Below are 70447 nucleotides of genomic sequence, written 5' to 3'. Positions count from 1 at the left end.
TATAAATTTTATTTCTTCCTATGAGCTAGCAGAAAGCCAGCAGAAAATGAGATCAGACATATGAATAACCTCCAGTTGCAATATAGGAACCAAACTCAACTCAGCCAAGTATAACATATGACAAATTTTTCTAAGCCAGATACGAACATCTCATGACTGAGCACTGCTATTTCTAGATATATCAAGAGGTGTATTTCCCAGAAGACAAATCCTAGTTGTATCAACTAAGTCTGACACCAATAAACTGTCAAAAGCTTTCACAGCATTTCACCGAAAGCCAAGTCCATCGCACATTCCACCCTCTCAGGCAGGAAGGATGCTGCTCCCCAAAGGAAGATAAGGACCCTTCTCCTGTTCACAGTTTCAAAGTATCCCTCAAAGCCAAGGCAACCAGGGGTGGTAGAAGAAACCAGAAATTATTGGACTTTAGAGGATCATGTAATCAGCCAAGGAGACATCCCCACTTCTCAAACATGAATTTACTGCAGGCTAACAGCACTGTGCTTCTGCTCATAGCCATCCTAGCACAGACTCAGTGGGTTTCCATTAACTCATAACAATCACACCTTTGGTTAATACACATCACTTTCCTAGTATCCCTATGTGCTTCAGCTCCTGGTTTAACCCAACACAGCTGCACCAAAGTAAACTCTGTTGTACACAGCATACCAACACAAAGAGACTTCCATTTCAACCTTAACACATAGTTCTCAGTACTCAAATTCTTGGGGTACAACGCAAGGAATAGAGAGGACTGTAACTCTGTCTTACTGGGAGAATTAGTTAAATGGCATTGGGCCTGGTTTTTACCTCTCAAAATGTTTTTGCAAGGTTACTTTTTAACTCAGTCCAGCAAAACTTCTAAGTGTTTAGGAGCAAGTAGTGAGAACTGATCGTCGTCTGTTAGCATTTCCCCATTCCATATACCATTTTAGGTCCTCCTGTTGCAAGAGAGAACATTCAAACCTGTTTTACCTGCTGGTCAGAGAAGTGCAGCCAGGCACAGGATGTTCTATAAGCAGGATATCCATGCTTCAACATTTGCTCTTCTGGAGTAGACGACGACTGTCTCAAGCCAGGTGGTGTTTTAGTCAACAGAGGATTATTTTGTTAAATGGCCGATCAAAGACTGCTCTTTTGGGAAACTGAAGGAGTGGAGGTGTTTTGACCTCTTTTTTTTTTTTTTTTCCTCCTTAAAAGTCATAATTTTGATTCAATAGATCAATTTTTGAATTACCCCCTCTATCTTCTCTCTAGCTATTTCATTGCAAGAGAACTGCAAATCAGAAAAATCCTTGGAAGGAGCAGAGAACAGCACGATCTCCTTGCTAACCCAACACAAACAGCTGTATGCAGCACAAACCAAATGTCTGTGACTTTCTGCTCCTGGGACACTAGAGAAGATGCTGGCAAACAACATTCTTCATCTCACACAGTCACCTTCCCATTCTCTATGAGATGCAGAGCAATGGTTTTCATCAGGTGCAGATCTGCTTTGGCTCATCCCTTTCCTTTTTCCCAAGCAGGCTATTTTGGAGTGTTTCTGCTGGGGAGCAAGAATATATTTCAAATTACACCAAAGGATTTCTCCTTGCCCCCTGGATTTCATCATTATGGTTGCCCCTCCAGCCTAAGTTGCGCAGACTGGTGGGGTATTCCTGTGCTACTCCCCCCAAAACTGATGAAACAACTCAAGGATTAGGAAGAAGGAGGGTGCCAAGGTCTACCTTTGAAGGAAAGATGACTTGCTATGACCTTTGTTAGCACATCAACAACATATCTGAAATCTATGCAGCACAGCAATTGTTTGGCATCCTGATTTAAGGATGGCATACAAAATAAAAAGCATAGCATAATAAGACAGTATGATGAAAACAGGTGAAGTAATGTTAGCCACTTGAGGCATGGCTATCAATCTTTTCCCTGTTCCCCTTAAGCCAGCAGGGAGCTCAGATGCTGCAGCTATTTAAACTCAGCCTGTGCTGCACCGCCAGACATGTAACTGTGGCTGTGAGGAGTTGATATAAGCTTCCTTTAAAACTCTGTACAAGCAGGAGTGAAAAACTAAATGGGAACGTCAAGTCAAACATCTCAGCTGTCATATTTACTCAGAGAAGCACCCCCTGTTGTCACACCTCCTGCTCTCAGGGAAAAGCAGGCTCTTTTAGAACAGGAAAGTTAATCTTGGAAGTGAAGAGAATTCCCCCAAAATGACTGATCCTTTCAGCAAACAGATCAACACACGAGGCCCAAGTATTTGATAGCAGACAGTGGTAGCATATGAAGTTCAGTTACTTGGTTTTCAGTTTTCAGTAGGGAGCTATTGTTGAAAAAAAGACCCCAGCCATTAAAAAAATGAAATCAAACACCCAGTTATCCAAGCTTAAAGAAAAGTAGCTCCTCTGCGAAGTCATAAACAAAGACCTACAGATTAAAGCATAATCTCCAGGTACACAGTTTCCTGCTAGCACTCGGCGTCAGTTCTCATTATCTGTGACTCTAGAGCTGCACAAGGCAAATTGCAGCCACCTCCCTGGAGGATCTCACATCAGGAGGGACATGGGCAGGGCTTGCTGGAAGGGAAGGGGTCTCTGAGCAGAAAGTAACACCCACTGCTGGGGAAGTGGCTTCTCTCCAAAATGAACTGTGAGAGCATTTCATTTGGGACACAGTGCCCAGTTGCCTTTAGACTGGAAATACAAGAGGATTTCCTTACCATGACACCTAGTAATTTCCACAGAAGCCAGAAGACAAAACAGACTGAGTAACTGGAACCACATGGATGCCATAAAGGAGGTAACATACAGATGCTTTTTTCTTCATTGAGGAAATGTCACAAAGTGCAAACATGTTTACAATTGGCACACAAAATTAATTACTGACAGCAAAGCGATGTGATTCTCAACCCCAGGCAAGAGCATTTGATGCTTTCCCCTTAAAATCATTAAGGCTTGAGCATCCATCTTGGTTTCATTATGGTAGCAATACTGGTGGTTACTAAAAAAGAAACAAAAGAAGTGAGCCTCATCAGCGACCTGAAGTGCTGACCTTCCCCATGCTCCCCACCCTTGCTGGAAGGCATTACCATACAAATGACCCTTTTTACATTTAAGATGCCTCTTTGTGAATTTTTGATGAACCTTTTTTTAAGGACTGTGTTATACTCCTGGACTTTGGTGAGCTGAAGGCTGCTGACCAATTTCCCGAGGAACGATATCCAAAGGCTTCGTCTGACAGAGCTGAAGCAAGGACAAGAGTGGATGCTGGCAGCCCTGAGCCCATGGGATTGCCCGCCTGCAAGCTGCGTGCTCAGGGTAGAGCCGCATGGTACAGGAGCCAATTTCTGCCCAAGTAAGCTATTTTTAATATTCAATAACATGCTAAGTATATGAGATTTGGCTCCTGGATCAGGAACATAGTCAATAAGGAAGTGACTAAAAGATTGAAATCTCAGATAAAAATCTCCAAGTGAGAATGACAAAATCAAGAGAGGGGCATACAAACATCTGAGAAGCAGAGCTAGGCAAAAATCTTTTCTTTCAGCCAAAGCTCCAACAAAATCACTCTGAAATGTTCTGATCGATTCCACTTCTAAGCAATGCACAGTTGTTGCAGCCTTCCACACTGCAAAAACTTAGTCCTGTGCTGAGACTCCAAGAATTGTGATGCCTGTACTTTATCTGATATTTTAAAGCCAAACATGTAGAAATTACTACAAAATCAAGACCAGATGTGCAAAAGAGGACAACAAGGAGTGGGGAATCTCTCTGGATTAATGAGAAGCCTTACATTCAGGCCCCATGAACATTATCTTTCCCTCTTGCTAGGCCTATAGATCCCACAGAGCATTCAGGACAGCAGTGGTGGCCAAGTGCACAGCACCTTTCTCTGGTCTGATTTGTTGAACACACAGGTGTGCACGCACCAGTGGCATCCACAGTGCTTTGATACTCGCCAGTGCCTCTGTTTCTGTTAAATGACATTTGTTTCCCCAAAGATTAAAACACATCAGTGCTGATAACACAAAAATTACAAAAGAAATAGATGCTGAAACATGCAGTCTGTATCAACCGCCCATCCGGAGTGCTCTCAGTGGTCATTTTCACACTTCCTGCTCTTAGCACCTTATATGTTCAGAGTTTCCAAGAATAAAAACTATTTTGTGAGAATGCACAGCCTACACATTTGTTACCCTCCCTTTCACAACACCACCCCCAGCACATCTCACCAGCAGAGCTGCCCGTTGCTGGTGAGCTCTCTGTGGAAGCCAACATAGCTGTTGGCAATTTCTTCCATGTCTCTTTTGAGGACTGGTAGCACAAGCAACTGCAAAGCCCAGTAGGTTTTCCTGACTCACTACAGCAAAATACCTGTAGCAGAATGACTGTGGGTCCTTTCTGCAGGTGATGCTGAGAGAAGTAACCTTTTCCCAATAGCCTGTGAGCGTGATGTGTCAGTATCAAACCACTCACTTGGCACCCAGGTCTGGGTGGCCACTCTCTGTCTAGTTGTATGGCCATGTTTCATCTCACACTTGTCTGTTTCTGGATGCTGACCCCTTCCTCAAAGCATATCATAATTACAAAAGGCTTTCAAGAGGAAGAGTTGCTCTTGTATCCCTTCTGCTCCACAGGGGAACAAAACCGCCACCGGTGTAAGCTCCAAACCGACAGTCCAGGATGCTGTGGAGGAGACAGAGGCTGTCGGATCCCATCTCCTTTGGAGAAAGCAGCACTTCTGTAACTGGGAGTGGAGCGCATCTCCCAGAGCTGTTTTGGTACTTGCAGTCACGTCCAAGCACCCGTCTCCTAACAAGGCACCCAGCTGCTGGGAATGATGCCGTGGAGGTTGCAGTCCAGCCATTTTGAGTCCCCAGGATTCAGAGCTGAGGCAGAATTATGTTTGTTTCCAGTCCTACATACCACTTCTCACTCAACAGATATTCCCAGCAAGGGGCTTTTGTTAGAGTAAAATGCATGCAAATCATGCCTAGCAAGCTGCAGAGGGTCAGAGGGAGGACAGGCACAGTATGAGACTGCATACAAACCATTGCTTTCTGCAGCAGCAAGGAATAAAGAGAGTCTTAAGGAATACAAGACCATGAGTCCAGTTCTGTAAGATCTCTCTTGTTGAGAGTATTTGTTTGAGATCCAAGAAACTAGTTTTGTAGGAGCCTCTTTGTGTGATTCTGGGCAAGACACTTGCCTGTGCCTCAGTTCCTCCACTGTTCCCACCTGAACTGTGCGGAGTACATCCCATCCCACTTGCCTTGGATGCAATGAATCATGTCCTAGGGTGACTAAGGTCATGCAGGTGTGCAGGCAGGCTGTACCAAGCCCATTTCACTCGTGAAGATGGAAGGGTGTTCAGCATCCTGCATTCCTGGGGCTGGAGCAGCAGGTAACAGGCAAGGAGGCATGCAGGCTCAAATCTTAGGCTGATTAAAAATAACAATGAATCCTTAAAGAAGCTTAAAATAGCTGAGTGGGTAGTTGCCAGATTGCTAGTTGAATTAATATATATATATGTGTGTGTGTGTGTGAGTGTGTGTGTTGAAGTTATATATAAGAAACAACTGCAAAGGTAGGCTGAGAGAGGAAAAGCCATGATATCATGAGGCCACAGATCTGTGGGTGTTCAGCTGATTGCTTGGAGGTTTTTGATGCATGCAGCAGTGCCAGTGAAACACCGGACTTGAGTTGCAAAGGAATTGCTTGTACTGCAGCCTAGGGCACCCACTGGCTGAAAAGGACAACAGAAAGGCCTTATAAAATACTGCTGCAAACCAGTATTGTATGAAACACACAAACAAAGAAAATCCCATGCAACTCAGCTCTGCCTCTTCATGACAGCATAGCCTTTTGCATGCACAGGAGAGAGGAGATCCTTAGCTACCCTTCCCAGGAGGCGAGAAGCACAGACTTCTGTTTTGAAAGTGCAGCTGGTGGGCAGGACAGGGAATGAGTGACCACACAGAAGAAGAGTTCTGTATAAACAAGGACAATGCTTACACAAATAAAAACACTATGTAGAAACCCCATTCAACTCATTCTGATCACAATTTTAAAAGAAGTTCCCCCATGTATTTTTTGCTTGGATTTCTGTCCTCGCTGTCAGGGCTGCAGCATGCCCCGAGGTCCCTTACAGACCCCTGCCCTGAGGCAAAGGGTGCCAGGCCCAGGGTGGCCACAGCACGGATGTGGCAGCAGCAGCATGAGCAGCACCCACCCCACGTGGGCTGCGCCTGAGCTGGGCCCAGGCCGAGCGTGACAGGTGCTGGCAGGGTTTAATCCAGGTTTTTCCATTTTTCGGAGTAGGTCAAGTGTCTGCTGTGGGGCATAATGGGAAATTACCACAGGCTTTTCTTAGGAATTCACATCTTTGAGACCAGGAGTCTTGTTTGATAGGAGGTACTAAAACCCACCCATCTGCAAGGTTGCTCCCAAACCCTGTATTTTGTCTGCTGCTTGGTCATAGTCTTCAACTTGATCCTGGATTAGACAAGATACCCTGCCTTGATTTCCCATTTGGAGATAGTGAAACCGATTTCATTTTTGAAGTGTTGGAGAGTGAGAAATGCTATGCTGGTTATATAAATGCTGTAAAGACTGTGGGGTAAGATGGCAGATGCCTTGGAAACCCCAAAGAGAGATGCTGCCTATCAGTAGGTTTCCACTACTGCCTGGCAGAACAGTGTCAATTTTGGGATGAAGAACAGATGAGGGCTGTGCCAGCTTGTTGCTGATCCAAGAGCACCTGCACAAAGCAGGCTGGTCTGTCCAAGTGGATTTTTATCTCATTAACCTCCTGAATGCCATCAGCCATCCCTGAGCTGCAGAGACTGTCATTCCTTCTTACTTACCTCAATGGGCAAAAGTTGAACTCATTGGGCAAATATATTGCTAGGTATACGCAGACTTGCTCACAAAATATTGCTTAGCGTTTTGAAAAGGCTGGAGCCATTCTAATGACAGTGGCACCAGGGACTATATTTAGCCTAACAGTAGTCTAATTATTATGATCTTAAACCCCGTGAAGCTGAACTTTGGTTTTGTATGAAAAAAATCTTTCTTTGCAAATGGCTGTCCTGTGATAAAGGTGGCAAGAAGATGAAATGCACAGATTTTGATGGGATGACCTTACCAAATAGCACTGAATTAAAATGTAAATACTGAAGGCATTTCTACTGTACTTGCAGTCCTTTAGCACGAAGAATATACATTTATGCTAGTCATAAGCCAGTTTGAAAGAGACAGTCATTCCTCAGAGCTTCCAAACACTAAAACAGAGAAGTACCATCAGCCACAAACCCCCTGGAAGACTGCCCTAAATGTGAATGAGCGTGGGGGTACCGAACAAGCAGTGAATGCAGCACGTGGCACCCGTTGAGGCCCAGGAAAAAAAGGGAGTTGTTAGCACAGACGGGATGGTTTTTCAGGGATCCATCTGCCAGTATGCACTTATCAGTAGCCTCAGGGAGAGACTCAGTGACCTAGCAGCAGGGCACAAAGGAGAGGGGTGAAGTCTCCCACTGAGAGTAGCTTTCTGATAAAAAAAGGAATGCTTTCACAGCAGTTAGCTCCAGCGCTGGTGCATGACTGATTCATCATGAATGCTTGTACTCAGGTTTCCCTTTTAAATTTGCAGTCTGTTCTTCAGGCCCTGCTGAGTTTAACTAGGTAACTGTCTCCTCTCCTTTAGGGAGAACAAATCAAAAGCAGCACAAGGGCCAATGCATGTTTCTACTCAAAATAAATGAAATGCTTGGGGGAGATGGACCGTGTTCTATAAAAGCACACAGTGCTTTGAATAACTTGATGCCCCCAATAATAGTGGGTTTTACACTTTAACAATAAATATAACTTCAAATTTAAAGAAAATGTTTAAAATAACTAGTGTGTTATGCCTAATAAGCAAATGTTTGCATGCAGAACTGGCAGGAGAAATGAGCTCAGTGGGTCCCATAAAGACTATGGGTCCTGTGGTGAATGCCTGAACTCTAGTAGGTTCTGAAGCACTCTACACCTACACAGAGAGGAAGGAAACCTAACTTGAAATCCTACATCAATATACCGCCACAAGGAAAGAAATGCTAAACTAAGCCAGAGTATCTGAAATGCCATCACTCTGAGGGTGAGTTCCAGAGGCTGGCAACCCCGTCAAGCCGGGATCCAGACTGCTATCTCTCTGTATCATTTTTGCCTAAGAACTGATCAAGGTTCTTTCTTCCAAATGACAGGACGATGTTGCTCTCTTTTTATATTGGGACCACGTAGTATCAAGGCACTCTGCTAGGAACCAGGCAGTGTGAGCTGGCCAGACACACAAGCACCACAGAAACAGCACTCAGCATCAGCCTTTTTCCATTTCAGCTGTGCACAGGACAGCAGAAGCTCCTCAGTTCCCCTGCATGCCCGTTTCTACCTCCTCCTCAAAATACAACGCAGAGGAGAGCAGATGATATGGGCAGTGTCATGCCCCTCAACCTGCTTCCCTCTGCCCCGTGGAGAAGTGTTGAACTTCTTACCTCAGCTGCTCACCTCCATCCTTCACTCCCGCTCTCTCCCTTTCCCACCCCTTTGCTGCAGAAGCAGGGAAGCTGTTGATGCTTCTCCAGCTCATCTTCTCCCCCTAAGTGTCAGTAGGGAATGCTGCAGAAACTAGGAACCTTGTCCTAGAGAAAACGCTTAAGCCTATGTCTGTGGATGAAGTCCTGCACTGGGTTCCACTCCCTACCTTTAACACAACCCTCACACTGAACAGCCACCTACTTAAGATCCAGCAGCAATCCAGGACTCGAGATCAGAGCCCAAGTTTTCCACTCTAGGCCATTACATAAAAAATAAATGCAACCACGCCATTCCCATCTACTGCCTCTTCCCATCTGGCTTAAAAAGGCGTTTGCTGGAGATGTGCATCAAGAGGATTCCCTGTCCTGCACTGACTGCAAGCCTCCAGCAATGCCTGGAAGGTCGACGGCAGCAGTGTTCCTGCTCTATGATCAGGCTGACACAGGAGCAAGATGCGAAGGCACCTGCACTTCTAGGCATTCACATAAATAAGAGTCCAGGTACCCACCACACAAGACATGAGCTAGATAGGGAATGAATGAATATCAATTCTGGACTTCAGCAGCTGTCCACCCAGACCTGCCTTTGGTGCCCAAACCAGTTACACAAATTTAACCCTGAAGTCTTGACTAGTACGTGACGATTTGAACCTGCTGTTTGCAACATGCTGCTTAGCTTAAGAGCATGCTGTGGTTTAAAACCAAGATGACTGTGTAGCTCCACAGCAGTCCTGTGTACTGAGGGAAAGTTGGTACAAGTACAAACAACTACAGCCTCTTCACAGAAAACATAAAAGCTGAGGATTTTATTGGATTAAACAGATCAAAATAAATAACAAGAGTGAGGGCTCATTAAGTTTAGTTAGGTTTATATTCATTTTCCATGTTTGAGGTTTCTCAATGTGGTGTTGATAATGTTTCAGAATAAACACTATTCTAGATGACTAAGGGTGAGATAGTATTCTGGCTTGTCTCCATTTATTTATTTATTTATTTATTATTATTCATTCATTTTTTAAAGACCTTTCTAAGGCTACTTTTCAGCCCAGTGAAATGACATTTCAGTGGTTGCAAGGGTAAGAACACATAAGGTTCTTTTCATCGTGCTTTATACTAAAATTGGGATGTATTTTATCTAAACAGTAGGATCATACACTTTTTTATGTTTGGAAGTTTACTTGAAAGTAGAAAAATATTCTTAAAACACTACAGCATGAAAGAATGAGTGACAGAAACAATCTGCAGGCCTACCACGAAGACTGGACACGATGACACTCTGATGGGACAATGGGGAGCACACAGATTACCAGAAATTACATGATTGTTGTCATTAAAAATAGCAAAACATTAATTACAGTACAGAACATATTTAAAATACAGTAAACCTTGCAGCTCATAGGATCGGTAAGAACACTTTTAGCGCCGTGTTATGAGTTGTTATTGAAACTCAAACCGTATGTTGGCAGCAATAGCTGCTTCATCTAGTGGCACTGCACATGAATTTCAGGATTTGTGATTTGAGCACACTGGTCTTTGTGACAGCTAACAGTCTATGAAGTTGAGATAAAACACCAGCTATCACAAGAACAAATTTACAAAGTTCCCTGAAAAAAACTGCGCAAAAGTCAGCAGTGACTGCCAACAGCAAATAAAGGCAGAGAGGGGACGTGCGCCTGGCTGGCAGCGTGGCAGCGGTTGCCAGCCCAGAGCCTACTTCGGGATTGCTCATCAAAACCCCAAGCCTGTCTGTCTGTCCATCGCGGGGCATTTATTTTAAGTTTAGAGAATAGTTCTAGCCAATTCCTCCCAAGGACTTCTGAACTGCTCTAGAAAAAGTCTCCCTCTTCACAACAGTTTCTAACACACCATGAACTCAGCGTTTTTTAAGGAAGTACATTAAAACAGTTTACAGAGGATAAAAATACACCCCAAAGTCATCAAGACAGCTATAGATTCAAAGTTCAGTTTTCCTTTTATTCCCCTCCTTTTTCCCTCAATATGAAGGCTTTTGTTCTCTCCCTGCCACATTCCTCCCCCCACCCCCCCACCCCCCCAAATAAGCAGATGCAATCAAGGAGAAATTTATTTTGAACCAATTCTGCAAAACAGTTCAACAATGCCATACTTTATAAAAATACTTAGTTACATAATTAAACGTATTACTATTTATATAAAAAGTGTGAATGTGAATTTTAAACTCTGTTAGGGTAAGAACCACATCAAGATCCTCAGGTGAAACAAATAAATTTTCATAAACATACAAACTCTTTTGGAGAAGTCTTATAATACACAACCATTTACAATGAACACGTTCATTAAGTTAGTGTTTTATTCCTTTGCTATACAAGTGTTATTACAATGAACTGTTCCATTCTGTAATTAAAATCCAAACAATGCCAGTGTCATTTTTGGCATTTTTTGTTATAGCTGTATTAATACATAAACTCATATGATTGTGTTATTTATTTTAAAATATTTAGAAAAATTAAAATTCCATTGTATTTTTCGATTTTGTTGTGTTTTTGTTTTGTTTTGTTTTTCTTACATAAAGCCCTTGTAAAATTTGATAACCACAGATGCACAGGTGATGAGTGATGATGAAGGAAAATGGAAAATGATGGTACTGTACTTACAAAGATCTGTTTGGTAGCTGGATTCAGTGTAGTGTAAACCCATGAAAAATGGTAGGTTTAGTACCGGAACTATATTACCAACTTTTCTGAAATTCATTTGTTGGATAGCTTTACAATGCTAATATAAAGTCAAACCTGATAGATACGTAAGAGTTTAGTGTTTCAAAATTATATAAGCTTGATCAGAAATTCAAAAACGTCATGCAAATTGTTGAGTAAAAGACATGATGTTATTGCTTGATATGTCAGTAGCCAAAGAAAATAAATCTAGATGTCGTATGAGCTGAGCTGAAAGCCAGCAAATTTCAATGTCACTATATTTGGACAATATTAAATATATTTTCTCCCTTTAGTTTTTAAACTTTCACATTTTCTTTTCTTTATTTTCAGTTAAATAATTCTGTAGGAAGGGCATAAGTGGGAAGAGCAACTGTGTAAGGGTGTCTTAATAGTCAAGAAAAGCAAAAGTGCAATCAAATCCCTGAACTAGTGACAATTAACATTTGTGGCACCCACCCTTGCTAACATATATAAGCCACATACAACAGTACCAAATCTGTCTCTGCAAAAGGACTAAAAAGTGGCCATTTACCAGCTTCAATCTTGCTTTCATGGTGAGCTTTGTTCAGGTAGTCTTCCCATACAAAAGCTCTCTGTAGGATCGGAGCTTAAAAGATTAAAGGATTTCCCCTCATGATTGTATCACATAGTTTCAAGTTCAAATATCATCATACTTTAGCAACATGATTTTATAAAATATTACCTCATTTTCTAGTTACCTTCATTATTCTTAATTAGCTACGCAGAAAGAAAAAAGAAAAATCTCTCATGCTACTTTCCAGTTATATTAATACAAGTATTAACACAGTGCATTATGCTCTCTAATTTCACTATTGAGGTCTACCACTTAGATCAAGTTTGTCATTCACTGTTCCAATTTCTCTTTTAACCTGCCTACCCTAATTAAGTCCATGCAAGAGGAAGCTTAAAGATCAAGACTATGTATCAAATATGGTTGTATCATCTTAAGGGGGGGGGGAATGGGGGACAGGACATGTAATTTTGAACACAGGAAGTTTTACAGAACTGGAATAGCATTGCTTGGTCCCACGACGTTCTTCTGCTTTAAAAATGTCCTACCCCAAGATCACTTTAATTCCAGACAATTCCCTCCTTAGTAGATGATTAAATGTTGGAAAAATACAGGATTTGAAACACAGTTTTTTTCTGCTATCATTCACACCAACACTCATTTTACTAGCCCATATTTTCAGTAAGCTTCCTTTGGACCCTGAAGTAAGTTGGGAAATAGGAAAAAAAAACCCATGTCATTGGTAAATTAGATTATAACACTTTAAAAGTGGTTTTGTGCAACTGTATTATGAAATTCCAGTTTGCCATTAAGAGCATGCAAAGTAGCGAAGATTTTCTTTCCTTTGATTCCTTACAGACGTCAGGAATTCTTTGCAAGTCTTTTACATTTGGCAGATTTGTGCATGTTACATAGACTGTTGGCTTATAAATTGTCTCCAGGCTGGTACTGTGGTTCTGTAGCAGTAAAGTAGTCCTCCAAGAAAGACTGTATATATTCAAATGTTGGTCTCTCATCAGGGTCCTTCTTCCAACACAGTTTCATTAACTCATGGAGAGACTCTGGGCAGCCCTGTGGGCAAGGCATCCTATATCCACGTTCCACTTGTTCCAGAACTTCCCGATTCACCATCCCTAATAAAAAGAAAGCATTTTACCTTTGAATGACATACAAAGAACAGTTAGCCAAGGCTTTTGAAGCTTTTCCAGCCACTATGTTGTTTACAATGTGCATGTGAATCTACCCATTTCAGAATATCTCATGAATGCATTTTATGTTGAGTGAATTTTTAAATTCTTGGATTAAATACATTTTCTGAAAACTATTTCATTGTTCTGATAATCCCTCAATACCTGGTCCTTCCTCCATTTGTATAGTTACTTGTATGTTTTGCTACAGAACATTTACCACTGTTTTGAGCCTGTTATTTCTAAAAGGAGACTCAAGCACAGATACCTTCTGCTTGCCTGAAGTTCTATTAAAGGACCACTTAACTTGATATCATTATGCCTTTTTATTATGCATATGCCTAGCAGAACTACCTTACAACTCTAGTCACAGAAAAATATCTGACAGAATATGTTACATATGCTTAGTTTCAAAAACAGGTCTGGCAGGTTCACTCCAGGGATGCTTACTGTAGACTGGGAAAATGTCAACAAAAGTAGAAATTTCAGAAACAGACAGACAGGAAAACCTAAGAACACCCACTAATCTGAAAAGAACTATCAGTCACATTTGCAAATTCTATAAGCTTAAAACACTTTAAGGAGCATGTAATAGTTAATCTGTAAATAAAACAAGTAGCTTTGTGAACAAAGGAACCAGTGAAGCGTTACTAAGCTTTTGTCTCTGCTTTTCAGCTGTGAGCTCTGGATGAAGGTAAAAAGTCAAAAAGGTAACTTCAGAAACACAGAACACTGCTAAGTAAAGAAAAATCTATCACATTTTCTTCTTACCTGGATATGGCACTCTCCCCTTTGTTACCAGCTCGGTCAGTAAAATGCCAAACGACCACACATCTGACTTAATTGTAAACCGACCGTACAGCGCTGCTTCTGGAGCGGTCCATTTAATTGGGAATTTAGCTCCTGCAGACATTGGAAAGACAGATACTCAATTTACCCTTGGTCATGCATCGTTTACTTACACTTCAAAATATTTTAAAAAGAATACAGCACTCAAAATTTTTTATTTTGCTTTGTTGACCAAATTCAAGGTGGTTTAATATTTTAGTATTTTAAGCTGGAAAGCAGTTTCAAACAAAAGCAGCAACTACTGGCTATAATTACTGGAAGCAGTTAAGACATCTGGGATTCTTAGTTAAAGATGTTTCTAAAAGTGGGGTGATCTTCAGAAAGTGAGGAATACCCCCTCTGGAATCTCAGCTCTCTTTAAACTGTAGCAAGTTTTTACCTGAAAAAATCATTTCAAATGTCTTTCGAAAACATAAGCAAGTTGCTAAATAATTTTGAACTCAGAAAGTTTACAAAAAGTGCACTTAAGCAAGAGGGACACCCAAACATAGCTGTGAAAGCACATACATGCATTATCTTTATTCATGCAGACAGCATACATAGATATTCCGCTAAATGTAATAGTTCTAAATAATTTTAAGATAACTGGACTTATTTATACAGCAAATAAATCAACCTTACCTTGTCTTGCAGTGTACTCATTGTCCTCTATTAACCTTGCTAAACCAAAGTCTGCTATTTTACACACAAGATTGTCTCCTACAAGAATGTTAGCTGCCCGGAGATCCCTGTGGATGTAGTTCATTCTTTCAATGTAAGCCATGCCATCAGCAATCTTAAAAATAAAGTTTTATGAAAAATTACTTTCCATCTATCCCAAGCATTAAGTTATATCCTTTTATTTTAGCTCTATTCTCATTGTGTAAGTATAGGAAGTAAAGCACAGCTTGTGACAACATTGATTTGAGCATGCCTGGCTCTATAGTATCTATTAATTTGTAACAGACCATTTCTTTCTGACAAATCACAAAAACCTACAACAGAAAATGTAAGAAAGAACAGCATACAATTGCTAGTGTTTAATATTTATATTTACTTGATATTTGATATAGTTTTAAATTTCTAAGCAAAAAATACAGTTTTCTTGGTTTATAAAGTGTACCTGAGCAGCCATGTCGACGAGCTGCGGAAGTTTTAAGTACTTCCCTTCTCCTTCTTTTAGGAAGTCTAGTAAGCTGCCTGTAAAATATGACACAATTCAGTGAAAAACAACAGAAAAACACGCTAACTTGTCCTGAAAACATGAACAAGATTTTTTTTTTCCTAGACATTACGATTGATGCATTCAGCTCCCAAAATCTGAGTTTGAAAATCCTCATTTACCAGAGCAATATTCAATGAGTATTCCTGTATAGTTGACTCTACGCTGCAAATTTTATCCAAGCATTTTTGAATCAATTTTAATAATTCAGGTAACGAAACGCTGATAAAGCAGACTGACATTTGATGATTATATGCCTCATGATTATTTTGCCTGACCTTCCTGGTATCGATGCCTTTCCTAGCTGGACTTCTTGCCACAATTAATAATTAGACGAACAACAACGACAAAAAAAACCCAACCCTGTTAGTTAAATCTTCTGCCAGCTCCAATTCTATACCAGAGAAGTGATTCTGAAATTGCTGCTTTTAATCCCTTACATGGGAAAACAAAAGTATCTTCCATACTTTACGATACATTATGTTCTCATATTTATATAAGACAATTGTGTCCAGAATATTTCAACATTAGTAGTATTTGGAATTAATTCCAAGGACCTGTGCTTTTTTAAAGACAATAATTTTTACATGTATGTTAAAATCCTGTTTCTGACACAACAGCTTTCCATAAGGGTAGAGGAACAGACTGAATAAAGACTAATCCCTAATCTGTCTTATTGCAGTCAAAGTAAGACAGACAAAATGAAAAGTGCGGTGATGGTGGGGGAAAAATCACTAAATGGCAGGTCTTGTAGTGGACTCATGGCAGTAGTAATGAATTAGATCTCTCTGATGCGTTTTTAGTCAGTCGCTGTATTTTTTCATTGAAGATAAGAGTGTGAAAGGCTCAAGGCTGCTTTTTCAAGGTAACATCCCTAGAAAGCAATTGTTTATCTTGACTGCCTTTTCTAAAACCCAATTTCTGAACAATGCAAACTGATTTTGCATGACTAATTTAAGATCTGACAGAGAGACTGTCTACTGTTATCTACAAAAAACAACAGAACAGAAGGAAATTCTTAGATTTTCTATTCCTATGTTTTCAAACTTGTAAAACACTTTAAAATCTCTTTAAACGGGGAAAAAAAAAACACACCCAAAACATATTTGTGGAACAGTACTGAACACAAGCAGCTACTCTCTTGGCTTTGGCATTATTTCTATTTCTTACCAGGATAGCAAAATTTCTCTGAGGTGAACAGAAGTTTGCATTTTTCAAAATTTGGAAAAATTGACATGAGAATCCGTTTCTTCTAAATACTAAAATGCTTTTAAAGTTTATTTCCACATTCAGACTAAATCTCTATTTCACTAGCAGGGGGATATATCAAGGGGAAGAAGGGTGAAGGACTGAAAACAAGGAGAGATAAAGGCCAGAGTCTTCTAAAAATAGCCAACCATTTTAAAATTCATCACTCTTCTAGACAAGAAACAAAACAAAAACAAAACAACTGATTCTGTAGTTGTGAGCATGGACAGAAGGAAGGCATACTCTTGTAATGGTATTTGTAGCTATACCACCCAATTTAAATATACCAGGCAGTATGCACCAAAAAAATGAGGAAAAATGAAATGAAATGAAATGAAATGAAATGAAGTCATGTACTTGGAAGATTAGCAAGGGTGACACAGATGCATCAAAAAATTCATGCCTCCACCCATGATCTAAATCAGAACTGCTTCAAGTAGGTCAAGCATTGCTCATTTTAATTTGATCAGAATTATGATTTATACTCCAGCTAGTTTAAACCTAACATTAATTAAACATTTAATTTGTTCCTGGGATTTTAAATAATCTTTTAGATACAGTATCTTCAGACTATTCTGTCACACACCTTTTGTCATGAATTCAGTGACTATGTAGATTGGTTCCTCAGAAACAACGGCATACAGTGGAACAAGCTTGTCATGTCGTAATTTCTTCATGATTTGAGCCTCCTGCAGGAAAGCTTCCGGCATCATCGTTCCAGGTTTTAGTGTCTTGATTGCTACTTTTGTGGTTCCATTCCATGTTCCTAGAGAAGCACATTAAATGTTATTCTCTGCTACAAAAACAAAGAGGTTTTCTGCTAAGACTTTTTTCTTTTTGCTTCATTTTTGTTAGATAACAGAGAAATCTTAAATTATTAACTACACTATTATTTTTAATTTTATATTTTATATCTATAACTTGATATTTTTTCCTTCAACTGTTTATAAGATTACCTTTTCAGATTCTGAAACTGACTTACTTAAAATACTATTAAATACTATTAAATACTTAAAATACTACTAAAACAGACAACTGAAAGATGTCAGATTAAGCTCTTACCCATCCATACTTCACCAAAACATCCTTGGCCCAACTTAACTTCCAGCCTCAAGGATTCTCTAGGGATTTCCCATGCATCTTTTGCTAGTCCCTGTGTTTGTGGTTTCACAGTGGGACACACAGTTGTTAGCTTATGACACAGCCCATCGGCATGTTCTGGCAAATGGAAAAAATAAGCTTAATAGTTAAAACAGGGTAGCGCTATAGCAGAAGTAATGTCCTAATGTTGATAAAAGAACTATTTCATTTACTGTTTGTCAAAATCAAAAAGAAACTTTGTAATTGTGAATTTTAAAAATAAGCTACATATGAAGTTTTTCTTCCTCAAGATAAACACAAATTAGGATTGGAACACTAAAATTTAGGCTTACCTCTGTAGTGCTTCACCAACTTCTGTAGAGATTCAAATTGTGCTCTGGTTGTGATATAGTATCCACCATTGTCAAGTTTTCTGATTTTGTAGTGTTTCACATTATCACCTCTGACCTCATCCCAGTCACGTATGGAAAGGGAGTAAGCACCTAGGAAATAAGTCATACTTCCTGTTTCACCAAAAATTTACAAATATTTTCAATGCATCTCCCCTACTGTCATTATACACATATGTGTGTGCACATGCATACGTATAATGTAATCGACATTAAAACAGTCATCATGCTCACCCTGGGGAGAAGAGGAAGAACAGATATACAGAGATACACATACCTTTAGTGGTTTCACTCTCTCTTACTAAGAAAATGCCGCGCTGGTTCCCAGGATTTAAAAGTAGCCTTTCTGCATCCTTCCTGCCCATTTTACCAAAATACCACCTAGAAAAAGTTAAAGGAAATACGTGTAAATAAAAGTCTCCTATGCTTTTCTAGTCATATAAATAGAAGATTTATAAATCTCAAGCATTGACTGGACTACTTATATTACAAAGCAGTTAAAAATCAATAAAAGTAAAAACATCCATATAATTGGAAGATTAAGATGACCTATTTCTACATGACTCTAATTTCTATTGTTCACAAAATAAGTATAAAAAGGCCTCTGTCTGCAAATATTATGTTTTTCTTATGGTTCAACAATAGATGTCAACAGTATTCATCACTGAAAGCAACACCCTCCTTGTAGTAAAGTTCATAGGTCAAGCTGAATCAGGTGACAACGAAACACTGTTGGTGGCATACTCAAAACACTGCAGCAGCCAAAACTACCTTCTCTAGGAAGTTTCACCTATATATTAAAAAACAGCATTTAATGCAAAGTGGGTGTGCAGCAAGATCATGGGATCACATGTTTATTCAGGTTGGAAGAGCCCCTGGGGGGGTCTCTGGTCCAGCCTCCTGCTGCAAGCAGGATCAGGATCATCTGTGAGATCTGACCTGGCTGCTTAGGGGGTCTCCAGTTCAGTCCTGAAAACCCTAAAGGATGAACGCTGCATAGCTTCCATACGCAACCTGTGACCCTACCTGGCTGCCTGTCCTCAGGATAAAAGGCTTTTTGTTACTTCCCGCTGGAACCTCCTCTGTTCAACTTCTGTTCTCTCTCACCCTTTTGCTGCACACCTCAGTAGGGGGAGCACTTTTTTCTACTGTTCATGTAGAAATACCCTTGTGGTAGGTATCATGTAGTTCCCTCTGAGCAACACTCCATCTTTGAATTCTAATATTGAAAAGCATGTAGATGTTTTAACACATCTGCTTCTTTTCTTGACTGAAGTTATTTCAGAAAAGGAAATTCTTCTTCTATTAGAAGAAAATGATAATTTTCATAAAATTCATAAAAGTCACTAAATGATGCAAAGTGTAAATTTCCAACAATTTAATTTGGGACTGTTGTAGCATCAAGCTTATCTGGCTTTATGGTTGATGGAAGTTGGCAAAAAATGTAGGTAAGGAGGGATCATTTTGTTGGCTTGTGATTACAATGGCCTGTGCAATCAGTTAGGAATTTTAAACTTATTTTTACTTATTCTTGTGTTCACAATTTGACTGTTTAAGTAGACATGCAAAATTAGAATTGGTCATGAGCGTACATACACTTGAAACAACTTTGAAGTAACTCTTAGTCTTAATGAAGCAAAGTTGAACCCCAGGACTATGACAATTTACAAACGATATTGTAAAGTGTTACTTTATTTTAGTACCTATAAAATAATAGCAGGTTTAACTTTTTTTTTTTTTATGAGTGTTCAACATCTATGTTATAGCAGCATTCAAAAGCCACAAGGATAATATGGACAAGCAGTTTGTGATATAAATGCCTTCAGGCTTAGAAAAGACCATTTAAAGGAAATCCTAGCAATTTGGGGATGTATATTGCCTTTGCACTCGTAACTCCAGCCGCAATCACAACACAAAATCTATAAACACAATCAAGACTAAGGGCTAACAAATGAGCTCTAAAGCAAATGAGCTCCATTCCAAATGCTGTAGTAATATTTAATAAAATTAACACTAGTTCTTTAAAATACTGTCAGTTTAAAACAGCTTCCTCACTCATTACCCCTCACTCTCACCTCCAGTCATCACAAAAACCTATAACAAATCCCAACCACCCCATGTCTTTAGGAGCAATACTTTCTTTGCAGAAGCACTGCATTCTTTGTTTGCAAAGGGCTACTGTTTCCATTTTACCACTACTGCAGCGGTAATGACTTCATGCTTTTATTGCGGAGTTTAAAAAAGGGTAATAATAGTAATAATCTCAACTTTTTTAAAAAAAACTCAATTTTAAAAGCAGCTGAAATGCAAAGGCATAAAATAACAAGCCTGTGGCACAATCACTTTTCAATTGCAAAAAGCCAGGTGAGAGCAGCAGCATGCTTAAGTCTCAGATGAGATTCAGGAAATGTCTTGGAAATTGTGCAGTTTTCCCAAAAGTGCAGTAGGAAACACAGAAGTGCCCAGATCATGTATGGGGGACCTGCTTATTTGCAGAACCATGCCTGTATATCACAGCAAGAGCTGTGGAGCTTTACATTGGTAGTACAATAAATACAATTAATCCCTTGAAACAATTATCACCTGGAAGTATACCCCAACTCAGAACTACCAGAATAACTTTACACAATTCTGTAAGCACTCTGGGATCTTTGTAAATAAATGTAGGAAGTACTGATACCCAAAGTCATGAAAACTTCCCAACTCATAGTTGTCCCTAGTGTGCCTAACAATTTCATCACCAAGAAGTTGCTATAGATTAATAGATTAGCAATAGCTGTCCATACCACTGTTTTTTAATAATGTGAGAACGGGTACTACTAAGGATATAGCTGATATTAAACTTAGGGTCTAGCAAGCAAAAATATGGATAAAAACCTACAGTTGAGGATGTGTGAACTCTTAACTAACAGCATGTATTTTTGCTCTACATGAAATACAGTGCATGTCCCACAGTTCTCACCTCCGTTACTACACTCTCTCAAACTTTCTCCTTTAGCCCTGCACATGGCAAGCAGGCATAAAACATTTGCAGAAGTATCCACTTTACCACTAGTAATAATTATATCTTTGACACTACCAACATAGCATTCCTATCCTTTAATTAGTAGTGTTATCCTACTATCCCTTAAGTGTTACATGCAGGGACTTAAGGGAATAGCATCACCATAGGGTACAAATGCAGAATGGATAAGAACAGATTGACAGGATACAGTGTCTTACTCTTCTGCTTGAATGGAGTCTGCAGGAGCTACATAATTGCTTGGGATGTAGCCTGTTTTTCCCGTAGCAATGGATCTTGCTTCCCACCAGTCTCCTTCCCTGCAATGAAAGATCAGTTATCTCTTCCACACATAAACAATACATCATTCCCTAACAGCTATAGCATCCTCACGTATGAAAGACATGTTAAATTTAGGTAGCATTTTATTTTAATTGAGAAGGAATCTGAAAGAATTTGTGCTACACCGGAATGTATTTTTATTTTCACTGTGAACAGTGTGAGTGCTTCTTAGTGGAATTTTGTACTTTAAAGGATTCTTTGTTTAAAGTAAAAGGAGTTTATCTATATATGCAAAATGCAAACCTGCAACAAAACATTTTATGATGGTGGTGTGTAGACAAAATTCCCTGTTCTCTCGTCTTATTCTGCCTCACCCACATCATTCTGCCTGTACGCTGACAGTAAGCAACAAAAGAAGCAGAAAGCGAGCTAATAAAGAGAACTGGATGAATGAAAAGTGCCCCATCTACATATTAGAACTATTACCACAGCCAAAATCTGCATGCAAAGAAATCTCCAAAGTGAAAAAAAAAATCTTCTTTACTGGGCTTCTAGAAATCAGGCCATAACACTCCAAAACATCAAACTACTACTAAGCTACCCTAGTGTGGGTTTACTATGGAGGCCAGCGAGATGTGCGTCCACGGTCAGAAGTCCTCTCCTACTGGCAGGGTGCTCACTCCAGCATTCGTGGTGCAGTGCTGCCAGTTCCCCCACCTCCCTGTCAGATGTGGAGACTGGCAACACGCAGAGCCTGTGACACCTCTGCTGCCCTGAAGGGGATACGTGTGCCTTGCTGCAGAGGGGAATGCAAGCATGCAGCCCTATCAGCAGGGGAGGAGGTGGCTTTGGGCTTCCCTGGTCACTACAGCTCTACATCTGCACCCAAACATGACCTCAGCCTGAAAGTTATCGCCTTCCCAGTATCATTATTTAAATCCCATGCGTGTTGACTCTGTCATTCAAGAAAAAAAAATAATCCATCTACTCTTCACTGAAATATGACACACATTTGAAGACGGGCTAAGGAATTCATTCATTCTGTACAATGCCCAAGTGAAGTTTGTGAATGAGAACACTTACGTGTTGTTTATTATCTGGAACCGTTCACCTTTCTTAAATGAAAGGTCATCTGTAGTTCTAGCTTCATAATCATATAAGGCCACAAATACAGTAACACCACCTTAGAAAAAGGAAAAAAAAAAAGATATAGCAGTAATGCTGCAACTCTTGATTTAAGGACTTGCCTGTGAAAACAACTCATCAATTTTAATTTGGAAGCAACTGAACATTTCGGGTTCCGTCTCATTTTGGCAGCTAGATCAATAACTGGTTCATTTCTTAAAGATAAAGGAAAGCCTGTAAACAAATAACCCTAAAAGGTATATTAATTCCACAGCAAAAAAAACAGTTAGATACATCACTGGAAGTACCTTAACAAATAGAGTACTTACAGAGAGACATCTGCAAAACACATCAATAGTTAAAAAAAAAAAAAAAAGAAAAAAAAGTTAGCTTCTTTATTAAGTTGGCTTCTTAAGAAATGCTATAATAAAATATTCTACAACACAAAAGCAGTCAACTGGCAGACAATTATATTTTTTTCCAGAAGTAGTTTCCTGTTGAACTCAGTTGTAAATAACTGTCGTATTTACAACTTTCTGGGATTACAGAACAACAATCTACACAAGGCATTCAACTAGAAATACAAGTATTCTGTTGACGACAAAGACATTTCTCTGCTTTAATACTAACGATTTTTAAAAATTCCATCAAGTATCCCAACCACTGAAGCATACCCTTGCTGAGGATGATCCATCAGTGCATTCTTCTACAGAACAATGCCTGAGATATTTCACAGGACAAGCAGCTGCGCTCCCTCAGCCCTAGGGAATTTGCTTCCCTTGTCCCACTTCTGGTACAGGGCGCGTTGCTGAACGTGACCCACAAACATGACACAAGTGTGAGAGAATGATGCCAGGGAGGCTCCTACACTTACAGTGGGAACACGTTTTCTATGCTTGAAAGAACTACTTAATAAAACTGGGCTAAAAGAAGAGAAAGAGGGGAAGGAGAACAGGCTGTGTGAGATGTACAAGCCATGAGCAAAAATAAGTACCATAGTTAGAGGAAATTTAAAATCGAAAACTGCAGATGGGCAATTCAGAAATACTTCCTGAGCTCTCAAAATGCTATTTCACAGTCTAGTGGGCATTTAGGAAGCCTAATGATAATCCCAGGAATAAAATAATTTTTGAAAGTACAATATTACATCTCTAACATGCATATATATGTACCAGGATATACACAGAAGACCACCTACAGAAACAAGCTGTGTCTAATCTTAGATGCGGCAATTAACATGATGGTGAAGAATACGTAATGCAATGGGTATTGTCTACATCTAGTGTTATTGTACTACGGATATTTTCTGACATTAAAGTTCCAAATCAGTAAAATATTTTAGTTTGATTTAGAGTCTTTCTGTGCTGATACTATCTCAGCAGGCCATAAATGGGAATGAATTTATAGTTCCTCTAGGAAAAATAGAAAAAACTCCCTAAGATTATAAAGTAAGTGAGAGTTTACGAGATGGGTTTATGAAAGGTAGGTCCTGCTTGACGAACCTGATCTCCTTCTATGACCAAGTGACGCGCCTGGTAGATGAGGGGAAGGCTGTGGATGTGATCTACCTTGACTTCAGTAAGGCTTTTGACACTGTTTCCCACAACATTCTCCTCAAGAAACTGGCTGCTCGTGGCTTGGACTGGCGTACGCTTCATTGGGTTAAAAACTGGTTGGATGGCCGGGCCCAAGGAGTTGTGGTGAATGGAGTCAAATCCAGTTGGAGGCCGGTCACTAGTGGAGTCCCCCAGGGCTCAGTGCTGGGGCCAGTCCTCTTTAATATCTTTATCGATGACCTGGATGAGGGGATTGAGTGCACCCTCAGTAAGTTTGCGGATGACACCAAGTCAGGTGCGTGTGTCGATCTGCTCGAGGGAAGGAAGGCTCTGCAGGAGGATCTGGATAGGCTGGACAGATGGGCTGAGGTCAACTGTATGAAGTTCAACAAGGCCAAGTGCCGGGTCCTGCACCTGGGGTGCAACAACCCCGAGCAGCGCTACAGGCTGGGAGATGAGTGGTTGGAAAGCTGCCTGGCCGAGAAGGACCTGGGAGTACTGGTTGATAGGCAGCTGAATATGAGCCAGCAGTGTGCTCAGATGGCCAAGAAGGCCAACAGCATCCTGGCTTGTATAAGAAGCAGCGTGGCCAGCAGGTCTAGGGAGGTGATTGTCCCCCTGTACTCGGCTCTGGTGAGGCTGCACCTCGAGCACTGTGTTCAGTTTTGGGCCCCTCGCTACAAGAAGGACATGGAGGTGCTCGAGAGAGTCCAGAGAAGGGCGACAAAGCTGGTGTGGGGTCTGGAGAACAAGTCTTACGAGGAGCGGCTGAGGGAGCTGGGGTTGTTTAGCCTGGAGAAGAGGAGGCTCAGGGGAGACCTCATCGCTCTCTATAGGTACCTTAGAGGAGGCTGTAGAGAGGTGGGGGTTGGTCTATTCTCCCACGTGCCTGGTGACAGGACGAGGGGGAATGGGCTCAAGTTGCGCCAGGGGAGGTTTAGGTTGGATATTAGGAAGAACTTCTTTACTGAAAGGGTTGTTAGGCATTGGAATGGGCTGCCCAGGGAAGTGGTTGAGTCGCCATCCCTGGAGGTCTTTAAAAGACGTTTAGATGTACAGCTTAGTGATATGGTTTAGTGGAGGTTTTGTTAGTGTTAGGACAGAGGTTGGACTAGATGATCTTGGAGGTCTCTTCCAACCTAGGCGATTCTGTGATTCTGTGATTTATTTTGAAGTATGAATTACAAACAGAAAATTAGACTATCCCCCAGAAGTTAACAGTACCTAACATACCTAACATTAGGGGCTGGAGTCAGTTGATCTTTAAGGTCCCTTCCAACTCGAGTCATTCTGTGGTAAGTTAAAAATCAACACAGTTCTACCAATTTTTGCCTGCATTATTGTGCTAATGCGTTATTTTGATGACACGAACTGCTACATGGAGTAAGAAAATTGTGGCAACAGATATCATATTCACACAATCAGAAACCGAATGTTAAGGAAATAAACTATCCCCAGAGAATTCTTCAGCAGATTATGAAAATCAATACTCCCAAGTCACAATATTACAAACACTTGTAACTGTTATAAAGCAACTTGGAGACTCCAAGAACTTCAAAATAAACTGTACAATCTCTAGAAAGATGCCAGGTCTCAGGCTGCAGGGTATGTCCAAGTTTTTTGTCCGTGTCAGATGGCAGCAGTGAGTACGCTTGTGGGACGTACACCTAGGTAGAAGAACTGCTCAGCCTGGTGGTAGAGCTTCAGGAGGAGGTGGGCAGGCTGAGGAACATCAGGGAGTCAGAGAGGATCAACTGGTAGAATCATACTCTACCACCACTGAGACAGATGTATCAGCCAGCCGCAGCACAAGAAATGAAGGATCCCCTACCCTCTCACCACCAAGCAGTAGAAGGGGAAATAAGAGACGGGGGAATGGAAGCAAGCTTCTCTGGTTGGCAGGCGAATCCCCTCCCTGCACACCTCACATTCCCAGTGCCTTTACACAACAGGCATGAGGCTCTGGAACTTGATGGACAGGCAAATGATGATGCAGGTGAAGGTCCAGCCAGGTTGGAGGGGTCACCTTGGACAAGTCAGCCCACTCCCTGTACCACCTTCGGCACTAAAAAAACCCTGTTGTTCTCATAGGTGACTCCCATCTGAGGGGAACAGAGGGCCTGATATGCCGATTGGATCCAACCCACATGGAAGTCTGCTGCTTCCCTGGGGCCCCAGTAAGAGATGTTACTAGAAAACTCCCTAGCCTGGTACAGCCCTCTGATTATTATCCTTTATTGGTTTTTCATGTTGGCAGCAATGAAGTAGCAAAGAGAAGTCCAAGGGCAATCAAATGGGACTTCAGGGCTTTGGGACAATTGATTAAAGGACAAGGGGCACAGGTAGTGTTTTCCTTTATCTTTCCAGTAGCAGGGAGCAATATTGTAAGGAACAGGCAGACCCAGCTAATCGTTGGCATTGCAATGAGGCACTGGCACAGGCTGCCCAGAGGAGCTGTGGATGCCCCATCCTGGAGGTGTTCAAGGCCAGGCTGGGGCTTTGGACAACCTGGTCTGGTGGGAGGTGTCCCTGCCCATGGCGGGGGGCTGGAATTAGATGATCTTTGAGTTCCCTTCCAATGCAAACCATTTTGTGATTCTATGAATACATGGCTCGGAGGCTGGTCTCACCAGAAGTTTGGGTTTCTTGAACATGGGATTCTCGAACACCAGGCCTGCTGCTGCGTGATTGGATGCACTTTTTTCTCAGAGGAAATTTGAGGGACTGCGTGCTAGTGAGATCCTTCAGTCCGCTTCATGAGGTGCTGGCTACAATGAAGCACATTTGAAATGTTTCTACACCAATGCACACAGCATGAGGAACAAACAAGAGGAGCTAGAAGCCTTGGCTCCATCCCAGAGCTATGACATCATTGGCTTAAACAAAACCTGTGGGAAGGAAGAGTCCTGTGACTGGTGTGCTACAATGGACGGTTATAGGCTCTTACAAGGGACTGGCAGGGCAGGTGAGGTGGGGGGTGGTTGGACCATACAGAGCTCGCCTTTGGCGATGACACGGCTGAGAGCCTCTGTAAGGATTGAGGGACAACCAAATAAAGCTGATGTTGTTGTGGGAATCGACTACAGGCCACCCAGCTGGGATGACGACATCACAGAATTATTCTTTAAGGAACTAAGAGATACCTCCAGGTGAGACACCCTTGTCCTTATGGGTGACTTCAACTTGCCAGACATTAACTGGAAAAAAACACACAGCTGATACAAACAGGTCCAGGAGATCCTAAAACACCTTGATGTCAAACATACTCCTTCTTGGCTTCTGTCTTCAACACCGATGATGGCCTCCAAGAACCCTGACTGTGACACTGTGGGAATGATAAACTCCCAGCCGACCCCAAACTTGTGTGGGATTTGCTGCTCCAGCTGGATGCATGTAAATTTATGGGGCCCAATGGGATTAATCCCAGGGTACTCAAAAAGCTGGCTGATGTCATCATGAGACCTCTCTCAATTATTTTTCAAAGTTTGCAGATGACACTAAATTGGAAGGAGCTGTTGGCTTCCTTGCGGGTAGAGAGGCCTTGCAGAGAGATCTTGACAAACTAGAGAGCTGAGTATTCAGCTGCATGAATTTTAACAAGAGCAAGTGCTAGATTCTGCACCTGAGATGGGGCAACCCTGTGTATACGTACAGACTGGTGGAGGGGAGGCATGGAGCTAGGACAGGGGAGGGTTAGGCTGGGTGTTAGGGAAAGATTCTGCACCCAAAGGGTGGTCGGGTGCTGGGACAGGCTGCCCAGGGCAGCGATCACTGCCCTGAGCCTGCCGGAGTTCAAGAAGCATTTGGACAACCCATCCAGTCGGGTTTTGAGTATCTCTAGAGTAGGAGACTCTACAGCCTCTCTGAGCAACTTGTGCCAGTGCTCTGTCACCCTCACAGTAAAGAAGTGTTTTCTCATATTCAGATGGAACTACTTAGGTTTTAGTTTGTGCCCGTTCCCTCTAGTACTGTCGCTGGGCACCACTGAAAAAGAGTCTGGCCCCATCCTCTTAACACCCTCCCCTCCAGATATTTATACACATTGATAAAATCCCCTCTCAGTCTTCTTTTCTCCAGGCAAAACCAGCCCAGCTGTCTCAGCCTCTCCTTGTATGGAAGGTGCTTCAGTCCCTTAATCATCTTCATAGCCCTCCTCTGGACTTGCTCCAGTAGCTCCATGTCCCTCTTGTACTGGGGAGCCCAGAACTGGACCCAGCACTCCAGGTGTGGCCTCACCAGGGCTGAGTAGAGGGGGAGGATCACCTCCCTCGACCTGCTTGGCCACAAGGGCACAGTGCTGGCTCATGGCTAACCTGCTATCCACCAGGACCCTCAGGTCTCTCTCTGCAGAGCTGCTTTCCAGCAGGTCAGCACCCAGACTGTAGTGGTGCTTGGGGTTATTCCTCCCTAGGTGCAGGGCCCTGCACTTGCCTTTATTGAATTTCATGAGGTTCCTCACTGCCCAACTCTCCAGCCTGTCCAGGTCTCTCTGAATGGCCACACAGCACTACGGTGGATCAGCCACTCCTCCCAGTTTTGTATCAGCAGCAAACTTGCTGAAGGTGCACACTCTATTCCATCATCCAGGTCCATGGATGAATAAACTGAACAAGACTGTGCACAGTACTGACCCCTGGGGGACACTGCTAGCGAAAGGCCTCCAACTAGATCGCTGAGCACAACCCTCTGAGCTCTGCCATCCAGCCAGTTTGCAATCCACCTCACTGTCCACTCATCTAACCCACTCTTCCTGAGCTTGCCTATGAAGATGTTATGGGAGACAGCATCCAAAACCCTGTATCAGAGTAATGAAACAATGTATTCAAGTGTAAACAATGCAATAAGAAAATTATCATTATTTGTGAGCTCAATTATTTGTAAGAAAGAACTGAAAAAGCTAATGTACAATCCTTGTAAAGTTTTGCTTTCAGCACTTCAGCTATCATAAAACCTCTTTATTTTCACTCACGAGGGTAATTTACTCTATAGTAAATAATAATAAAATGCTTCAGGCAAACAGCATCAGCACAGAATATTTTAAACGAACAGATACAGCTCAAATGATTTTTTAAGTCTCTTGCAGATGTTTTCTTTGTAAATTACGAGTTGTTCAAGATATGTGGGATCAAAACTTTTCCCTGAAAGAGAATCCTCTCATTAGTGCTGATTTTTCATCCTCTAATCTAGGACTGGTTTTGGAGAAGACTTTATTTTCTTGTTCAGCGTAAGAACTAGAGAGCACTAGTGCATACATAGCTGCATAGAAGGCAAGAATGACAGTAAATTATTCTGTTGTGATTTTCAGTAATATTCTGTGTATTCATACTGTCCGATGAGAGACTGTGTAGTACTGGAGCAGTGCAACTAACTCACGTTTCTTCTCCTCTTCTGCTCTAGAAGAATGGCTCAACTCTTTTTCAGCCTCACTACCAGCTATGATGACAACCATATCATCCTTTTATCAGACATCACTGATGGACTGGATAAGTACTACTGACACTTATGCCCTGTTTGACAAGCCCATCTATTCTCCCCTCTTGCAAAACAAAGGGCTCCAGAACGTGATCTAGTGCTTTATTTGTGACAAAGACTGGAAGCTTACAGCCAGATGAAGTTTGTCATTTAATCCATTCACAAAAATACCCAGTTTTGATTGATCTGAAAAATCATAAGTGGATCTATCAAACAACTCCTGATGCACTTTTTATTTAAAAAGAAAAAAAGAAAAAAGGAGAGAGTGCGTGTTTGAGGATGGACTGGTTTAGCAAAACAAGATGGAATAATTAAGTACGAAGTATCATTTTACCTGATCATAAAATGATTGCGGCATTCACCCAAATCAACTTGCCTGCAAATAACTGAATGCACTCTAATGAGATTCAAGCCTATCTTTCCATGAGAAATCCCCTCTGTTGACTCTGATCCAAGATACAACATGCTTAAGTACTAACAGGAACAGAGACATGCAGGAGACCAGCCCTGCTGGTCTAGGCAGAAAAAGATTTATGGTATCCGGGGGGGCTACATTCCTGATGTCTGGTAATGCCCAGGAGTGCCTGCATGCACTGCAGGAGATTCCCACGTGAAAGAACCAGATCTAGCAAGAAGTAATACACAGGGGTTTCTTGGAGGATATGAAGATTACTGTAAGCATGCTAAATAAAAAGAAAGGCTGCCATTATTTCATTTTTGCACATGTTCATCCAAAAAGGATTCAGAGCAGGCTCAAAAACTTTGAGACAGGATAGATGTTCATTTTTTTTAAAGAATTCCCAAATAGGGAATATGACGTAATCGTTACTTGACGATTCATATTTTATTTTCCTGAATTTCTTAATGTCAAGGCCACAGTGGATTTTCATGGATCTCAAATTTTTTGTGCTTAGAAGTCTTTAGATGCTACTGCAGCAAACACTTTAGATGTTACTGCAACAAACATTTTACCACTATAACTGTGCTAACAACAGAATTTTGTAGGAAAACTAGAAGTAGACTAATAAGGAATTATTTACCATATTTTGTGGAGTGTCTGCGTAAGGTTTCTTCCCTCTCTCTCTCTCAAATAAAGAATAAATGACAGTTTCCTCTCAAAAATATACATCAAAACTAAGTGAACTATTGAGATTACCCATGCGCATAAAACTACTGTTTTTTAATAAAGTATTAAGATTTTGATATCAAGTGTATATTGCTTTTAAATGCTGTACCTTCAGAGACTTTGTGTCAGCCAAGGCCTCCGCACCTTGTAAATTCTACCTTCTATATTTTCAAATTTTCTTTTAATATGACCATCAATTAGAATTCTACTCTTTTGTTTTATATTGCTCATATATATAACTTTATAAAAAAATAGATTTCTTGCCGCCTTAATCTAAATAACTTACAGCTAATCAAAAGATCTGAAAAACAGTTTAAATCAAAGTATCAGCTTCCTAAATTTCAGATGCTTTACATTTTGCCTCTCTCTCCAAAAGTTTAAAGCCATTACTGCATATGCATCATCCCTTCCAGAGCTTAGAACTTCTAAAACATTTTTATCATCTACTCTTATTACTGCCTTTAATGTGTCAAATATCTCTGTGCTGTGGTTCTAAAAAAACATCCACCAAGCCCCAGTTACTAGTTGGTATGGGCTGAATTATTATCTGAGCAGTAAAGATACTGAAAATTAAAAATCTCTAAAAGGAAATTTATTTGAAATTTGAAGTTTATTTCTGTGTGGCAAGGGGTAGTAGTATTTTTTTTGACTATGACTGTGAAGCTTACATATAAATAGCAATACAAAAAGAATTTTTTGTAACACTCACCTGTTAAAGTACTAGGATATGGACTTGGCACAGCTGAAAATGAAGACGATGCTCCTCCAAAGGGTGTCATTCCTGAGGGTCCTCCAAAAGGAGTCATGGAATGACTGTTAAAATTAACTGCTGATCCCTTTATTGCCGGCGACTGCGTTGCTTGGCTGGAGTCTGACCCGTAATGGCTGACATGGGAACTAACAGGTTCTGGAGTGTTATCAGTCCTGTATTTCATGGCCGGACCTTTATCTTCCTTGCTTTTAATGCACCCCATGATTGCTTCTGTGAGAACAAGAGGAAAAAATTAGTTCTTCTAGATTTTGCATCTTTTGCTAGTTAATACAGAAAATGTTGATTTATTGATGTTTACAAAAAACAAACAAGCAAACAAAACCCTCCTGCAACTTCTACTATGTGCAGGTTATAAATGCCAATATTAATGTGCTCTGGAATAAGATCTAAGCCATTCCTGGACGAGAGGGGACATAATTATTTCCCTCTACCACAACACATAGAAACATTACATTTGAATTATTCTTCACCCCAGATCCTTGCTGGACTGTACAAGGCAAACAAACAAAAACCCAACAAAAACAGGCAGCCGAACAGAGGAGGAAAAGACATCAGTCTGCTACAGCAGGAAACCTGGGGAAGACCAGGAATTCTGACCAGAGGTGACAAGTATGGAGCGATGTAAGCCATGACACAAGGACGAGTGGGGCACCCCTGTTCTCTTTTTTAAGCACTTGTGCAATAAGGTCCAGAGCTGCTGATGGCATAACAACTAAGGATATCTTTAAAGACGTAAAGAAGTTTCCATCCATTTCCAAGCCCCAAATGCAACTCGCAAGTAAACCCATAATATTCATTGCCACAGGATAGGATTAAGCTCCAGTGCTGAAGCCGAATTAGAAGAAAATTTACAAGAGTAATTACAATATCCGCAGTAGCTTAGAAACTGACATCATGGCAGGTGACAATTTATGGCCCTGGCAGCCCAGGATGGCCACAAATTTCCATTAGAGGCAGACCGTGCCAGACGTGCTTACTGCAGGGACACCTCTTACCTGATGACAGTCATCAGAGAGGAGACATGTCAGAAACAATTAAAATTACCATGTCTTAACAAGTCACCACCTGTCATTTATCAGGTGGTGACAACTGATAGCGGGCATTTTATAGCTTCCCCAGCTGGGAAACAAATCAGAGAGATTTGGAGAGGAGCCTGTTTTAGATGAAATACTAGTTTGACATGAAAATTTCTATGTTCTTAGGAGAAAAAAAAACAAAAAAACACAAAAAACACCAAAAGCACCAACCCCCTCCTACTTTAACCTCAAACATAGAAAACCCTAAAAAATAGGAAATTAATTCTCTAACAAATCAATTAAAAAAAATAATAGCAGCAATCTGAAAGCACTAAAAATGTTTCTTTCAATAATTGCAAAAGCAGTTTCACGGATTCTTTAACTAGGAGTTAGGAAAACTGTTTCCCATTGTATATCTAATTATTTTTCCCTTTCAGTTCTCTCTTACCTTATTGATTATTAGATACTGAAATCTAGAGCTAAGTAAATCTAACTAAGCAAATACTGCCTTAATAGAGTCACAACGAGAAAACTTAGTTTTCCAATCTAAAAGTTTTCTCATTTCCTCTGTATAACTACTACAATATTAAAAATGCTGAAATTTCCTCAAGAACCTTCAATCAGTGTTCTTGGAAAGAAGAACATCCATAGCTATTGAAACACCATATAAAATTTAAAACTACGAATATTCATCTGACATTTCAGTCTCTAACACTAATGTGTTACAGAGAACTACTGGTGCATAAACAAGAAGCAACAAAGTCAAATAACTGCATTTTTACAAATCTCATCTAAGGGTTTTATGTGGAATAATGAATCATCACAAAAAGACACCTTATTGTTTTTTTTTTTTTTTTTCCTACTTCTGCTATTATTATTGCCAGCTTATTCTATTAACATTTGGACACAATTAATGACTCACATACATACATGAAGAATGTAACACGTCTAAATACCTTCCAAAGGAAGCCTCACAATCTATAGTAGAAAAGCTAGTTATTAATTCATGATATAAGTGTATCAAATACACAAAACACATCCTTTTCGTTTCTCTACCTCTGTAAAATAGACACTGTAATTTGAAGCACAGTTTTTTGGCTGTTTGTCTGCTGTTTGTGAATTCTTGTCTTACTTTCTTTGATTCTCCTTAAACAACTGCAATCAAAGTTTTCTGTAAACAAGGAATACAAGTCCAAACACCTTTGTGAAAATGTGTTTGGAAATAGCACTGATTCCCTACCTTTGGTAAAAATTTAAGCATCATGCACGATTAAAAAGTACTTATGTTAATAAGTAGATTAAAAGGTAAGGTTAGGAACATTCGTACATGTTCATCACAAATATTTTTCCTCCAATATTTCAGGCATTTGGTTAACTTGTAACAGGCTGACAAGACTTCGAGATTAAAAAAGAAAAAAAAAGATAGAAGCAAGTTCACCAGTCCTCACAAAACTGGTGGATTCTGCCCACACTAAGTGACAGTAGTATCACATGCTGCAATTATAACTAATATCACCCGTATGTGCTCACGTCCTTTGGTGGTGGTTTCACAGTAAAAAGTTAGCATTGGTGTACTTCAAAGCAATGAAAAGCCCTTACTGAAGACCTGAATTCATTCTAGAGAAATGCACTGTCTCTTTTCCTTGTTTCTTCCCTCCCCACCCATTTCACTGCTAAGGTAATCTTCATTCACGGGTAAAAGGGATTAACAACAGATTCAATCAGCACTTCAAAGAGACAGACATTCACAATAGGCAAACAAAAATGTAATCATTCTTCTACTTTTATAATTGCATACCCACAAAATAAAATCACAAAAGCAAAATAATTTGCTTTTGAAAGTCAAAAACATAGGCGGAAAAATTTCTGTAAAATACTGTGTACGAATTTATGAGGAGAAAAGACAGGGAATATGGCATAAAGGGTGAGTAGTAGGGAAGAGACTGCCCACGCAATGGAAGGGGGAAAAAAAAAAGCCTTATTACTGTTTAGCCTTGCAATATATTACTGGATAATGAAAAAAAACCTAAGCAGCTGGTAGTGTTTTTGTTTCTTCTAGTATTGCACTTGTTATTAAAAATTTATGTAACTGGAATAACTTACAACAATTTTCATTACTCTTTGACCAGAAACAAAACACTAAGAAATGTTTCTGCCACAACATCCATGGCTCTTTCTGAAGCACCACATTCTTTTTAGAAACGGAGAGAAATATAAGAAGTTCCTGTTGGCTCTGCTGAAGTCAGTCCATCTATTCAAAGAAATGCTAACCCAAGGTAAGTAATCCATAAACCACGGATCCATTCCCATTAGTTAAACCTTTACTGTAGATCAGACAGAATAACTTCAGTAGCTTTTTTCTTTCTTTGAACAAATACTTTCCAGTGTGCCAACATGTTTCGTGGGTGGGTTAGGAGTCAGCTTGGTGGAGGACTAGCAGGAAAGCACAGTCTGAAAGGCCTGGAGTGAAACCACAGATGTCTTGTCGTGCTATCTACAGGAAACAATCCTGTATTAGAATGCTTTCAAGAAGCAGAAGCTAAAACGATTACTGGAAGGATGGATGAAGGCTAGCAGGATGCCCACAAAAATCAATAGAACGAGTGTATGCCAGAAAGTAGTCGTCATCAAACACGATTTTAGTGACATCTAATTTGACTTGGGATTTTAGAAGAAGTCATACAAAGGGCAGAAGTTCATTGTAATTCAATACTCTACAAACACCTCAATAACAAAGGCACCTTAACAAGCCCTCTGTCAAACAGAGGGCTCCAAGAAAGTCAATGCTGTCCCCTTATCTTCCTATTTTACAGCAGAGTGCCAGATCATAAGGAAAACACTGTTCAATAAATGAAAAGGTATGGCTAGTAATGCCTTTGAGTTTTGTTTTTTCCTGCTTTCATTTCAGAAGGATGACCTACTAGCCCAAGAAAAACGGATTTTTTTTTCCTCAAGAGCTGTCATATCCTCAGGTACTGACAAACCATTCCCTTAGGGAATCTGCAGCCTTGATGTCCATCCAGCCCAGATAGGTGGGTGCCACAAGGGAACCCACTCTTTCATTAAATGCATCTTTGTCCCCTCCAGTTGATAGTTACAGAAGTTATTTATTCATTGGTTTGTTGGAATATAAGGTTTCCTGGGAGTGCTTCAAGAAAAGTCTCCTACTGGCATGAAAGCACATCAGGCGGATAAACCAACAATGCAACAGCTAGCATTCTCAGAGCAAAGCAGTCTGCAAATGACCTCAAAACTGTGTATTATTTCCACTTCCTTCAAACTCTACCCATCAGCATCAAGATTTTGAGGGCCACAGGTTAGGCTCTGAAATCCTGAAGACCAAAAGCTGGGAGAGCCTCATGTTTGTTCTGCTTGCTGTCACTGATTTAATAACAAAACCTGTTCACTATGAAAAAAAAATATTTTTAAAATCAAGAAAAGTAAGGAGTTTCCTCCAGGGGCCAAACTGAAGGTATTCTGCTCTCGCACTTCTGTTACGAACCATCACTTCCAGTCCTCTGGAGACTTCATCACTACATAAGGCAGCAAACAGCAGCCACACAAAGAGGCTCTAACACACTGCAAAGGGAAAGATGCTCTAGGGAGTTGTTCTCTATTCAACCTCTTCACTAAATCAGGTACTAGAACCATACAGGGAATAAATGCAAGAGGTAGGGAAAAAAGAAAAATCAGTAAGGGGGATGGTGGAATGTAGCACTTCTTTTCTCCACTCCTTTCAATTACTGAAAACGCCCACACTGCTGAAAAGAGCACCTAAGTCCTTTTTCACTATGAAGAGGAGTCATTACAAGAACACTGGGGAAGTCAAATCTCTTTCAACAAGAATAAAGTAAAACTGCAAGTATCTTTATTCCTAAAAAATAAAAGCAGAAACCCTATGTGACATAATATAAAAATGAACTTTGTTTGAGATTCACAAATTGCTAATGAAAAGACCAAAAAAGTAAAGATTTCCACTGCTACTCTATTTTCGTTTCTCAGTATTAACAACAATAGTCTCTATCAATAGAAGTAGCATCTTCAGTTCTCAAATGTAAAAAATGTCCTCCACAAAAAAGTTCTCTCAAGTTTTAAATAGAGCCATGATTTGAAGTTATTAAAGTTTCATGCTGTAACAAAGACAGGATATTCTACAGAAAGTACACTAATGGATCCATTAGCTAACAGCTGACTATTTGCTTAAACAAGTGCAGAGCTGACTCCCTATGTCACTGGAGACATGCAACCTCTACTGGCTTTTTGTACACCAGGCAAACAATGCGGAGCATTCACCAAACAGGTGGTTTCAGATGGCAGCATGTAAAACTCATTTATTAGAAGTGACACAGACCGAACCAAATGAAAATAATCAGAAAAGAGGCTAGTAACCCTTTTGACCAATGCTATTGCATTCAACTAACTCAATTTTAAAATTCGCTTTGATAAGAAAATATTATTATTTTTATAACTTTTTTTTAAATACAAAGCAATACACCATGTAGGTAAAGAAAAATACAGTAAAGAATGACCCAAACTAGCTTGTGTTCTTTGCACAGTATACACAATTTTCATTCTCAAATTATGTACTTTTTACCATGCGATAGTTTATCTTCTATAAGCTGTCATAACTTGCAACGTTTCCTTACTTTACTACGAACAACCCATGACATTTCAAAGAATGATGTTCCACTGGATTCAGTTTTATAATTAGCAGTAACATTAGCATAATGAGACCTCAGACAGTCTGTATGATTATGCATTTAAAGTGCCACTGACATGACCTTGTAGTTAATGATCTAATAAGGAGCGAAAAGTGAAGATACAGGAAGAAGCATAAAACAAGACATAGAAGCAAGGACTCAGGCTATTACAATTTCAATGTTTATCACTCATCTGAGCATAAGTCTATCCAGAAAAATAACTATAAACCAGCACTATTAGATCTTAGGTTGCTCATACATTAAAATATGTATTTAAATAAAGTCCTTTATCACTAACTAGAAACTTTTCATCCTAATGTTTCTACAGACCAAACCCTGCTTTCAATATGACTGCAAAAACACATTCAAGGAAAAATTACGAGGCTCCTGTGGCAATGCATTTGATTTCATAGAAGCAGAACAAACTCCAGCTAGGCTGCTAATAAAGCTATGACTAACAGAACTAGTATAGCAAACAGAGGACACTGCGCAAAGAGAAAAAATGAGTACAGAACTTCTTTTATAACTGGAAATTTTGGGTATTTCAGAGAGTTAAAAGCTGTTGCAAGTATTACACATTTCTGTTCTAGCTCCTACTTCTTACAGAAATCAGATTAAAAGATTTACGTTAATGACTTTGAGTGTGTCTGGAGGAACTAGCTGGCAAGATCATTACAACTATTCTCTGAAGGAACAACAGATCCCAAAATACTACCTGAAAATTCAATATAAGCAGGAATCGCATGAGAAAGAATGAAGTCCTTCAATCTTTCCTGTTCTCTAATGATTTCTTAACATTTTGGTACGGAAGACGAGTCTGATGATATCTGCTTCTGAGGCTTGACTGGGTTACACGTGGGACACTTGCCTACATGTATCAGACTTTGGACATAACTGTCTATGAAGGAGAACAAGAATTTCCAGTCCTCCAGTTTGAATCGTCTCAGACAAAGGCTTCCCTCCAGAAGAAACACCTACTGTTGTTGGAACTAATATGCAGGAGGAGATGGAGCTGCTCCAGAGGGCAGGACTACCCTCATCCCAATCCACACCAGGTCCTATCATCCATCTGCAAGGCTCCATCAGATGTCAGATTACAGATGTAAAGGAAAAAATAACCAGTGCAACAACAACAAAAAAATCTAACGATCAAAATGGAAATAAGGATTATTAGTGTGGTAATGTCAAGGAAAACGTGAGCATTCTCAGTTTTCCCTCTCAGTCACATTCTTGTTCTTCCTGGACAAAATATGTAGGATCTCCTCCCACTCCTTATGTACTTGGACAGCTCAAGCTGTAGAGGTGGTCTTTCATTTTAAAGACATGCAAAAGTTTTGGGGGCATATAGGAGAAAATGATCATGTCATGGATGACACACGGCCTCCTCTGCAAAATATATGCTCATAAAACTGTTTATAATCATGGCTTTGCCTACACTATCTGAGATAACGTAGGTTTGCTTTGACTACATATTTTATGACAACATAGCTTTTCAATACTCTTTGCAGCTTTTCAGTACTTGAAGGGGGATTATAAAAAAGATTGCGAATGACTTTTTGCTCAGGCAGACAATGACAGGACAAGGGGGAATTGTAAAGAGGGGAGATTTAGATTAGAGGTGAGGAGGAAATTCTTCACTGTGAGGGTGGTGAGGCACTGGCACAGGCTGCCCAGAGAAGCTGTGGGTGCCCCATCCCTGGAGGTGTTCAAGGCCAGGCTGGATGGGGCTTTGGGCAACCTGGTCTGGTGGGAGGCGTCCCTGCCCATGGCAGGGGGGCTGGGATTGGGTGATCTTTAAGGTCCCTTCCAACCCAAGCCATTCTATGATTCTGTGATAGCAAATAAAGATGTTTTTTCCAACCAGAGTAATGTATGCTCAGGAAAGACAGACTGGACCTGGAAGACAGCAAGCCTACTGTAATTCTAATGACTTTTCTAACGAAAGATGACCTAACTTAGTATCCTGTCTTCAGTACTGGCCTTTGCCTCCAACCAAGAGCTCCCCATTCACCACGTGCCTGGGCACAGCCTCTGACAACCAAGTAGGCTGTCTTTTTGTAGGAAGAGTGACAGCAGCGGATGCCTTGGAAGAAGAGAGGAGCAGGATAAGCACAGGCGAAATGTCCTCAGCCTTCAGTGATCCACTCAGGAATTCCAGTCAGATGGAGACGAGGGACTCTGCTACACTGGAAAAGTCCTGCAGCTGCGAACCTGCTAATGGATTTAAACCAATGTATGTTATGTTCATGAAACACACGGATAAGATTTCTACCTCCACTTCAGCTGGAAGCTGCCCACCTTGTGCGAAAGGTAACAGAAAGCATGAAAGAAAGTAGATGCTGGAAGGAAAACCAAAAAAAAAAAACAGCACCCCAAAACCACATGTACTAGGCAGAGCCTAGCCAGACTGAGCCAAAGGGAACTGCTTCTAAATTTCATAGCACAGCAAAGACAAAATCATCAAATTTTAATGTTTAAGCTCATTAAAAAAAACCTACAAATTGCTATGCAGAACTTTTATTTTAAGAAAGTTTATGTTTTTGGGATCTACTCAGTTTTCAGTGGAGTCAGCAAAGTGTTCATATGCAGAAAGAGTAAAAAATAATTTGCCTTTTTAAACATCCAACAAAGACCTGCCAACAATCCTAAGGCAGATGATGCAAAATGGATACACAACACTGAGATTAATTTTCTTTATTCCAGAGGTCAAGATCACAAGGGAGAGATTAACTGAAATATCAGAACTGCAAAAGCAATTTTATGTGCTGAAATATATAATGCATATACATGAAGCTATTTTTAAATTTAGAGTTATAATGTCAAGCCCTGCAATTTGAAGCCTTTACCACACCAAGAAATTTTCTCTGACAATAGACTATACCACAGACAAAACAACCAATATATTGTCTAGACAGCATTATTGCTGCTCCATTGTCTTGAACACTTAAGCTCACAGTCAATAAATAAATTCAGGCAGAAAAGGACAATTTAGTGCAACAGCTATTTATACTTCCTAATTTGTAAATAATTAGAATCATCTTGAAAACTAGAAGCCCGAAATATTCAAGAAGTCTCTCCAAAAGAATGTTTCAGATGACAGTAAGATGCATGTCATAACTTGTCAAGCTGTCTAGCCTATTTCAGACAGGATTTACGAACTTATTTATAAACAGAAAGTTTTTGTTTTCATTGAATCCTATTCAGAAGAGAACAAAAAGTATGCCTGGTATCACATAATACTTTTAGATATACCATTTCCAACTATTCTATTTAAGTATATTACTTCTGGAGGCATCTTTTTCTGAAGTTATTTAAAAAGCACATTTTATATATTGTTTACTAAAATGATTGTTCTGTTTTCGACAAGATGCATACAGATTTCCCACGGGAAGTCTGTGTTAGAGAAAAATCAAGTGAAATTTCTGCAGTAGAAGAACAATTTGCAGCATTTTTCTTCTGAAAAATTCTGTGAAAATTTAAGAAGTCATTTTTTTCAAAGTTCAATTATGGACTACATACAAAAAATAGGTTACAAAAAGCGCAAGCTCACAAAAGTTCAGATACTGAAATTCACAAGAATCTACAGTATTTTGCATTTTCTCAGCTGGGCTTACAGATAAAGTGACAATTACATTTTAAGATGAGAGAACAGAGGAATTTAGTAATAGCAACACTCTACCTGCTACTTCATTTACTCACTGTTAGTCAACTCAGAAATACTAAAGAAAGGACCAGTCACAGCAACTTAGAAAGTGAACCCCCCAAAAAAAGATGTTTTAATAAATGATTGTTACCTCCACCCAACTTATAACACAGGAACAGTGCTAGGGAATCTGATGGAACTTAAACTTAATAAATTTGGTGTGTTTGACGCAACAGTTACTTTACATTTGCACATACCTGCTTTGTGGAGATGAGTTTTTACAGCTACTGTTTGCCAAATGTCACTCTAAGTTGAAAGCACACTCCCCTTTATTCTAAAGCTATTTTATCCTCACTAACGTAATTTACATGATTAGCACGTTAACAAAAATCAGTAATTAAAGTATTTAAATCCAATTACTGATAAAACGTTACAGCTCATTTATTCAAAGACCATAGACCCAGATCTCCTTCAGCAATTAGTTCTTTGCTGAACAACAGGAATTTCAGGAAGCCAGCTGGAAAACATCACCCTTTTGACTAAAACAAAAAGTAAAAGTATGCATAAACAATTACAACCAGACATGTACGCTCTTTTTCGTGATTCAATAGCTTGTGTTTCCCTTTGCTCGTAAAAAACAAGTGAAGAGTACAATTATATTGTAAAGAAATTCAAAACTAAACAAAAAAATGTACGACACCTGCTAAATAATAGCCTTATTAAAAGGGAAGAGCTGGATGATGTTTTAACTAAACAAGAATTATAACCCTAATAGCTATCATTATGGCTGTTATGTTACTTTCTACACTGACAGATCTAATAGCTGTCATAGGAAAGAAGACTGGAAGAAATTATCTTAATTAGCTAGTCAGGCATCTCGCACAACAGAGGCCATAGGGCTGTGCTAAATTCATTTCTCTTTTTCTGTGTTTTTGAAAGTACACACATGCTCGAATTCGTTCAATGTCAAAATGACCTGTTATGAGAAGCCACCCACACTGGACAAGTAGCACGTTTTAAACACGGTAACCTCTGGAATAGGTGCCCTGTATCACACTTGTAACACCTTCGCCTGAGAGCCCCACCAGCACCAAGTCTCCGTTCCCTCTGCACACAGTCTCCTGGGCACCCTGCCCAGGCAGGGGCTGCCCCATGGGACCTCCAGAGGGTCTTTCCCACCTCAGCCACATCATTCTCTGGGCATTTCATGACTCTCACCTTTCCCTCCAGTAAGTGTGATGCATCTCACTCGAGTGCAGTCCTGCGAGTGGCTTTCCAGACAATCTCATCTTCTCCAAGCCCCCTCAGTTTTTTTCAGTGCTTTCCTTTAGCAGGGATCTCCAGGCACAGATACAGCATCCCAGGTAAGGCATTTTCTTCCTCATCCTTCCTTGAGATTGTAGTATTTTTTCAGCTGCAGCCACTGTCCCTTACGATTCCCAGGGATTTTTCAAAGCTGCTCTAGAACAGAACACCCTCATCTTGAAAGCACAGCCCCCGTCTTTCTTGTTACAGATATATTACATGTCGCTGTACAAAACAGGCCCAGACTCTCAACTAATCCAGATTATTCTAGTCATGGAGCTGTGAGCAAGAACTGGAAAAAGAAAAAGCTATCGCTCGTCTGAAATCAGAGACAACTGGACATGGTAAGAGCAGAGTCTCACCATTACCATGCCCAGGGCTTCTTACACATGCCCCAAACACTGCACAGTCCCATTCATAACCTGCCCTACAAGCACTTGGCATTGCTTTGCAACAAGCACGGAGCTCAGCCATGCAGCAGCTCTAATTCCCAAACTCATCTGCTTCTGTAAGAGGAAGATATTCCTGCTGCACCACAGCACACACACTGCAGAAAGCATCCACTTTGTCTTGGGAGGCAGGAAAGCATTCACCTTCTTTTTGTCCTGGGAGGCTACACTGGAGTATTTGCACACTACATCACTTGTCCCAGTCCAGGGTTGGCTCCTGCGAAGTAGGAGTATCCTCTCTCTTCAACAGGTTAAGTTTTGTTCTTAATGTGGGCATTTCACAAGCAATTTGTGAGCCTGCTACCAAAAAAAAATAATCTCAATTCTTTGCTTTCAAAAGCAATGTGCTGTTTTCCCTCACATTCACGCTGATTCTTTTGCCTAAAGGAATCAAAATGCTCAACTCTTTCCAGCTCCAGACTAGCAATTAGAGTGGCATGTACAGGATGTACCAAGCCTGCAATGATGACATGTAATGGAAAACCACACAGCGTTCACTTCCCATTTCTCCTTTGTTTTCCTTTAGATGGATCTTCTGCTGATTTTTCCTTACCACTTAAAACTGCCCAAAGGACTTTAAAAAAAAAAAAAGTTGAAGTCTTCAGGCATACTCTAAATATTAAAGATTACAGCAGTTATCTAGTTATCTGTTATCTGTAAAGGGTTTTCCACACCAGGCAACAGATCTTCCCTTTCATTTAGCATTTTCCAGCTCAGATTACTCACTAACATGCAGTCAACAAAATCCGAGTGTGTGTGAAACTCCAAGTGAGCAACACATGAAACACATTATCAGTCACTAGTTTCCCCAGCGTGCAAAGTGAACACAACCGATGGCAAGTTAGCTGCTGCACATGGTGCAGAAGAGGAATAGATGAGAGAAGGGTGTGAAGAGGTACAATTGGAGTGCTATGGGTTCTTATTAGAAAAAGAAAGAATATTAGTAATCAACAAAGGAAAGAACAATAGAAAATTTTTATTTTGAGGTATTTCACGTATGTAAATACTGTTCACCTACAATAAAGTACTCCGTAGTACAAGGACATCCTTCAGTTTTTATCTGTAGGTTCTGATAACACTACTCTAAACAAGCAGACAAAATGCCTTAGCCTTTTTTTTTTTGTTTTCAGTCATTCTGGTACTTATTTTTCAGAGCACACAGTTTATATTTAAAGATTCGCTTCAAGCTAACTACTCTTCAGTAGCAAATTTTCTCATTCCTACCCAGTAAGCAGAGCAGAGCAGAGCTCTTTTGACTTGAAGAGTATAACCAGAAGGAAGGGCAATTTCCATTTTAATAAAATGTTAAAGGTGGAAACACTGAAAGGAGAGGGGGGAAGATGGCCAGGATTCAGCAAAAAACATGCACGTCAAACAACTTATTCCTCGGTAACTTCTGGCAGTTATTTACATTTTGGTCATAGGTCAGAAGGATTTAAATTCTGAGTAACAACGAAGGAAACAAATTAACGACATTTAGAAAGAATTAGTGCTGCCTAAAATAGAAAGACTGTGATGCCAGAACTCATACCCTTCAAACATAAGCAGCATGCTTAAAAGAGCTGAAGTATGTACCCCACAGCAGAGCCGAGAAGCTCCAACAGAAACTTTCTGCGAGACAAGTATTTATTAAAAACAAATAAAATTTTAAAAAGCATTCAAAATAACTCTACTTTTTTTTTTCCTTTTTTTTTTTTTTTTCCAGAAAACAAGAGAGAGAGAAGAAAACCTTGTTCTGTGTCTTTCCAGGGGTGGTAGGGAAGGTATTTTAAGTCCTTTTATGTGGTTTTCCTATTCAGTTCAGTGCTCCAGTACTTACACGGAAGCAACTAAGCAACTAGTGGCTTACAACTAGTGTAAGCAACTAGTGGCTTACAAATACTTAAAAACTTGTATTTGTCACTTCTTGTAAGTTTAAATAGGAAGTTGTATCTACCTGAAAGTTAAGAGGTATTCCCAATCCAGCAGAAATGGGATTGCTTTGCTTCAAATCTTCTAAACTTCAGAAATTCCTCAGGTCCCTACCAGCTCTATAACCATTGTGCTTCTACATCTCCTCTCTCAAGCAGGGCCAGTGCAATGCCATCATCCCACAGGTTAACTTCAAGAACCAATTCTGTGTATTTTTAAAGCCTGTCTTCTAGACTAAACACTAACCCAATCTGCTGGAAAACAAGCTCTGCTGTTTGGAACAATTTGTGGACGGCTCACTGCCAGAGCGCCCTGCTATTCACCACCAGTAACAGCAACAGTGATAACCCTGGGGCCGAGCAGAATTAGCAGGAGTAAATATCTGCACCTTCAGCCACCAGGGGAAGGTTGGCATGGTTCATTCACGAAGACTGGTAAAATCTACACAGTGTAATGGTAATCTCTACCTGAGAAATGCTCTGCGAGTGCTAAGGACAGGCCAGCAGTGTGCTTCATCCGTCCTTTTTCTGCAGCACGTCATAGTTGCGGCTTCTGACTTTTGCTATTTCTGTGGCAGAGCTGAGAACTGTTTTACCTCCTTGTCGGTACAAGTAAGGAGTGCACATGAGATGGGTCCGACACCCAGCTCCCCGTTGTGAGCTGCAATAACCCTGAGCTCACGGTGAGGGGCTCCTTTCCCCCTGGTGTTTCTATCTAGTGTTTTAAAATTCACAGCAAGAAAAATGTTTGAAAAATGCACATTTATCTAGGTATATATAACCTGAGATGATGATGTGAGTTATTTTCTACCCCCAAACTACTTGTCTAGAATGTCAAGATGGATATAGGAAATGAAAAATACTAACTGTAATGGAGAAAAAAACACAACACAACAAGCCTGACAAAACTCTGACTGCTTTTGATGTGTAGCTGAACATAAATATAATGAATAGGACAGAAAAGTAGAAGTGTACAGTACAATCCCCCCCCCCCCAATATAAGGATAGAGTCTGGTAGCAGGACTTGATTAGTATGATGAAGAAGATGAAGTTGCCACAAATGATGACATAAAAAGCAGAATTCCCCAAAGGAAATAAAAAGAAAACAACAAAAGATTTCCCCTGAAAGGAAGTAAGACCTATAAACAAGGAAAAATAAAGTTTAGGGGAGGGGGCAGGCAGGGGACTGAGAGTATTCAAGCATGATGGAGTGCATGAGCACGGCACAGCATTAAAAGTTCTTTAAAAAAAAAAAAGGGGGGGTGATATGAGCTATTCCAAGCGTCAACTTCAGAGAAATCGAAACAAAAATTAAGGAAGGTATCTGCATGCCTGTCTTTCAGTCTGGAAAATCTGAAGGCTCGATCGCCTGTACGTGGGCTTCCTGTGTAACCAACAGAGACACCTGAAGAGGTTTTTGTGTTTGTTTTTTTGTTTGGCTTTGTTGATTTTTTTCTCTAACATTTAACAAAGTTCAGAGCATAAAGAAAATTGTATTATACGCCCTGCTCTTCTCATTATGCCACTTAAAAATAAAATAAAATAAAACCAGCTGGCAACACAACAGCTTGGCTAATTTTAAGCATCTAACTCCACAAGGCTACGTGAATATACCCTAATTGTCAACTTTCAAATGTGCCATAAAAGCAGAGCAGCTTCAGAAAACACAAGACACAAAACAGGATACAGAGCACTGATTTTAAACCTCTGGAAACCAACTCATGGGAGAAAACAAAGGACTTCTACTCAATTGCTGTGCCAGTCAAAGCTTGTCCTTTTGAAAAACTCCCTAGCTTAAACAAATGACATTTATACTCAGCAATGGACTTCAGGTGGAATTCATCTTCCAAATTTAGAGATCTCGCTCAGGACGAGATGAATCATGCAGTGGAAGTGCTTATTTCTCTCCACTGACTATAAAGGGAGCCTACAGAACCAGCTCACACACAGGCAGCTGAAGCTGGTGTTCACCAACCTGCCTCCTGATAGCTAATGCTGAAGTTCACGTTGCACAGCATGCTTAATGGTGCCATCTATTACTGAGTCAAAGAATTAGGCTGGGAAACTTTTCTTTCAAGAAGGTGAGAAGCAGCAATGCCCTAAATTAGCATCTGGAATTAGCTTAAGTTAGGTGTAAACGTTAGCACCCACTACTATTTTCCCCTCACACTATGGTTAGAGCACTCTTCGTATAAAAACAAGCACATCTTTCAAATATAAACCCCAGACATCTGACATCTTAGTACAAATTGTAACACCTGATGAATATGAATTATTTATTTTAACATAATGCAACCACATACAGTAAGCTTTATAAAATTATACAGAACTAGATGAAAATGCTAAGATTATTAATTGCCTAAACTCAGCCTGCACTGTTTCTAAGGAAAATAGGGACCTGGGATTCAAAACCACTGCCATGCTAAGGTACATTATTAAATCAAAATTATCAATTAAGATTGAACCAAAGAGTAAAAAATCATGAGTTGTGCAGCCGCCACATTAAGAAGAGAGCAGCTATATTAAATAGCAGTTTCTTTTTTTTCAAATAGCATGAATCTGCTCAAATGCAGTACTTCTATCCAGCACAAAGTATGTCTTCTTTATATTACTCCTCCACTTACAAGTAGAGAGCTCTCTCTAGTCACTGCAGAAACAAAGAACTACATTTTTCATCAGTAAACTGGTCACATACGACACGGAGATACAGGGTGCTGAGTATGCCTGTGGGAGGGCAGGGCAAGACAAAATCACTGCAAAGGAGTCTGAAGGGAAAGCAGGAATAACCAGCCTACAGACAGTCCAGGCCGTGCATTTGTTTTATCAGCACCCACTCAAAAATGCCTCTCTCCCAAAATACCTCTTTCCCCAAAGGGCCTCTGTTGTGCATGGAGCATGAGATAAATGTGACTGGAAGGGCATCCGTTAAATAACCTAAAAAATACTAGGCAACAGTAACAGGACAAAGTCATACGAAATTAATCCACTGTCTGACATATGCCAGCAGTCTTCTCCCTGCCCTGAACATGACCCTGGCTTCGTGGAGACTGTGTATTTTGGCGGAAAATACAAGGTCACACAGAGAATATGTAGCCTATGGACCTAAACCACCTCCTACATAGGTTAGTGTCTCGTTATGGCCCAAAGTTTGAGTGCTACTGGTAGTAAGGATTCTGGAAAACGAGTCAGAGAAATCAGGGGAGAAAAAAAAAAAAGCTTTACAACAAAGGAATGGCTGTACTGACAAGATCAAAAGGTCCATTCAAATACCCTCTCACTAACAGTACCCGATACTAGATACCTTGAGAGGCATGGAAGAACATGATAAATATACAGCAATACTTCCCCAGAATACTCCTTAGTTGAGGAGCCTCCAACATCCTCCAACAGTTTGCAGAAGTAGGGTTTCCTGAACAAGCAGGTATTTGCGACTGATGATTTTTCCTCCACGTTGACATCAGCACCGAGGGGAAATGTTTAGCCTCCTTAAATTCCCGAGGCAAGAAATTCTATAGCTTAATTACACGTTCTGTCAAGAATCACCTCCTTTTGTCTGTTTTCAATTCATCAGCTGCTAGTTTCATTAGATACCTCTTGGTGTGTGTGTGCTAAAAAAAGACAGTGAACAAACACTCCCTATTTATGTCCCCTTTGCTACTGATCACTTTACAGAACTCTACCACACCATTTTTCAGTCGTTGCTTCTACCCAAAAGAATTCACGTTGTTCCTCTTACACATTTTTTTTCCTATTACTTTCATATTTGCTCTTCCATAACACTTCAATTATGTTCTGAAACTGTTTGATTTTTATTTCTAATTGTCTTAAGAAGTAGTAGAGGTGAGTGGGGCAGAACTAAATAAAATAATTCACGACTTTAAAAAAAACAACAAAACAGTATAATTACTAGTCTCTCTTTATTTTCTAAACATTTCTAACCTTTGGCTGTTTTTGACATCAATGCTGAGGGGCAACAGTCAGCTTTAACCCCACCTTTTTAGATGTGAAGGTAAGCTTGCTCCCCTACTCCTCCAGAATGCACCACATTAAGCTATTGATTGGAAACAACTTCTGCTGTTTTAATGTCCACTTGCTGAGCATTATCAAGTCCTTACGTGGCGTTATGGTCTGTATTTGTGCCTACTACCTGTCAGTCAACTCTGAGAGCTCACCTTTTTCCCATATCCATCATGAACATTCTCATGAACAAAACCATGGAGAATTATTACCCAGGACTCCTCTCTACTCTATTTACTCCAACCCTCTATGTCTTTTATTTTAGTCATCAGTTTAGCCACATGAAGTCCTTTCTCCATATCCAATGGCTGCTTAGTTTCTTCACAGGTTTTTGGTGGGGGCTCCTGTCATATGACTGTTGGAAATCCAAATGAACTATTTCTGTCAGATTTCACTCATTCATGTGCTTGCTGACAGCTTCAAAAAGCTCCACTGAGTCTGCAAAACATGACATCCCTTCATAGCAGGCTCCTTACTCTTCCTCACCACATCATGTTTGTCCATGTTGTCTTCCATTATTATTTTTACTGATTTACTTGGCACAGGTGTCAAGCTTACTGATCCTCAGATCTCTCCTGAACCCTTTCAAAAGATAATAATAATAAAAAAATCAGTGTTACATACTGGTTAAGCCATAACAAATCATCCATAAACGAATTTGTATCTTAACTAGATGGTGTCTTTGTTGTTTACTGCATACAGTAAGTACAATGTTCGTTTGCTTGCTTACCGTTTGGAAAGCTAGACTTATAGGTGTAAGCATAAATGCAAGCCTCTAGAAAGAGATGTGTATGTTTTTATTTTCCTTAGACAGTTTAAACAGTATTCTTGGGGAGATCAGTACATGATAAAGATTTACTTTAACAGTAATACTACAAAGATTTAGTTGCATCAAAAGAACTCTGTTATCTTTCCAGTCTGTAAATTATAGTTCCATAAATATGCACTGCTGTGCAGCAGGAGCTAGTCAACTATTTAAGAGTGGTCCTAATCACCAGAAGACACAAACAAATGTGCAAAAACACAGTTATTCATTTATAAATAAGATACTGTTCAAAGGGAAGTATAACTTTTAAGATCTTGCTTGAAGACAGGAATTGAGAACTTCTACAGAAATTATAACCAACAACCAGGCAACTTGAGAGAAGGACTACACCAAGCCAATTTTTAACATACGCAAGTATTTTTATCCTTACCAATGGTTTGAAATTGCAGCTTCATTTTACAAGGTTGCTAAACGCTCTCTAAATTTCAAGTTGAAGTTCACCCAATTTTTCTTCAGGATGGTGCTGTCATTTTCTACTCACAAGTCCTAAGACAGAGCTGAAAATGAGTCCCATCTCACTGAACTCATCAGGTGCCTTTTTCTGATGTAAGCTCAAAAGTTTCATATACGCCTGCCTGTGACAGGTTTCCTTGTGACCGTATTTCTAATATAACAGTGTATATAAATCCACATGCAACACTTTCAGATTCTTATCTATATTTTGTATTAGTTTAAGTCAAGTTTGTAGTTCTAACACCAACACAACGACAGTACGGATTCGACAATTCAGGGTGTTTAGTCAAACGTATGGAGGAAAAACAAAAAAAAACACCTCATCACCATTAGTAAAGACAACATTGGAGCAAGTATAGAGTTCACATCCTAAGTTTTTACAGCATTAAGGAACAACAACAAAAAAAGATGATTCGATCACAGATGTTGAAAAACCACCTTTCCAAACACAAGATGAAAACATTTCTTCGACTTAAAAGCCTCTAGTGCTGCTCAGCCTTCCAGGCAGCAGAGAAATTAATCCCAACTCCTCTTCACTCCTTCCATGGAGAGGAGGGAGGCACGACAGACAATGAGGCCATACACAGACTTTATATTACTAGCAGAAAGCAAAGAAACCCAAGAGAACAATGCACTTGCAAACAGTTATTTCACCTCTCCCCAAGATGTCAGGAAAAAAAAAAAGTTGGCTGGCAAAACAAACAAACAAAAATATTCTGCCTTTAAACACCCGTGTTTTGTTAAAATTCAATTATGACACTTATTTCTGTGTCGCTTTTACTCCTTACATAAAAACTACCCTGAACAGGTAAAGTTGGAAAGGACATCTGCAGGTTGTCTACTCCACCTCTGCTGCTCAAAGCCATGTCCACCACAGCAAGTTGGTAATGGCTGTATCCAGTTAGGTTTAAAGTTACGAGCAAGGATGGAGATGACACAACCTTTCTGGACCACCTGTCCAGTGTTCAATCATCCCTACAATTTTTTTTTCTATTATGTCTGTATGGAATTTCCCCTATTACGATTTGCACCCACTGCCTCTTGTCCTGTCTCTGGACACTACTGAGAAGAGTCTAGATCTGTTCTCTTTACTCACCCTGTGAGGTATTCATACGCACGAGATACTCCTCAACCTTCTCTTCTCCAGCTGGCAGCAATCCCAGCCTGTCTTCGTATGTCAGACACTCCAATCCCCTCATCATCTCTGTAGACCTATGTTGGTCTCTATCCAGCGTGGCCACGTCCCTCTTGTACTGGGGAGCCCAGCACTGGACCCAGCACTCCAGGGGTGGCCTCACCAGGGCTGAGCAGAGGGGAAGGATCACCACCTCCCTCCTGCTGGCAATGCTCTGCCTAATGCAGCCCAGGTTACCACTGGCCTTCCTTATTGCAAGGGCACACTGCTGGCTCATGTTCGACTTGGTGTCCACCAGGACCCCCAGGTCCCGTTCTGCAGAGCTGCTTCCCAGGGTGGTCCCAGGGTGTCCTGGTGCCTGGGGCTGTTTTTCCCCAGGTCTAGGACCCTGCACTTCCCCTTGTTGAACTGCAGGAGGTTCCTCTCTGCCCAGGTCTCCAGCCTGTCAATGTCCCTCTGGATGTCAGCACAGCCCTTTGGTCTATGAACCGCTCATCCCAGTTTCGTACTCTCTGCAGATGTGCTGAGGACACACCTGTCTGATCACCCAGGACGGCGGTGAAGGTGGTGAACAGTACTGGCCCTGTTACTGAGCCCTGGAGTATGCCACTAGTGACCGGACCGCAGCTGGACATCTCGCCACTGCTCACAACCCTCCACGCCCAGCAGCTTGGCCAGTTTCTAGCCCCCCTCAGCATGATTTCCCCTTCATAAAACCACGCTATGCTGACAGCTCCTAACCACCTTCCAGCCCGTCATACTTGGAAATTATTCCAGCTCCCGTTCTTCATCTTTTCCAAACTAAATATTTTTCACATCAATACAAGTACATACACTCAACAGTAGTTGTACATCTAATAGCTGGGATGTCCTTAAAACAACCGACAATCTCACGCCGCTCCTTAAAAAACTGCTTAGTCCAGCTAGGCACTGAAACAACAATGCTTCTTTTTTCTCTGGCAAATGTATCTAAACCGATAGAAATGCTGTTGCAGCTGTAATGGCCAAATGATCTCAGAGAAGCTAGGAAAACACCCCCACCCCCCCCAAACACACTCGTTACTTAACGTTGGGAAAAGAGTTTACCAGGCACACTGTATGACAATCATGCCTACAAGACCTTTTCTCTCCTTTAGAGGAGACATTTAAATTAGGAGAAATTTAAATTAAGCATTTTGTTAAAAACATCCTTTCTGCAGATCTAGTTTTATTCCTGTATTTTGTCATGCTCTTGACAGAAGTAGCTCCCCTTCACAGATTCCCAGGCCTCCCAGCAACAGAGACATTAGGAATCTTAGGGTTCATCTTCTCCATGTTTTTTTCCACAACTTTTTTCACCTTCTGTCTTCCCTTCAGGGTGCAGTGAAGACAATTATCAGACCACAAACTGTGCTAAGAAGGTGCCTTGTGCTTACACCATCACTCCAACGAAGGGCAGGTTTGGTACTGCCCAGTACGTGTATCCAGAACGTGAGCATCCTTTCAAACCCAGTACAAATTCATCAAAAAACTTTGGCCCGCAAAGAAATGACGCAGTATTCCCAAATCCCAGACAGCTCTAGACATTTCCAGGTACTAGATAAGCCAGGAGCTGTGTGGCTAACTGGTGGCCCAGCTCTGCAAGCCTTACAGGGATGGCAGGCTGCAGATGTGGTTTTGTACCGTATTATGCATCCGACTAAGTGCTTCAAACACAAGCTGTGGCATTACACTGCAGTGGAAGAGCAGATTACAACACGAATCCTGTATTCTTTCACCAATTTAGTGATGTACTGCCAAAAAAAAGGAGCCCATTATAAAAGCTATGTTGTACATTTGGCCAGGGCACGTCTACCATGGTTTTGATAGACCAAGGATGATCGTCTAACAATAGTTCCTAGGATATTCATACCCGCTGCAGTGAAGTGGTTGACTAAAATATTTTAAACAAATTTGGACATACTCCCAATGAGATTATAACAATTTTCAGGCAGCTGAAACCTTGGGCCAACACTAGTTGACAGCATCCATTTAAAACTCTTTCACACTTGTGCAAAGTTAAATCAACTTGGCACTCGCTCTGGTAGCCAATTGTCTCCTTAAAGTATGAGCTCTATTCATTCCATTGAATCGCTGCATTAAGGGGACAGTTGGCTGGCTTGGGGAGGCTTGGGCTGATTGACAATGTGCTTTAGTCACAAAGAAGTTGCAGCAAGGGTTTCTAAAAACCAGAAAAGCAGTTAGGACGCTGAATAGATGAAGCTCGCTGAAGACAACAAAAGTACAGGATGTTTCCGGGAAGAAGCCCGTGCTTCAATAACCTTCCTAACTACGGCTAATCTTAAAGCCCTTTTTAGGTTTTGCTCTGTAAACTTAGCATCTCAAGTATGACAGTGAATGTTAGTTTACTGCTTAACCCCACCCCAGCAAAATATTGCAGCAGCAGTCAGGATTTGGGGAATTTTTATTTTTGCAGAGCTGCGAAAGCTTAAACAGCTTAGAACGCTGTGGATCTGCATTCTTCCCCCTGATGGGATTTCATTTTGCTTGTGAAACATTAATAAAGGAATGCTGAACAGCATTTACGCACTCATTCTACGATTATTCTAAGGGGATTACAATGTGCCAGCCTTTCTTCCCTTTGTGGAGCTTCAAAGAGGCAATAAAAGAAAGCCATCCATTGCTTAGGTCAAAATAGTTGCAGAGACTCGAATTAATTTGCGATCCCAACAGATACTAGAAGCACTGAAAGAAAGACTTGATAAGCAAAATTGAAACACGATACACTTTACATGAAGTATTACACAATAGTACATGAGTAATCGCTGTATTTCAGTTCATTCTGCAAATTCTCTCCCTTGTTTGCGTACACAACACAGACAACACCACTGCGTAAAGCACAAAAGAGATGCCAAAGACTCTATTGTCTGTTGTGGAAGTCAGTGAAATTACTCTGCATACCCCTGGTAAACACAGAGGCTGACATCCAGCCCAGCTTCTGGTGTAAGTGAATCTCCCTCCCACCTCAGCAAGACCACGGAAAGCCCCTCAGAAGACCTGCCCTGATGCTGAGGCTACGTGAAGCAGGTGAAAATACAGAAGCCCCCCAAACCCCACATAACTAGTAATACAAATCATATCAAATTTAAATGGCATATAGAGCCCTTTAAGCAACTGAGAAGGTGAATGGCTTGAAAATTTGCTAACAGTTCAGAAAGTGTTTGTGTTTTCTCCTCGTATTTCTTACATCACACACGCACAAGAGTTCATAAACAGGTTGCGGCTTTCCGGTGCTAAAAGACTGATACTGTAAAATATCTCCAGTCAAAAGTAAGTGACATCTGAAATTGCTCAGTGCAGTGAATCAGAACAACCGATTCTATCTAACTGGAAAAAGGAAAAAAACTTCTTTGATTCACTGCTAAATGAGCCTAGCTGTTTGAGACAGCAGATCCAATTTCACTCCTGTAAAGGCAGGCCACACTTCTTTGTCTTCATTTTATACTCCAGTGAAGCCTACTTCAATACAGTTGCCTCCACTTATCCCAGCGGACAATTTGGTCCTTTTATGTAAAGCTAAACCAACTCTCCCTGAAGTCAAGAGGAATTTTGCACTTAACTTCAACGTGAAAAAGGATCAGGTCCTAGAACAGCAAAACTAAAATATCCGTGAATAAGAACAGATTCAGGTTTTTCCACTTCCTAATTAGTTGAAAAAAAATCATACAATTGATTTGACAAAATGAACAATTCAAAAATGGAAAAAAGTCTGATTTCCACTTCAGTTTAAAGCATGTGAAAAGTTGTTTAATATGGCAAGGTTTTAAAAATAATAATAATAACCCCATTCCAATTTTCTGGCTGTAGAGCTGCATCATTTAATGAATCCTGCTTTGTCTTTTCAGTTTCACAGGAACCGAGAGGCGGGGAAAAGTCCAAGTCTAGGAAATAGGTCAACAGAAGCAACAGGTCAATTGCAGGGTTTCCAAGCTGTACAAGTCATGCAGCAACAACACTTACACACTTCCCAATTGCCCACCAGCACATTGGGGTTTCCTCAAGAATCTCTCACGCTGCGATTACTCTGCTGGCTCCAAAGTTTTGGCAGGTTCCTTTGTCAGCCTGAATATGAATTGATTCAGACATCTAAATTATCTGGTTACCTGCGTATACTATATGACATCTAACGCAGTAAGTAACATTAACTTCTGAGTATTCTTGCAAGAACAAAAGGAAAATATAACAGATCTGCACAGGCAAACAGAGTCATATGCTAGCTGGGCACAAGCCATGTTATAATGGAAAGTTACCTGTCCGGTTGCATTTTTTAATATTTAAGGTTGAGAAATAAGTATTTAATTACAACATCTATTTATAGTAAGACCTAAATTTACTGTTAGGATAACCTATATTAAGTCCAATTGTATTCAAATTATGCTAGCTAACAAAATTTTAAACCAATTCAAATCAGGCAGAGCTCACTCGTAACCAGCGTTCAAATTCTGATTCAAGGTGATGTACCTTAACCACCAGCTTCTCTTACAAGTATGGAGGATTTCCATCCAAATTAATATTATATAAATATCAGTTCACTACGATCTGTGAAACATTCAGGCAAAATATGATCAGAAGAGGCCAGATTGCTGTTCATGTCTTCAAAGAAAACTAAAACTTACAAGTACAGATCCATTCATTCTAACATTTCAGAGCTTTTGGTAACCAAAACCAATTAACAAATTGAAGCTAACATTCCCTTTTGTAAATATACCCATCAGATTTAAAACAAAATGGGCTTTCCATTTAAATTATCACCTTCTAAAACCTCATCTAAAAGTCAACATGTTAACAACTTACACCTTAATATATAACACTGGTTATTTATATGAATTTCAATCACAGCTCCCATTCAAATGCCACTGAACACAAAATGGGAAGAAAAAACTATCTCGCAAATAAATTTCGCTTTCATTGTTTAACAATTATACATGTAACTTAAAAGAGTTATTAAGACTTTTTATTATTAAACAGTACAATTGGAAAATCCATGTCGCTGGCAAAAAACCTAGCAAGATTAGCACAAACCCTAGTATACAGTTATAGTCAACTTATTTTATTGACCAGGAATACTCAGTCTCTTTGACTGGGAAAAGAGCTAAGAAGTACAAGTGCAAAACCAGGTTAAAATATTCATTTAAAATACCATATAAAATCAAGGTGTCGTGCTTGTTAACTTAAGTCACTTTACAAATCACCCTGTATTAACTTGGCCATGGTTTTACCATGTACACACCAAATGTAAATAGTATTTGGATGGTATATCAGACTTAAGCTAAAGGTGGAAAAAAAAAAGTTAATAAAAAAGTCCTACATTTAATAACCAATGCAAATTAATTCAAGAATACTTAAATATACCTACTTTGTATGAACAAACCAATTTTATTTTCAGAGCAATATGGTTTCCATCTCTAAACTATCACTTGTGCCTTTTTTCGTGTATCGTGATAACCTGAATCAATCAGTTCTACAGGTTTTTACAGTGTATGAAGTATTTCCTAAAATGAAAAAGGAGATTGATATCTTTAGCAAATTATATAATATATATAATTATTCAGCAAGCTATTTTTAAAGTGATAAGAGCGACCTCAGTCACTATGATTTATGAATTGCGTTTTAAGTGTAGAACTGTACTTCAAGTACAAAGCTGTACTTAAAAGTTAAAAAAAAAAAAGAAAATTATAGTCATATTACTATTGCATTTTAGCCTCTAACACCACGTACAAGTCACTGCTTAATTTTTGTGTTATTTCAGGAGTTGAGAGTTTTGTCCTTGAATTTTGCTTGCTCATTTGAAAACCCCAGAATGCAAAAAAAACAAAGCCAAAACCAAAAACATAAAACACCAAAAAAAACCAACATAACCTTTTTTTCTAACCTTCAAAGAATATTAATACAATACCTACTTACTTTTCAGGCTTGAAAAAGTATAGCTGGTGAGAAAAGCAATTTTATTCAGGACAATTTCCACTGACTAGCTGTAGCTCAGGAATTATCTTGTTTTTCCCTACAATTCTCTTTGTTTCACAAGTACTTATTTTCAAAAGGAATAGTATTTTACTATACACATTCCTGATTAGAGTATTTAACTTTACAATGAAAAAGGAATTAAATATGGGTGTCCATGGTGAGAATAGTATACCCCCTCTCTCTCCACAGCATGCTTTCCAGTTAGGTACAGATGAGATCTGGACTGTACTATTATAACTTTTAATAACCCTTTAAACCAATCTTCAAAGATCAGTTAAACCCCTCCCTTTGATTTCAGGAGGTTGTCATTCTATTAACGTACCTTCTACCTAGAACTTGGGGGAGGGGGAGGAACACAGACACAGACACGCACAAAAAAAACCAACAGAAAACATACTTTGGCAAAAATCCCAAATATCAAGTGCCTCAGAAACTAGAAAGCACGTGTACATTTTGAGATACTACAGCTGGAAGAAAACCTGAATACTTTTCATATAGAACAGGCAGAATCAGAACCACCACCTGTAGCTGAACAAACCTACTCTGAAATCTTCCCCGTAAGTGATGTTCCAAAAACTTTTACTGGAGACTTCATTATTTCTGAGTTCAGGATAAACTCTTAATATCTCTAAATAATCTCTTAATAAAGAGATATTTGGTCTAGACTTTTGGTCTGATTCATGACAGCTGTCCTTTCAGGAGGCTTTATGTACTGAATATGAGCATCAAAGAGGAAAAACACTGTTACAACTTAAGATAAAAAAAAAAAAAAACAAAACCAGACAAACCCAGGTTTTCAACGCCCATGCAGTAGGAACAGCCTTCTTACAACAGTGACGCACAACTCACCTGGGCTGGCCATCACTCAAAGCAGAGAAAGGCCTTTGCCCCAGGGATGTTACCTAAGCCTTACATAAATTTGCATTAGGAAACATAATAATCTGTGCTTTCAGGTTCACTTGTCGCCTATTGCAAGACTTTCTACTAAGGGAAATTACCCAGTGGTACGTAAGGCGTGCAGCCTCATAGTAGCACCAAATGAGTTTGCACCTACATGGAAACATGGACTACTTCGACTGAATTACTGAAATCAGAGCTAATCTAAAATACTAAATCATTAAAAAAAAATCAGAAGTAAAACATTCTGCCTGCACGTTTTGTTTTCAGCTCCAAACATTATGGGAAAAGGGACACAAAACATTCACGTCTACCACCATATGCCTTCCTCCCATTCCATCTCACCTTTGCTTAGTCCTTACACGAACATAAAAGCCACGTCTTTAAAATGTGAAGTTTGCTACTAGGTTCCGTGGAAATTTTTCATTTTAAAATCACATAAAACAGATTTATATAACATTTTTAAACTGTGTTTGGAGACCACTCACTCCAAACATATTTCAGACATACACATGGCCCTTAATTTTCAGTTTCTCACAGGATAACTTCGTTAATTTTTTTCTGAAACACCAAAAATTTTGCCTGTGAATACGCTTCTGAAGACCTCAGTTTGGAAAGTACTAAGATAAGGTTTTAATCTCAAACTGCAGACATTCAGAAAAATAATATCAGAATCAAAGAAATTTTTTTAAAAAAGGAAAATGTACTACTAAACTTGCTGATTTTAAGAAGTTTACAGTAAAGTACAGAACTTTTGTTATTATATTTGGATTTCCTTTCTTGACCACATAATAGCTCCTTGAAACTAACATTTTTCTGCCAATCGGTAGGAAAAAGCATTAACAGGCAAATGTAGATTTGAAAACTAGAAAATTGCCTATATATTAATTCTGTATTCATTTTTCAGTGGAGCATGCTTTGACCAAAACCTTAACTGTGTCTCCTCTCTGATGCACACACATTATTCAGTCAAACCCACTGAAAGAACATCTCACCAGCAGTCCATCTAACCCAAATCTCTCCCTGAATCGGATCAGAAGTTAATCGGATCAGAAGCCTACCACTAGCACCTACTGCCTGGGATGGCAAGTGCCGTATCTTCAGGGTGTTCAGGAGCATAAGAACCAGGAAAGCCCGTGCCAAGGACGGTTTCTGGACTTTGTGGTACTGTCACTGGCAAAACAGAGTAATTGTGTTGAACAAGCCAGGCTGGTGAAGACAACCAGAAGCATGAAGAGTGGAGAAGAGTAGAGCAAAGTATATACATAAGCACTTGGGAGGGTTTTGTTTTGTTTTTTAATTAATTACAAGTGTAGTGATTTTAGCTTCCAATAAAATGTTCTTGAAAAGCAAGAAAGTACAACACAACTCGGACCTATTTTTTCCTTCATCAAATTTTAAGCATAAATACTAATTTTGTTGTCTAACCGCACTTAAAAATAACTTATTAGCATGGGATTGTTCAGCATTAATTTGTCTTATGTCGTCTTCTCCTGGCTGACTGCCAAAAGCAGTTACCACGCTACACAACTGCAATACACAAGGGATTCACGGTACACTCTAATTACTCTTTAAACACCTCACTTAAGCACTATCTTTTATTACAGTTGTGAGGGCATTAAGTATGGTTGAAAATTTCAGAACCTTTAGCCCAGATAACTGCATTTTTCTTCCTGAAGCTGAACTTTCCAAGCATGGAGTAGAAGCATTAGAAGGTCTTCCTGAACTGTGGACAAACATTTCGAGCTGAGCACAGACAGACATGAATGCTGTCCTCTGCTCCTACTGCTCTTTTGCTACGGGGCCATCGATCCTGGTAAGCATACCTGAGACCTGACTGCATTTATGCTCTGTTATTCACACTGTGGATAAAACACTTCTACTGTCTCATTTTTATAAGGTTAGAAGGTGCTTTGGGCATGTGGAAAGGAAGGAAGTTAACCCCAGTGAACCAAAGCCCCCCGATACGAAGACTAACTTGAAATATCAGATTAACACCACCAAACGTGCCAAAGTTTCCCCAAAAACAAGTTAGAGATCTACAAAGATTAACTCCTGTGACCGTGTTTACTCAGCTCACCAGCAATGTAAGTAAATGAAGATACTCACTTCTGTAAGCCTCATTCTAAAATCCGAACAGAAAGGGTGGCTCTAAGCTTCTGAAGAATCATTTATTTTTTCTCAGAGGTCTCTAGACTTCTGGTGTGAAGAAAACCACAGAAGCATGTATCTTAAACCACAGAAGTTTTGCTTCCTCCTGAAGTACTGATTTGAAAGACAAGCTATTTGAAGCTCAGTAGCACCAACAGAATTCACAACTTACATAAACGCTTGAGATTTAAGTATCTGTATTGATTATATCTATCTTATATAATGCTATTACGATAACATTTGCCTTCCAAAAATACAAAGATAAAACAGAGCTAGCCTAGCCAAAAAAAGGTCATCTAACTCCATATGTGGCCTCTCAGAGTACTCAAAAAGTTGAAAACCATGTAATGCCTGCCTGAGGTTTTGGTGGTCACTACTTCCTTGGCACTCTCCAGCCATATCCTGTAACATTACGCAAGTCTACAGTCAAGAAAAATCGAAACAAAACCCCAAACTCAGCGATAACAGTCAGCATGGCTAAAGATGCGCTTGCTGACAATCCCTTCTGCTGCATCCCGCTCAGCTGTGGGGTCGGACAAAAGCCTACAGCAGGCAGTCCCCAGAGGAGACCCTTAGCCCAGGGACTCTTTGCAGCAGAGTGCAGCTTTCACTTACTAATTTTTGGGACAGAGCATGAGACCCAGTGCAAGACCCAGCACTCCACGCAGGCACCTACCTGAAGGGACAACAGAAAGGGATGCTTGGTGGCTTTAATCCCACTGCCAGTCACGTTTTTAAAGAATATCTATTTAAATATAAAGAGAATAAAACTTGTGCACAACTAATAACTTCTTACTTTACTTCTCTCTCTACCATTACTATCATCTTGATCTCCGATCCCTCAACCAGCCGTGTGTGTTAACGTTACCTAAGGGTGCAGTCCCACTCGCTTCACCAACTTGCCTTGGTGCTGATTGCTGCTTTGATGCACTGGCACCATTAAGAATAAATCCTATTCCCATAGGTGGAACTGGCAGTAAGAATGACCTCTGAAAGACTAAAATTAAACTTGTCCTGCAGTTAGCTGACAGCATCTTCTCAATACTACTTTTTCCCTTCAGCATACAGATGGGAATTTGTTCACGTTTGCCTTCAAAACCTGGCAACTGCTAACACGCTCTGGAACCCCACAGCTCCAAGTCACTGGTTTGAATGCAGCCTGGGACTGCAGCGATTGAAAGAAGTTACCATATGGCAACTGTAGTTTGTATTCAAAATAAAAATCATTAACAAGAAATAGTGGTCACTACATCATAAAATCCAGCACGAGAGAGCAGCACCCTACTGGCATTCTCAAGGAGAGAAATGAAATAAAGACAGAGAATGAGCTATCTTCTCGTAGTCAAAGGTGGTTCCTCTGAGACCCTAAAAATTAGCCCCTACTTTTAACAGTAGTTTTAGAAACTACATTTTTTCCTCAATACTGGACCTGTTCTGTCAACTTACAGAGGATTTCCAGTGCTAGAAGCTGAAACCTTTCAGAAGGGCTTCTCAGAAACTGGAGACTGCATAGGCATGGAAGGTGTCCTACCTGACAATATCTGCCCAATACGACACAGCCGAATAGGCAAGCACTCTTGAAGTAGTCTGCGTGTTAATACTGACACCGATTTCTAAATTAACATCAAGTTAGCGTACTCAAACTGTGATCAAAGTACAAGGCAAAACAGTTTGATCCAAATGGGAAATAAAGATGAAAGAATGTATTTCTCTTAACTATCAGTCTGAACATGAGGAATCAGCTACTGAAAACGCGCTGCTTTTGCCCACATACAGAGCATATAGGAAAGTAAAACCGTGCAGCTACCGCGTTCATAAAGTAAACTTTGGCCACATGAACTGACATGAGCCACGACGCAGACGTTCACATCCCTGTCACATGATGACAATCTTTTACCAGCGTGAACACAGTCCTGACTTATCTTCTGGAATTGCAGGAAGTACACAGGTCTCAAAACACAGAATATTCCTCCGGTGCAGAAGAATATTGTTAAAAAAAAAAAACAACTAAATTATAAACTGCAATTTTTCAAGAAATAATTCTGGTACTCACTATGCACCACACCAAAGATTTATTAAGTGTGACACTCCTTTAGCTATTTCAAATAAGTTGGCTATTCCAATATACTTTTAGTGCCATTCATTTATTTCATAGCCAGAGAACTGTTAGGTCGTAAATATTAAAAAACAGAATAAAATAAATCCCTCTTTATAATACGAAATACAGATTACAGCTACCATGGCCTCACCCTCACTCCAAATGAAGTTCTCCAGATTTCAAAGAGGAGTACTAGGGGTTCAAAAATTAGGAAGTTATTAAAAACTACACGGGCAGCTCTGCGAACAGCAGAACCGGTGAAGCCTAATTTCCTGCGTCGATTTCCAGCTCGAATGAAGTGCTCATGTGAACTCTGCAGTGTGCAGCTTAAGAGCTCTTTTCTACCTGGCTTCCTTACTTTCGTAAATTCCGTACAAATTGTCCACCTGGGAGACCTCTGCTGCCAAATTTGTTTGAAATTGGCTAACAGCTGGAAGATTTGTTAGAGGGACTGACAGGCACACAGATGTTGCAGTTGCACTTGAGTTGCACTTCTTGAGGAAATAAAGCTAACAAAACCGGTGGAATAAAACAATTATTGGCAATCACTGTTACCAACTACTGACACAGTTTTATATACTTGGTATTGTGGTTGTTTTTTTTTTTTTTCTTCTGAAATTCAGCACAGTCCCTTTGAGTGCCAGTGCTGCTCTCCTTCTGTTCATGTCACAAATGCTACCTCATCCTGAAATTAACCCTCGGACCCTGGCAGTACAAAACACACCCAGGGTCTCTGCTTTACACACATGTTCAGTAGAAACCCCCCTACAGCTGAATTTACAAACATGCATAGGAAACACACATAGGAGTTGTGTTTTTTTTTTTTTTTTTGGCTGGAAAGGAACAATCCTTAAACTTACCAAGCCTGCAGAAACATACAGTTGTTGTGGTGTATGAAGTACAGTGTTACAAATGTAACTGACAACACCGTTTTATTAGAAAGCCTTCTTTATAGTCTTGGTTTCCAAAAACGAAAAAGAAAAGAGACAAGTAAACTTTTGTATCTCATTTCCTCAACTAAAGGTCAATTTTGCTTGCAAAATTTGCCTGAAATTTCATTCAGCTGCTGACGAATTGTTAAGAAAAATACAATACACTTTCCTTGGCAACACGTTCTAGGTTTTAAGCTGGGTTTGGCTTAGCCTGCCAGTTAAAGTAAATTCATACAGCTATTTTCTAATTAACAACCAGCCTCTGCCTGGGCTCAAATTCAGCAGGTAGGCCTGAACAAACCTTCTTAGCAATCACGAGGTTCGCTCGTATTCATATCCTACTTTTTCTGACACAAACTGGCTCGTGCCTCTGTACGTATCCGACATCTGGAAGGGACCATCCTGAAGCAAACGCAGTGAACCCGTGCATTTGTAGCAGGGTGTAAGGCAGGGAGGCAACGCGCTGCTAGCCCTTTGCCTGGAGGGACGCGCACATAACTTCACTCACGGCACGCCTGGGGGTCTGCAGCAAGAAAAGTTGCACGCGGTGTCTGCGGGGATGGGGGCATGTGTGCTTTTAATGCTTTTTTTTAAAAAAAAAAAAAACAAAAAAAAAGAAACAAAAAAGAAGGAACATGAGGAGGTTTGATGAAGTGTTATGACTGAATATTCAAATTAATGACTCAGAAATCTCAAGCAGTCGTGTTCCTGCTAGGTGGAGGGACGCAAACCAGAACACCGAACGAAAAAAAACATATACATACATATATATATATATATATATATATATATAAAATAAAATAAGCCGAGGCGCGCACAGCCCCTTCGGAAACCAATTTCCTGGATCTCGCCCCAAGGCCCCCCCACAGCGACCGCGGCCCCGCTCCGAGCCCTCCCCGGGGGTCCCCGGGGAGCCGCAGCCGGCCCCGGGCCGTGCCTCCTCGCCCCCCCCGGGTGCGGTCCCCCCCAGCCCCGCCGCCTCCCCGCTCGGTGCCCCGGCGGGGCCCAGCAGGAAAGTTGGCGAGAAACTTCGGGCGGAGGAAGGGGTCGCGGCGCGGGGAGAGGCCGGGGGAGGGCGGCCGGGGCCTAGCGCCTCCGCTGCGACCGCCGCCACCGCCGCCGCCATCGCGGCCGCCTCTCCCCACGGGGCGGCGGAGCGCGGCCGGGTCCTCACCTGCCTGTCCTCGGCGGCGCCGGTGGGAAAAGGAGGGGGGAGAGGGAAGGAAGCGGGGCCCCCCCCGCTCCTCCCGGAGCCGCGGCGACCCGGGGAGGGAAGGGGGGGAGGAGGGGAAGGGAGGAGGGAAGAGGAGCGGGAGGAGGAGGAGGAGGAGGGAGCCGGGCGCTCCGGTGCGTGCGGGGAGCCGGAGCCTGGCGGCGGGAGGAGGAGACTCCCCGCCCCTACGGCCGGGCTTCTCCGCCGGGCACCGCCGGCCCCTCCTCTGCCTCGCCTCGCCTCTCGTCTCCTCGACCGGCCTCGCCTCGCCCGCCGCTGCCTCCGGGCGAGGCTCCCCGCCCGAGTCAGAGGCCGCGGGGAGGAGCCGGGCGGCCCCCACGCCGCGGGATGGCGGCGGCGCGGCCCCCTCCGGCCGAGCCAACATGGTGGCGGCGCTTCGCTGGCGGCTGGGAGGCGAGGGGCAGCCGTCCCCGCTCCCTGGGGGCGGCCCCCGCGGGCTGGCCTGGGTGTAGGGGGTCCCCCGGGGTAGCAGGGAGCAGCCCGAGCTCGGCTGGTGCCCCCCGGCTTCACGCCGGTTCAGGTGTGTGAGCTCCGTCCCCTCCGCCACACCGCCAAGTGGCTCCCAAAAGCCCGGCGAGGAGGGAGCAAGGCTTCCTGAGGTCCCTCATGTTTGGTTTTAAGGGTTTCCCACTGTCCTCTCCCTTAGCTGCGAGATGTTTGGAGTCATGGGTTTCCCACCAGCTTCAATTCCAGACGCCAGCCTTTCACGCTGAAGAAGTAAAAAGGTTGGATTTGTGTTGAGGCGGGTTTAAGGAGAAAGGTCACTGCAACCCATCCAGCCTTCCCAATTACTGGCTGCAGGAAGAAGTGGAAAAAAATAACACAAACCACCCGAAGGAGACAAAGTTATTGAAGTTTACGTGGGCAAATTGGTGGTTATCACTCAGAATTATCTTTTATTGCTTTCAGCTCGCTAATAGCAAAATTTGGTGCTGTAATAGTGTTTGTGTCTATTGCATCTTTATCTGGTTCACAGGCTGAATATAAAATGGTAATTGTATTGATCTGTAATGATAATCTAATAGTGTAGTTTTAATCATTAAAGCAAGCAAAACATGAGATCTGTTCTCTAGGCAGGGATGCAAAGTAAAGCCATTTGTAATTTTTAATTTAAGACAATACATGTATTTGCTTTTACAGGACCATAAATACACTAAGCAGGCAGTTAACAAAAAAAAAAAAAAAAAAGCATTTCAGATTTTGAGGCTCCTTACCATAAATCATATTCATGCAATCCTGTTAGCGTGGTGGAGTTTATCATTTTCCTGCCCTGTCAGGAGCCTAAATCACATTATAAAGAATTGATTTTTAATTTAGAAATCAACAGCGAGTTTTATGAATCGAGCGGGACAGCGAATTACTTAACCGAGGAGTATTTGCGGAGTGGCAGAGGCCTGAGTCTGTCTCTGCTTCCCAGCACTGGTGGGAACACAGTCTGACCTCCAGCATCGGTCGCATTTGCCTATACACAGGCAAGCACCGCCACATGGTTAATTTTACATCTCAGTGGTAGAACTTGCATATCTGAAAAAATGACAGCCTCAAGGATGTCGTCATCATTATGCTTCAAAGTTACTCATTTTTGGTAAGAAATGGAGCAGCTTTGGGCTGAAGCTTTATGGTTAGAGGCATGCTGGCTCTTGGCACTGCAATTTGGTGTCTAGGTTTCAGGCCTGCGGTAGGTGGATGGGATTTCTCTTGGCACCTGGCTGTACGCATATGGTAAGGACAGGTTACCTGGGATTTTCAGTACATCGTACCTCTCTGATTGCTTTCTCTCCCAAGGAGCAATATAAGGAGTGTGTCAGTGGGTTTCTGAAAGGCAGCAGTTGACTGTGGCCTGCGCTTGCTCTCTTATAGCATATATGCTGTTGACTGCCCAGATGTGCCTCCACAAATAGTACTAGGGCTGCACCAGCAATCGACTTCTCTCAATAGTGAAGAGACTGGCATGTTTAATTTCAAGCCCAGTGTGATTAAAATAGCACAGCAGTTTGGGGGAAGAGGAGATGACCGGTCTTGCAACTGGTAACAAGCTCGGCCCCGCACCATGTGGATGTGAAAGAATAGATTAGGGTTTGAGTCTGGAGTCGTGGAGACTAGACATGCTTTCATTGCAGTGGAAAAACTGGCCACTTCTTAAACTGTCTTGCACTTGTTACTGGCAGTCTGAGTGCTCCTCGTTTTTATGAGGCCATGTTGAACAGGTGACTTAAACCCATCAAGCTGCTGGTGGCTCACTCTGTTTAATTCTGCGCTAGAAGGGACTCGGGGCATCATTGCCACCTTCTGCCTGTGAGTCAGCCTGCAGCCTGTCGCCACATTTTGCCTAGATAAAGCTCTCTTCTGTTACTGCTCGGCTGCTATTGAGTGGGCTCTAAAATCTTGCAGTGCTGTAAGTGCCATAAGCCATAAAGGTTGGGCTTAAACCCTTCGCTGTGCACTCAGGAGGCATCAGCTGTAGCTGGTACCAGTCTCAGCTGAGAGTCAGCTAAGACCAGTGCCTGCTTTTATGAATTTCTCCACCCTTTTGGTTTAAATTTATATTTTTGACAATGTACAGGAGGGGGAAGGAGGAGCTGTAGCACAGCTGGGATGCAGAGTGAGATGCTACCACTGCAGAGGTGAGCTGCTGCCATGTGCTGGGTATGATTTCCTGACCAGCCCTTCAGACAGGCTCAGCATTTGTTAATGCAACAACTGTGTTGTATTTTTAGTATTTTAGGAGAATTGCTGCTGTTGAGGTTGGCATTAGCATGATCACAAAGATTCAGGTAAATTCCTAAATATAGGCGATCTGTGAAAATTCTTATATAATTCTTATATCTGTGAAAATTCTTATAGATTTGATTTCTAAAGAAGGCAATCACTTATATTTATACAATTCTAAATGTGTTTTGGTTCAAATTACCTGGTGATTGGTGGGATCAAGAATTGAGTACGCCAGATGAAGTATTTTTAGGGATATAAGAGGGAATACAGGTATAAGAGAAGAAAGAAGGAGGAGCAGAGGAACAGATATGAAGGAAGGCAAACTGGGTTATTTCAGGTACTTGTATGGGTTCACTGATTTGTGACTGAGGAATACAGGACTTGTACCCTGAGATTTTGAAGGAGGCGGGCAGACTGATTTTCTGAAGAGCTTTAACAATACATGCTGAAGGTTAATATATGGTACACATTATAGGTATAGAGTAACTTGGGAACGTTGAGACATTTTTCAACACAACTGATGGGATTATTTCCCAATAAATATGAATAAAAAATAAAATACTGTAGAGGTTCATGGCCTCCTCCAAATAACTTTTAAAAGAAACCTGGACCTAAATTAATGCTTTCATTTTGAGTAATAAATGGTAGTCAAGGCCTAATCTTAGCTTTAAAAGTGTGGAAAATAATGGCAACACCTCCTAAAATTCATTGGCAAGTTCCCATGGTCTATTGTATAATGTAATCAAATTACAAAAAGCAGTTCTTCTTAGAATTAATTGGTATTCATCACATACTAACTTTTAAGCACTTATGTAAATATTTTAAGAATTGGGAGTTTAGCAAAGCATAGATATTTCTTTTGAATCTGATTATTCTAATTGTTAAGTGTGTAGTTTTTGTTTTGTCATGTTAAATTCTTAAAGTGAAGTTATTAATAAGATCATTGATTTTTAAAAGTCAAACATCTTCCTTGGATATGACGCAAATTGCATATGCATGTAGTAGTTCAGTAAGGAAGAGGTGTTAAGTCACCAAGTGGTGGATCTGTCATTGTTTCTTATTCAGAAACAAGTAAGCTATTTAAACTTTATGTTAATCTTCAAAATGTTTTCTTCACAAATATCCCATTTTGCCATAAAATGATTCTGCATCTCCAAATAGCCGGGGTCTTTGTGTTTGCTACTCACTTCTATTTGCAAGATTAAGTATTCTGCTCTTACTCAGATAACATTTCCATTTGATCTTCTGAAACACGACCAACTACTTACACATATTATACTTTTAGCAAATGTGTGGAGGTTGGTTTTGTTGTGATTTTTTTAAAGATTGAATCAAACATTGTTTTTGATGTCTCAGAAGTAACTATTCTGAGAGCATGCTACACTCTTGTAAAACACTGCACTTCCGAACCTGTTGCTATTTACATTTGTGTCACATCCAGTTAGATCAGACATGCTGGATTACATTGTATAATGAAAGCCGTATTGCTGTACTCTAATCTTTATCTCTTTATATCCGATCTCCTTTGAATTGCACATAAGTATTGCTTATGGTTACTTAAAATAGCTACTGCCTTTATTTCAAGGGCAGTGTTATGTGTGATGAACACTTAACACCCAGCCCTGCTTTGGTAGCAGCTACAAATCGTGTATCTTTGGTTCTTGCATGATTTAATGTGGAAGCTGCACAGACACAGTATGAATAGGTACAGATAAGTGCTTTCATTTAAATTTCACGTTTGAAAAATCTGAAACCTGTGAAATCATACATGTGCAGAAAAATGTAATGCATTTTTTGAGTCACTGTGTTCTTCTGAGAGATTTGGAATTTATACTCTCTTCCTCACAAAGCGGGTTGTGCACTCTTATTCAGAAAGTAGGAGAAAAAGAAATACATGTGTTAAAACTGACCTGAACTAGTTTTGTTTTTGACATCAGTGCTAGAGCCATTCAGAGCCTTTAAGAGACTTCTGACGTCATTTGGCAGCCAGTGTAAAGGAGCAGTTTCTGCTGACTTTGGGAGACTTGCACGTATAAATATTGGTTTTACTTATTAAGTTATTCTTGCACGTTGTGCTGACTGCCTAAGATAGTACTGTGGAAGAAACACACTTATTAATGTTATTAGCTGCAAAATCCATGTTAATACAGCATTTAGAGAGAGTCGTTAGGGGATTCTGTGCCAAATTCAGTTCTTTTCCAGGGCACCCTGAGTTTTAGCTGCCGGATACACATGCTGATACAGAGATTTTATACATGACTTCATAAAACTAAGCAAACTGAAGCAAAATTCAACTTTCTTCTTACAAAGACATAGGGATTACATACGTCATCTTCATATGGTCCTGTGGGAGAAGTCTTTCCCTAATTAGCCTCTCCTCTGCCCACCCCATCCTTCACATCCCTGCTGTACTCCCCTGTCTTCTCCTCCTCAGGGCTGGTTGGTAGTTCCTGTGCTCAGCCTTGCTTGAATCTCAGGGTGGTCCTTTCCTCTCTGCTCCCACCCTGACTGAAGATGGACAATCTCTGGGGGCCTGTGTCGGTGCCCTTTGTTATGCATTAATCCTTAGCAGATCTGAATTTTCCATGACTGGTTGTTTATTCCTGCCCTTGTGTTTTGAGGATAATTGTCTGGCTGGTGTTCCTGGGCACCAGAAAGCTTTCCCTCTTCGCTTGGAGATGAATGTGATGAAGTTTATTACTTTGGGAATAGCTCCAGGAGCAAAATCATGCCTCAGTCTGGGATGCCAGACAAATCCTTGGAGTGGAGCTTTGATCAGGATGGGGCTGTTCACTGTCATGGTGTTCACCATTACAGGTGAACACGAATGGTTTGCACCATGTAGAGATCTCAGAAAGTTGGACAGCTGTCAGATGCGATTTTCTTTACTTGGCATGTCCTGTATCTCTGTTATTTCTTCTCCCCTGTCTTCTGTTTTCTCATCACTATTCCTTCAACTGAAGGCTTCAGTCCCCTCAGGTCTGCCAGTACAACTACAGCTATCATTTTTTTCCCTGTATTTTTGCAGTTCTGTCAACACGATCGCAGTCGGTTTAAGTCTCTTCGCAGTTTTATAAAAAATTGAGGTAGGGTTGATACAACTTCTCTAGTGAGTGAGATATATACAGTTGTACTCACTGCTATGAGGAAAGAGGTAACTGCATAAGGAGGAGACCAGCGACTCCTTAATCCTCCTCAGCTGCAGCCACAGTCTGAATTCTGCTAAAATTCAGAATTTAGAAAACCCCAATGTGGCTACACTGATAGATGAGGAGACTGCGGTAGTGGTGGGGATGAGGGAAGAACCAGTGGCTCTGTTTCCCTAATATTTAACTGTTACTTGGCCCTATGTGGCTCTTTTCCAGCTCCCACCCTGCTCCAGACGAATCCCCTTTTGTTCCCTCCTTGTTACCTCCTCTGCTCCACTGCAGCAGCCGCAGCCTTTTTTTTCGTCCTTCCATAAGGATCGGTGTAAGGACCAGTGGGACAGTCAGGAGCGAGGCAGCCGAGGCAACAAATGCCAGACAAGAGGCACCGGTGGAAAAACTCATTTTTAAAATGTGAGAAACACATCAACAGGTGGAAGAAGCCTGGATTTAATAAAAGCAGCACTGGTAGCCTTGCTGCTGGTTAATGATGCCTAGTGAGTTTGCAGTTGCCTGCAACCACCCAGCCTCAACTTCTTAGGCTGAGGTTGTTCTTGGCAATTGTCTGCCTTGCTGCGGGGACACCTGCACTGTGAAAATGTGCTGTTTTCTCATGTTAGAAGAAAGTAACTTTTCCAGCTGATCTGTAGAGAAGTACTTCGACCTCCAAACTGGGAACAGTCATTTGAAACTTAGCAAATCTCCCATGCTGATGTC

General features: G+C 40.7%; 1 protein-coding gene across 1 annotated transcript; it reads right to left on the bottom strand.

The window, feature by feature from the left end:
• Nucleotides 1-10634: 10634 nt before the first annotated feature.
• YES1 (YES proto-oncogene 1, Src family tyrosine kinase) lies at nt 10635-64122 on the bottom strand. The gene is made up of 12 exons (XM_040550168.1): nt 63813-64122; nt 31041-31313; nt 22136-22235; nt 20992-21090; nt 18047-18150; nt 17713-17862; nt 17342-17497; nt 16866-17045; nt 14933-15009; nt 14452-14605; nt 13753-13884; nt 10635-12927 (listed from the first exon to the last, which is right to left on the bottom strand). The coding sequence occupies exons 2-12, from the start codon at nt 31303-31305 to the stop codon at nt 12719-12721; spliced, it is 1626 nt and encodes a 541-aa protein (XP_040406102.1). The 5' UTR covers nt 31306-31313; nt 63813-64122; the 3' UTR covers nt 10635-12718.
• Between the last annotated feature and the right edge of the window lie 6325 nt (nt 64123-70447).

Source organism: Cygnus olor, chromosome 2, assembly GCF_009769625.2.
Source record: "Cygnus olor isolate bCygOlo1 chromosome 2, bCygOlo1.pri.v2, whole genome shotgun sequence".
NCBI lineage: Eukaryota > Metazoa > Chordata > Aves > Anseriformes > Anatidae > Cygnus > Cygnus olor.
The sequence above is the reverse complement of the archived record's forward strand: the minus strand, read 5'-3'. Positions and strand labels throughout refer to the sequence as shown.

Coding starts and splice junctions, on each gene's coding strand:
- YES1 (XM_040550168.1), bottom strand. CDS start 31,305: ATGGGGTGCATTAAAAGCAAGGAAGATAAAGGTCCGGCCATGAAATAC. Junction 18,151..20,991: donor GACTCCATTCAAGCAGAAGA/GTAAGACACTGT, acceptor AACTTTTTCTAG/GTGGTATTTTGGTAAAATGG. Junction 17,863..18,046: donor AGAGAGTGAAACCACTAAAG/GTATGTGTATCT, acceptor CTTATTTCCTAG/GTGCTTACTCCCTTTCCATA.